This window comes from Xiphophorus hellerii, chromosome 7, assembly GCF_003331165.1.
Source record: "Xiphophorus hellerii strain 12219 chromosome 7, Xiphophorus_hellerii-4.1, whole genome shotgun sequence".
NCBI lineage: Eukaryota > Metazoa > Chordata > Actinopteri > Cyprinodontiformes > Poeciliidae > Xiphophorus > Xiphophorus hellerii.
The window spans coordinates 18,457,771-18,529,859 of record NC_045678.1 but is presented as its reverse complement, the minus strand read 5'-3'; the positions used below and the strand labels follow the sequence as shown (position 1 = coordinate 18,529,859).

The 72,089-nt window shown below is 36.8% G+C and overlaps 3 protein-coding genes across 6 annotated transcripts in view; all 3 read right to left on the bottom strand.

Annotated features, from left to right (window-relative positions):
* Positions 1 to 5,214, bottom strand: part of fap (fibroblast activation protein, alpha) — a 9,370-nt gene extending 4,156 nt beyond the window's left edge. The window contains exons 1-12 of one of the 2 annotated variants that reach the window (XM_032567491.1): positions 5,091 to 5,214; positions 4,858 to 4,981; positions 4,585 to 4,669; positions 2,684 to 2,773; positions 2,500 to 2,594; positions 2,334 to 2,408; positions 2,177 to 2,229; positions 1,413 to 1,485; positions 1,114 to 1,234; positions 578 to 732; positions 343 to 440; positions 87 to 216 (exon numbers count right to left, since the gene is read on the bottom strand). In XM_032567491.1, the coding sequence (XP_032423382.1) occupies positions 87 to 216; positions 343 to 440; positions 578 to 732; positions 1,114 to 1,234; positions 1,413 to 1,485; positions 2,177 to 2,229; positions 2,334 to 2,408; positions 2,500 to 2,594; positions 2,684 to 2,773; positions 4,585 to 4,669; positions 4,858 to 4,860 (978 nt within the window). In that variant the 5' untranslated portion in view covers positions 4,861 to 4,981; positions 5,091 to 5,214. Of the gene's footprint in view, positions 1 to 86; positions 217 to 342; positions 441 to 577; positions 733 to 1,113; positions 1,235 to 1,412; positions 1,486 to 2,176; positions 2,230 to 2,333; positions 2,409 to 2,499; positions 2,595 to 2,683; positions 2,774 to 4,584; positions 4,670 to 4,857 lie in introns of both variants that reach the window. The other variant, XM_032567490.1, reaches the window with a different exon arrangement.
* A 3,101-nt stretch (positions 5,215 to 8,315) lies between these two features.
* ifih1 (interferon induced with helicase C domain 1) lies at positions 8,316 to 25,672 on the bottom strand. Of its 2 annotated transcripts, XM_032567883.1 has the most exons (16): positions 25,096 to 25,672; positions 24,624 to 24,795; positions 24,211 to 24,309; positions 23,138 to 23,188; positions 20,248 to 20,486; positions 19,512 to 19,719; positions 15,556 to 15,773; positions 15,248 to 15,343; positions 14,953 to 15,076; positions 14,366 to 14,578; positions 13,688 to 13,944; positions 13,452 to 13,601; positions 12,244 to 12,405; positions 11,972 to 12,165; positions 11,799 to 11,892; positions 8,316 to 10,119 (listed from the first exon to the last, which is right to left on the bottom strand). In XM_032567883.1, the coding sequence occupies exons 1-16, from the start codon at positions 25,525 to 25,527 to the stop codon at positions 9,916 to 9,918; spliced, it is 2,913 nt and encodes a 970-aa protein (XP_032423774.1). In that variant the 5' UTR covers positions 25,528 to 25,672; the 3' UTR covers positions 8,316 to 9,915. The 2 variants fall into 2 exon arrangements, with proteins under 2 accessions (XP_032423774.1, XP_032423775.1); XM_032567884.1 differs by lacking the exon at positions 23,138 to 23,188.
* A 4,134-nt stretch (positions 25,673 to 29,806) lies between these two features.
* Positions 29,807 to 70,541, bottom strand: kcnh7 (potassium voltage-gated channel subfamily H member 7). 2 transcript variants are annotated; one of them, XM_032568643.1, is made up of 15 exons: positions 70,009 to 70,534; positions 69,540 to 69,770; positions 53,941 to 54,096; positions 49,323 to 49,763; positions 46,781 to 46,992; positions 44,612 to 45,037; positions 42,790 to 43,189; positions 42,427 to 42,627; positions 40,252 to 40,506; positions 36,879 to 37,084; positions 36,251 to 36,338; positions 35,957 to 36,118; positions 34,177 to 34,333; positions 31,330 to 31,510; positions 29,807 to 30,377 (listed from the first exon to the last, which is right to left on the bottom strand). In XM_032568643.1, exons 1-15 carry the CDS (start codon positions 70,082 to 70,084, stop codon positions 30,087 to 30,089), a joined length of 3,483 nt encoding a protein of 1,160 aa, XP_032424534.1. In that variant the 5' UTR covers positions 70,085 to 70,534; the 3' UTR covers positions 29,807 to 30,086. The 2 variants fall into 2 exon arrangements, with proteins under 2 accessions (XP_032424534.1, XP_032424535.1); XM_032568644.1 differs by lacking the exons at positions 29,807 to 30,377; positions 31,330 to 31,510; positions 34,177 to 34,333; ... (2 more) ...; positions 36,879 to 37,084; positions 40,252 to 40,506 and adding an exon at positions 40,514 to 42,249 and having other exon boundaries at positions 42,428 to 42,627; positions 70,009 to 70,541.
* Between the last annotated feature and the right edge of the window lie 1,548 nt (positions 70,542 to 72,089).

Sequence of the window (72,089 nt, the reverse complement as noted above, 5' to 3'; positions counted from 1 at the left end):
AGCATCAGTGTAAATCTTAGAATCATCTCATTGAAAACTAGTGAGGATTTTCTGACAGGACAGATAACTTGAGTCGTGACATCCACCTCTTTCTCTCTCCAGCTGCTCCCATCAAAGTCATAGATGGCTACAACCACATGATTCTGTTTCCTTGTGAGCCATTGCACAGCGACGCGTTCGTCTGTTGCCCAGGTCACTGAGCACAAAATGTGATCACTGAGTAAAGAGCAAGAGAAAATGACAAGGTTTTCAAATGGGGCAAATTGTGAATACATCGCATTAATCTCTGCTTTAAAATCAGTATTACGTGTTAACGTAAGACTATAAGTTGTATGAACAAACCTTCCAGCCATGGAAGCAGGAAGAGCGAGCTGTGAATGGAGGGTGGGATTTGCGGTGTCAACGACAAACAGCTTCACTTTGGTAAGGTTTGATCCAGTCTATGATAAAAAGAAATTGACCAGAACAAACGGGATTATCCATTAAAATCCTATAATCTTAAAAAAATAGCAGTAACGTTTGACATACATTGTGGTTGGAAATGACTATACTGGTTTTAAAAGTCATATAATCAAACCTTTGGATAAGGAATAGCCACTGTTTCAGGATATTGCTCTGATCCGTACCAAGAGAACTCCACTTTTTGAACTTCTGTATCGTTAAACTGTGCATAAGCCAAAAATCTTCCTGTTGAGGACCACCATATTGCCCCGTTTGAAGCAAAGACTTCCTCTGAAAGTCATAAAAAAACCTGTTAAAATATGTCAAAGTAAAAACTAACCTGTGTGTTAAATATTAGGAATGATGGTATCCATATTTGATCGTTAACTGTTGATTTACTTAGTTATATTTTTATAAAATAGAACTATTCCATTTGAACATAAATATAATTTACTACAAAGCCATTACTTACTTATGATATGAGTTCATGGTAGACTTAGCATTAGGAATTAGTCACTATTACACAAGTTTTGGGTTTAAAACCAAACCTGGACTAACTAAGTAAAATCATTGCACCATTTCAAATCAAAGACGGGCTTAGCAAAAAAAAAAAAAAAGGTAGTTTTTAACCCAACAATTTTTATAGTGCAGACCAACCTCAAGCTTACTTACCCTCATATACCCAGTCAGGAATGCCATTGAGGATTTCATTCTTTTTCCCATTGGTTGTCAGCTGCACTGACTCAGCAGTTACATTGGAGTTTAAAAAAATATTGAAGTTTGAGACATATGCCTGGAAGGGAGAGTGTAACAATTATTTTGTTAAAAGTTTCAGCAAAAGGTTCAGTCAAAACTATAAATGTAAATGATTTTACAAATAATAGAACAATGTTGCCATATTTGAAAAGCATCACATATTACTATTCCAGCAAACTAAGCAATACACCAGGGAACAAAGACTTTAGGCTCACATATTGGTGTCCTTCTGGTGCAAAGCTAAAGTACTGCACCATGCGTGGAAGGCTCGCTGGCGTTACAAATGTTCTGTAAAGACATAGCAAAAGCATTTAGAGAGCAAATTGTTTTTGAACTAACTGAAAATAACCCTGAAAGAACAGAGCTGCAAATCACACAATGTAAAAACAAAGCAAAATCTGAGAAAACGTAGCATCAAATCTGACAGGCAATTGAAGGTATATCTAGGATTTATCTCTGTCAACTTGATGAAAAAATGAGAGAGAAATTTAAAAATAAACCTAAATTCAAAGTTCTCTCAACAGAAGTTACAGTTAATTGCAAATTCAAGTAATTTATTGAAGGCTCTAAACCTCAACTATCTCTGAATGCATCATCAGATTCTGGTTCCAAATTACAGGAGGAGTATTTAGAATGTAAATGCATGCATAAAAAAACAAAAAAGAAAAAAAGATGACATAAAAATGCTAATGGTGTAAATCTGACTATTACTGAACGTCATATTAAATTTCTATATTTATATTACTTTTATTTATATTATTTTTATTACTATGCCTGCCTACCCTTAACCTTGGTAAAGAACTTTTTGTTATACTTGTCTGGTAAAAATGTACTCTAAAAATGATGATGATTGATTCATTTTGCAAGTCATCATGTTTCCTTTTTTTGTATTTTTTTCTTTATTATTATGGTTTTGTTGCATATCAAAATCAGCATACATATTTTGTGCACAACTACTGACATAGCAAAGTTTACTTACGATTTTGTCATGTCGTAGATGGAATATGAGGCAGAATAGGAATGTCTAAAGTTCTGTAGGATTTTAAACACAGATTATGTTTCATACTTACACATCAGATGACTTGGCAGGTTAAAGAGGAATGTTACAACAAAAACATCTGTTGGGTGCTTCTCACCTTAGTGTAATTGCTTTCGAAGGCAATATATTTATGATCACCTGACAACCAGTAATCAGTGGCATCCACTTTTTTCTGAAGTTAAAAGAAGTATACGATCTTTTAGTAATTATGTTCAGATTAAAAAGTTGTAAAATTAATATATTGAAATAACTAGCTGCTTTACAAATGTTGCATTGCTCAGATACAGATCCTTGTCCTTTGTTTCAGCATTGTGAAGGTACACATTTCCATCTCTTTCTTTATGCACATACTCTTTATCTGTAGCAACAAGAAAAGGAAAAATAAAAAGGTTTTATGGATTTAGATAACCAGCACAACAGGCTAGATGATTCAATAAACAGAATTACCCGACATCCAGTACAAATTGTAGGATTTCTTTCTGATGGTGTCATTAAAGTAATCCTGAAGAGTGAATGGCCTTTTGCTGGCTCCGGATCCTAGACAGATGCACAAAGACATGTTCATGTAAGCCAAAACCTGCTGCTTATGCTATTGGAGCCATTTCAATTGTTAACTGAAATGGCTCCAAGAGCAAAAATCTCTTTGTTGGGCCTCCTCAATCATTTGTAAGTCAAAGTTCATAAGGCTCAATCTTAGTTTAACTACTACCCATTCTTTTTAGAGTAAAACATAGTTGCAATTTTCCCCTCAAAGGTAAGAGCTGTGTGTGGAGAGGTGTGTGAGTATGTGGATTCGATTCAAGGTATTACACACACATACAGTCACTGTGGAGGCTCATTATTGATAACATGCACGCCTCTCCTACTGCTTTAAATGTAATTATATAAACCGATAAGTCACACTCTTATTATTAAAAATTGATTACACTTGGTTTTATCTGGACCATATTTCTTGATACTGTGCAGAGCCAGCTGTTGGCAGGGAATGAGTTTTACTGTGGGTTTGTGGGTACAACAGTGATAAGCAGAGGACTGAAGCTCCATCTTAATACATTTAGTCACTTTTGTCTTTCTACCCATCAACAAGACAAGTATAGCTAAAGTAAAAGCACAGGCGTCGCTTTTACTTTTCCAGAGTAACAGTCTTGTTGGTTGCTTAAACAAAATCAGGGCTGTGGTTGATATTAAGGACATAGTGTAGATGGCCCTAGTTTCTAACAAATTTCACACTTAGTTTTACATTCTTAGAATAAAGTTGAATTTCAACATGTTTCAACTAGACTTCTTGGTTTTTATTTAATTAATCTAGTTCTGAAAAGCTACATACAAATGTCAAGTGTGGAGGTGAGGACACCTGAGGGTATGAGCACTCTAAAGTCGCTTTTCCACTGGCAAGTGGTGCACTAACCAGTTAATGTGCTGTTCAGTTCTACTCCAGGTAGCGAGCTTTTCCATTATATGCTCTGTTCCTTACTATTGTGGGTGTGATGTGAGTGTGCAATAGCTGTGGGCAACTCTCTGCTCATGTTTCCAGCAACACTCAGCAATGGAGAAACTCAAGGTTGCTCCTCCGTACTAAACAACTCTCTGACAGCAGAAGGCATGTCTGTGGTCCACAGCTAAACTTAAAATTGTTTTTTTTTCAGTTTTAAGTGATGTAAATCGCAAGTCAATCAACAAATGCAGTCAGCTGTCAATCAAATTGCTTTTGTGCCGTACCAGGCTTGGTGAGGCTGGTACTACACATGAAGTAGCTTCCAAAAAATGACAAGAGCTAGGCAGAGCAGTGCTGGATCTGCTAATGGAAAATGAATCTGGCGGACCAGGACTGTCCCGGTTAAAGGCGGTGTAGTGGAAAAACGCCATAAGCCACTGCTGTGGGCCCCAAAACTATCTAGGATCCCACATTAAAGCTTGAATTTTTACAAAGATCATAAGAATAAATGACATTTGTTTAATAATAATAAGAATTCTATTACATTTGATTTGATGGTTCCAGCATTGATAAATTAAAATATTTTAATTTGTTTAAAAATTAAATTTAAGATTTATAGAAACTGGCAAGCTTACTATGTAAAAGTTAAAAGTATAATGTTGTTGCATAGGGCCCCACAATAAATTCTGCAAAAGCCCCCATACTACCTTGGGCCAGCCCTGGCAACTGTGTATCAGCTTCTGAGAGGAGTGCTCCATTTCTCTTTCTCAGGGGAATATCTTAACCTCTGAGCTAAGTGCCTATAGACTAAAGGGGGAAGTTATGCAACCCCGAGGAGTGGGATTCAGTCTTAATGCAGCACAGAGACAGACAGACCAAGAAAGGAAGACAATAGCTCATAATCATAACTTACTGCTGTAATAAACTGCTGGGATTGTTATTAACGTGATGACGACAGCCGCCCCTATCACTCCCAAAACCAGCCTGTTGCTGAAGCCCTGTGAAAGAAAGGGGAAAAAAAGGCAGCCAAATAATGTAGACACGCTGACGTTGCAGTATTCACTGAGCTTTTGAATGTTATTTTTATCTAATGCTTAGTAACTATCTTTCTTTAATAAACAGTTGTTTCAGCCCTAAAAAAAGATTATTTTGAATATTTGACGCGAGTTTTAAATCGCCTACTGACCATGATGGAGATGAAGTTGCCGCCCGAGCTTTCGCGTAATGTCCCTCAGAAGTCGCGTTTTGCAGTTTCTCCTCGGACGCGCAGCCTGGTCAGCATACTCTCACTCGCAGTGCAGCCGCCAACTCTGAATTGTAATTCAATAACATAAAGCTGGGTGCCGGAGCTTCCTATTCTTCCCTGTGTATTCCTGGAAGTAAACATACAGACATACACACGCACTCACGCACACACACCGAGGTAGACTTCTCTCTGGAGTCCGGAGCACAACTTTCCAGGAGCGCTTCCTAAACCCGGAGTATATGCAGCTCCGGGTTTAGGAAGCGCTTCATTCCTCACCGAGGGCAAGGCGTTCACGCATCAGGCGCGACAAAACCAGAAAAGCCGGCTCTCTTAAGTTTATTTATCTATCTAGACGAGGTTCAGTATCTTGGAAAAGTATTCATCAAATCACATTTTTTTCTCACACGTCGTCACCTTAGAGCATCAAAGTTAACTGTATTGTACTAGGTCCAGTCATCCGTTGGCGATAATTTGTGAAGACTTGTTTTGCTCGTTATTTGTGTCTAATAATTTTTGAAAGCCCAAGTTGAAACAAATGAAACATGCACAAATAAAAAAAAAAAAAACATGCACTTTTTTTCTTATTGTCTTCAGTTAAATCAGAAAAAAAATTAGCTTGTTTTAGGTCAGTGAAGATTACAGAAAATATGTATTTATATTTTGTTAAATGCCACAGTAATAATGAGACAAAGAACATACCAGAGATTTAAAAATCAGAAGATTACATACAGAATGATAAGAATCTTTTTGAACAATGAGGGAAAACCCCAATGATGATGTCACGGTTTAGAAACGTCTGATAGGTCAAGTGATGCAGTACAACTGAGTTAACTTGAGGCACATATGTGAATGTATTTTGAGGCCACACCTCCACACACATACACACACACCCACTTCTTTCTTGTTTGACAAAGCAGCCAAGATACCAGGAAGAAAACTGTGGAGCTGCACAAGTCTGGATCATTCTTGGTAACAATTTCCAGATGCTTGAAGATATGAAAATCATCTGTTCAAACAATTATACACAAGTATTAACATGATGGGAATGTTCTACTTTTATACCACTCAGGAAAGTGATGGGTCCTGTGTCCCAGAGATGAATGTATTTTGGTCAATAATGTGCAAAGTGACCCCAGAACTAAAGCCAAAGACCTTGTGACTGATGCTGACTGAAACTGATAAGACAGTGTCTTTATCCATAGTGAAACATGTCCTGCACCAGCTAAAAAACACTTAGCGAGGATCAAACTATTACTCTAAATGACACACTGAAAAAGAGCCAGAATGCAGTTTGCAAGTGCACGCAGGGACAATAACTTTCATTTTTGGAGACATGCCCAGTGGTCTGATGGAACTAAAGTGGAACTGTTTGTCCATAATGACCATCATTACATTTGGAGGAAAAAGGGGGACCCTTGTAAGTCTGGGAACATCATTCCAACTGTGAAGTATGACGATGGCAGCATCATGTTGTGGGCCTGTTTTGCTGCAGGGGGGACTGGTGCACTTGATAAAATAAAATATGTCTTCATGAGGAAAAAACATTATGAGGAAAGATTGAAGTAGCATCTACAGACAACAGTCAGGAAGTAACAGTTTATGGGCAAACTGGTCTTCCAAATAAACAATAACTCCTGGCATGTGACTAAAGTGGTTACCAAGCACAAAGTTAGAGTTTTGTCATAGTCATCACAAAGCCCTAATCTCAATCCTGTGGAGATGTTACAGTCTGTAAAGGCATGTGCGAGTGATAAACTTAATGCAGATACTCCAATTCTGTCAGGAGGAATGAACCACAATTGACGTCACCCACCTGTCAATCATTCTAGCGGGTTTGTCAGCAACTGACCAATCAGTGGCCGCAATTTGTCCGAAAGTACACGCCCCTTACCTGGAGGAACTGAACTTCCGTCAACATTACCGGGGTTTCTTATTGCTAACGCGCTGCGATCATGAACATTTCAACGAAAATATTAGGAAATTCTGGTTCAACGTTGCCAGTATGGAACATGCAATCCCGACGGCCGTCACCCAGAGCGTGTAGATTGAGGAATACAATGTATAACGTTTCCAAAACCCAAACGTAGTCTGGAAAAAACAAGAAATGGATCAAGGCCTGCAGCCGACCGCATGTCCTGTTGAATGGAACTGTGATCAATGGAAAGTACTTCATGTTCATCTGTTCAGAGGTAACTGCTTTTAAACATCCCTTTTGATGACACTGTATGATAGTCAAATCAAAGATAAATAAATGAAGGTAGTTATGCTTCATTTTATGTGTAAATTCAGGTAGCTTTGTGGCAGCATGAAAACATGTGCTGCAATAACTGGGGTATTTACATGTAAACATCTTTTTATGCTAATGTTTATCTTTAAGCATTTTCCTGAAGGCATATTTGTACAAGTTTGTATTATTTAAGTTATTACTCACCCGCTTTTGCATGTACAAAATGCATCCAACACAGTTTTCACACTGGCATTCAATGAGACTCAGTGCTCCAATTTTTTCCTCTGGTTCTGAAAGTCTCGGGCTTTAATTTTCATTTCTTTGTTGTTTCCCGGAAATAACCTTACATAGCTGATGTACATCTCAGCTATATCGTACATAGCTGAGAAACCTGTCGTCTTTGCCTTATTTTTGGCTCATAAGTCAAAAATGGCTCAAAAAATAAATCGGGTAAGCTTACCTGTTGCTGCCACCATTGTGCTTAATAATAGGGATTGAGTGTTCAGGGTGAACTAGCTGAGACTTTTTTTCAACAAACTTCCTGCTATTCTTGCATAAAGGCCAAATTTATGGAGTGCTTGACTAATACTTCTCCTGTCAACAGATGTCTGGATCTTTGTCTAATGCTCACCGTGTCTGACTAGTTAATTTAGGTGGATGGCTATGTCTCAGGAGGTTTGCAGTTGTGCCATACTCTATTATCAGATGGATTATGCAGTGCTCTGAGAGATTTTCAAGAACTATTATTGTTTTTAAATACTGTTTTTAAAACTTAAATACAGTTTGAACTTATCAAAACTTTATCCCTCATGTCTATGATGTGTTCCTTAGACTTTATCTGTGCCCTAGTGGTCTCTAAAAAAACCCTTAGATCCTTGTAGAATAGGTAAGTTTACACAGAAATGTAACACACAAACTGAATACAAATGTAGAGCTCATTTTAAGATTTGTGTAAGAGAAAATTTGAAAGAAATTTACATTTTTCCTTTCACTTTTATAAAATACTTTGTCAATGTAAAAACTCAACAAATCACATTAACAATGGTTGATTTTGTTAACCAACTTCAGCATGTTGTCCATTTTGACATATGACAAAATATGCAAAAGTTATATGGATCAATACTTTTACAAGGAACTGAATGGGATAGAACTTTAATAATGACAATGTGAAGAAAAAGTTTACACTGTTTTATTTGAAATGCATTTAAAACCACAGATGATTTAGTTTCCTAGTCAGCAAACACACTGCTTCTAAAGCAGTCATTTGAATAAACATTTAGCAGTCATACAGTCCAAACACCTGAAAACATTTTAATATCGATGCTTATTTTCTAAGGATTTGGGCACTTAAAACATTTAAACTTCAAAAATGCATTATTTTGCTTTAACAAGGTACATACACTTCTATTTATGTTGAGAGTTCACTAAATATGTGTATAAATTTATTTAGCTAAATTCATGCATCAAACTGCTCTTTAAAACTGCTCTTTGGAACAGTCAAAATGATGTGAAAATGAAACTAGATGATTTTCTGACAAGTGTGAGGGAACAAAGTAAACAGTTCCATTTGCAATTTTTAGGCATGATGACAATCTGAGCTACTCCACATGCTGTGCACATGAAGCAATAAACTTAGAGCAGCAGTTATCAGTGTTCAGACTGATAACAATCTAGAGCAGGGGTGTCAAACTCCAGTCCTCAAGGGCCGGTGTCCTGCAGTTTTTAGATGTGCCACAGGTACAAAACACTGGAATGAAATGGCTTAATTACCTCCTCCTTGTGTAGATCAGTTCTCCAGAGCCTTGCTAATGATCTCATTATTCTATTCAGGTGTGGTGCAGCAGAGGCACATCTGAAGTTGCAGGACACCGGCCCTTGAGGACTGGAGTTTGACACCTGTGATCTAGAGGTACAAAATGTTTTAGGATCTTTCTCAGAAATATAAAATCCTAATTGATTAAACATTGGATTTGTAAATGCATATTTATGCAATAAATGTAAAAAGAAAAAGAAAAAACCCCAGCACTTATACATTAATAAAAGCAACACGATGGCTTTTCATTCAAGTTTTTTGTCATTCTACCCTTAATTAAAAAATATTTTGCAATGTATTTTAAACCAATATATTATATAAACCTGAAAAGATTGAAAACCCAATCTTACAGGTTACATGTAACACTTAAAGTGTCCTTTGTTAAAAGAATTTTTAAAATATCAGAAGTGCACATACAAACTTTCAGTGCAATTTTAGACAGAGTAAATTTTCTTTCCTGTTGGAAAAATACTCATTTGATTAATCCTGAGGGATTTGTGCAACTTGCAGAATTGCCCAATCGATTAGGTCGTCTAAAAGGATGTGGACACAGAGGTTAACAAAGGTTGCCTCTGTAAATAGCTCTGTCTCAACAGTGGTGAATCACTCACTGATGGGTGACTTAAACAGAGTCAACAGCACCTGTTTGTGTGCATGTGAGTTGACAGGTGGGCTCTGAGGGACAATCAATGGCTCCTTGCCTTGCATCTCATGGGACAGCAATGATTTCTGAAGAAAATACTTTTGAGTCGTTTTGCAAATCGATTCAGATTGAATTTAAGTGATGCCTTATTCCAGCTAAGTGCAAAATCTGACAACAAAGTGCATTTGGTAAAAACATTTAAATCTAAATAAAGGAGAGATCCCTCATTCTGTGTGTATTGCAATGAATGCGTACACAAAATATGTCATCAGAAGAGAACCACCCGCCTCTGGAAGAAATAAGTGCTTTGATTTGTTAGGGCCACTCTGTGTCTTCGTCATCCGAGCCCTGTGCCATCAGACTGGCGTGTTCGATGTAGTCGAAGTCAGGAAACTTGACAGGAAGGTCGATCCACCTGGTGCAGTTGCTGTATTTTTTCGTATTTATATCCACCACAAAGTTTTTCACATGGAGACAGGGCAGCTCAATCCCACGATACCACATCATTGAACCCCATGTCTACAACAGAAGTGGAGTATAAAAGAAGACAAATCTTAGTGCATATTTTCTCCGTTTAATGCATTAGACGATTTTTAATGCAAAATCGATTAGTCGATTTCCATGGCAGCCAGACTGTCAGATAAAATAAGTAATTTATAAAAATACATTTATTGTTCTTCATTTGCCATGAAGCTCTTCAGTGTTTAGCAAAAATATTAACACCGTTTAAACATTTTTTTTTTTTACATTTTGTCACATTACAGTCACAAACTTTGATGTATTTCTTTGGGAATTCTGTCTCAGTAAAAAGCAAAATGGCTCAGAATCACTAAATGTAGCTAAAATGATACTAATAAAGCTATTATGTGAAGCTCTCAGGTTTTTAATAAGGAATATTAGTGGAAAAACAGGAACACGGAAACAAGTAACACAGCACATAGGTCAGGAGTAAAGTCCTGGACAAGTTTAAAACAGGGTTTGATTTTGAAACCATCCCAAACTTTAAACATCTCATGGTAAACAGCTTAATCTATCATCCGAAAGTAGGAGTAAAGAATAACTGCAAACCCAACAAGACATGACTGCCCACCAGAACCGACCAGCTGGGCAAGCAATTAATTAATCAGAGCCCTCTTTCACAAATATTTCTGCTATAAATCCGCAGACAAGCCACCTCATACAGAAATGACTTCTGAATCTTGCTTATATTTGTAAATCCTACTGCTGGCTCATTACTCAAATGACACATCATCACTTTTTCGACCAGTAAAGCCGGCTCTCCTCCATAAAGTTCAACCCAAGTGATGGCTATGATTGCATCATTTCGCAATTCAGGGGCATGACATAGGCAGGCTGACTTCTACCCCTCTCACTTTATCAATCCTAAATACACAAACGACATGAAGACGGCAAAAAGGAATACATGAACCTGACTTTAAGTGTTTAGTCAAAGAGGCTAGAGTAGCAGCAGAAATCTACCACTAATGCAGGAACATACTCTGACAGGAGAACTATAAGCTATACTCGCCACAAATACGACCTTTATGAAAGACTGGAAAGAAGGAAGTCAATATTGAAATAATATCTAATAAGTCCCTTTTGCATTTTCCCAAAAGCTATGCAGGTGATGCTGCAAACATGTGGAAGAAGGTGCTGTGGTCAGAAGATAACGGAATTTTGTGGTCTATATGTACCAAACTATGTGTGGTAAAGACTTAACACCAATCATAACCTTGAATACACTAATCACACAGTGAAACATAATGGTAGCCGCATCATGCTACTGGGAGGGCTTTCTTAGGCAAAGACAAGCAAACTGGATGGAAAGATGGATAAAACTGCATCTGAAAGCAGATATTTAAATACACTATAAAAGGACATCTTTTGCAGACTAAATGTTTCCTGCTTTAGGTCAGTTAGGACTAACAAAATTCTTCAAATTCATCAGTTTACATAGATGTCTTTCATATCTGATAGATCAGACCATAATCTAATTGTTGGGGAATGAGCAGACAACACATTTTTCAGTTGTGCACAAATTTGTGTTTGTCTATCAAAAATCCCAATAAATTAAATTAGTTTGCCATTGCAATGTGATAAAATAGGAGCAGGATTCAGGGATATGAGTATCTTGGCAAGACAAGTTATTTCAAGTTATTAGCAAGAATGCAAATCCAAAAACCAAACAATGTGTTTACCTGACCACAGCCACTGCAAGCTATGACGCCATTGGTCTCATAGTCCAAACGTCGCTCCTGAAGAGATACGTTTTCTCTCCGGATGAAAAGGTTCCTGCACAAAACAAAAGAGAGTATAATTAACCATGCAATGCAATGCGCAAGTGTTGAAAAGTTTATATCATAATTTGTACCTAAACTGTGGTGTAACATTGACTCTGTGCATGTTTTCAATGATTTTGATGTCTTCGCCGTTGCAGATGTATTTGGTACAGTTACGACAGCTAAACTTTACAGCAGATGGGTTCTCATCCTTAACAGCCTTCTTCTTCTGATTTGCCTGTCTCACTCTTTCCTCCATTATAGCCTGAATCTGAAACTCTGTGATCTAATGAAAGGGGGAAAAAAAGGTTAAAAGAATGTACTTAGGAGAAAATAGATAACTAATAATACTTGTTTAACATACTTGTTTGTTGTAAACTGATTGATCACATTTTTTGATTTTCTGAATGGCTTTGTTCATCATTTTCTCACGGTACTCGTTGACATACTCCTTTTCAGCCACCCCTGAGTTCTTTACATCCACGACAGTGTATGTGCTGTCCTCAGCTCTTCCTCTGCCTTGAGACTGCAAAGGGCAACAGAACAAATGGTCAGCGATCACCTACTGATATTCAGTCAGCCCACATTTTTTTTATTTCCTGTTGCCAGTATTTACAGCTGGATGACTAACAGGAGACTTGAAAATACTGACCCATGAAAAGGTTTGTGGAAAACAGGAACAAGCTGAGATTAATTTAACATTTGATTTGAGCAGAATGGAAAACCTACTAACACAGACATGAAATCAGGAATCCCTGTTTTCCTTAAAGACTCATTTTGGCTGCAATGCCTGGGAATTTAAACTGTTAGTTATCAGTACTGTCCTGAAACAGCCCTTGAAATGTCCCTGCTATGGGCAGCAAGTACTTTTTTGAGTCACTACAGATCAGTTTTCATTGTAGTGGATTTTAGGTGAATCAATGCATTATTCTCTGCGACTTTTTAAATGAACATAAAATTACTTTTAAGTCAGTCTGATTGTCAAAAATCAATAGAGATTTATTTCATCAACTAGTCATTCATCACAGATCATTTGTTGAATGTTTGTGTCAATATCTAAGTTTATGGAAATAAGTGTTTTTGAAATGAAGCTTTTTTGTCATTTGGTAATACAAAAAAATATTGTAAAATTATTGTATTTGGGAAATGGGTAAAAATATTGTAATATATATATTTTTTCAATACTGAACACCATTAAAGTGAACACATAATACCTAAGCACTACCACGTAGCGGTAATAACACTCTTAGTTTTGCACACTGTCCCTGAGGCAAGAAGACTCAATTATTTAAAAACTCATGCATGCACCAAGAAAACATACAAAACCAGAACCCAAACCCTTCTTGCTGCAAGGCAACACAAGAAACTGTGATACCATACAGCCCAAATACTCAGCATATTAAGTGTTCACTAAATATTTACTCAATGTTTATTTTTTCAGCTGATATGTGTATTATGGCATATGTCCTTCAGCTACTTTATTTATGTATGAAGTCAAAGTCATACTGAATAAAACCAAAAGGCATACCATCACATTTTTAATCAGGGATTACAATTGTTCATTTTACTGACCTGAATCATAGCAATTTCGTTGGTCACATGGCCATATCGGATAACAAAATTGCAGGCTTTTATGTCCAAACCTTCTTCTGCCACTGTGGTAGCAATAAGGAGGTTGAGTTCACCGGTTTTGAACCTTTTCAACACATCCTTCTGCTCTGCCTGAGGAATACAACTGCAGGTCACATACATGAAGACCTTGGGAACTGGCAACCTAAGAGAGTTTAATTTGTGAAGTATGCACTTACAGCTGTCATTGGTTTAGTATCGCTCTGGTCTCCTCCTCCAATGAAATAAGAAGGTTTTACTCCAATGTCAGCGAACTTTGGGTTTTCTTCAATCCACTGGCTAAGAGACATAGCGCTGTGACGTGTTTTGATGAAAATGATCCCTCTGGCTTCTTGTCTGCTGCTGAACTCTTGCAAAATTTTAGTTCTGAGTTTTGAGAGGCTGTCGTTTTCGTATGTTGGATCCTTTGCAAGCTTTTCCAGTTCTTCCTTTTTGTCTGTAAAGAGTAGATGTTAAAGAAGTAAGGCAGAATTTTTTTCAACAACATCGACAGGAAGTCTTAAAAGTGTACTAAACTTGACACTTTTACGACTGCAGTCTCTTGGTAAAACTACTAACACCCCTTTAAGTCTGGTTAGAGTAAATTATTCTGAGGTCTTAGTCTGAAATTTAGTCCCATTTGGGACACGAATAAGTCTGAATCTGAATTAAAGCCTTAAATTGATTTGCCAAGCAATATTTCTAAATGGTAAAATAGCTCTTTGTTTACTACAAAAGTACAGTTTAACAGCAAAAATATGAACATATGGGTAAGTAATACCATAAACGGTTTTGATTAATATATACATATATATATATATATATATATATATATTTTTTTTTTTCTTGAATGTCAACAAGAAAAAAACAGATCTTACCTTTAAACAAATTGAACAAAAATCTCTCTGTCTCTGTTATTTCTATGTTTTGTTCATCTTGTGATGTTTTCTTCTTGATCTGCTCCTCGTGGAACTTGTTCAGGAAACTGAGTGCATCACACATGCGTATGGTGTTGCTTAAAATCAGACCTTCATTATACCGTCGGAGGTACTCTGCGCAGACCCGCACTGTCTGGTCTCCATCTTTGGCAGCTAAAACACAATGAGGCAATTTCATGATAGCTCTATGTATGCTAAACCCAAACTGTCCAGTGTAAAAGAGAGTTAGTGTTAAAGGGTTACTACAGGTGCACTGCAGGTAAAAGTGAAGGAGAATTTTATGGAGCTTTAATACTTGACTAAATAAAAAATAACAAAGTAAGATCAATATCACAGACATAAAGATTCAGGCTATATAATGCTAATAAATATCATCGACTTGGGATAAATTGTGTATTTTTCATATCAAATTTTAAATGCCACCTCTATCAATTTGTATTAGGGATGCACAACATACTGGCGCCAACATCATCAGTCAATTTTTAACATATGTGTATAATACATGTCTGTGTAACATTTTCACTCACCTTCTCGCTCTTTTTGAACAGCCCATTGTTCGTAATTCTGAGAGCCCAGGTCACATGTTGGAAAAAGCCGGGCATGTTCGTGGATGGCAGTCATGATTGTCTTGACCACACAACCAAAGGGATCCTGATGATGATGTTTAGGTAAAAATACAGTTAATGCCCCTTTACTAAAGGGGCATTAACTGTATTTGTAGTATTGTAGTTAACATTTGAGGTTCTCCAAATGTGGAGAACCTCACCACATTTGTATTTTAATGTACGTATCTTGTCGTATTTAATATTAAACAACGTCTACCTCTTTTCTCGGTTCAATAGGCAGAATGGATTTTCGTAGTTCCTTTTTATCAATGCTTCCTGTCATAATTTTGGAAACATCCAAGTTTGCACAAATCTACAAAAGAGGGAAGGAAATCTGCATTAATATGTAACGCAAAATACTATATACAATGTCTGTATATTTTTTTAGCTTTCCTTGAAGTGGGAAACTAAGGCTTAGAATTAGAAAGCAGAGATAAATGTGAAAGAAATTTAGATGAAGAGAATAAGTTGTAAAAATGCATACAATATTACAGTTGCAGATACAATGCTAAACAGAGTATTTACTCGCAGAATGTGCTCTTCAGCTTTATTCAGGGTTTTGGCACCTCCGACTCCCGGTGATGCTGTCAGGCCCAGGATCTGAGGAAGCGGTACGGGCTGCTTCTGCTCCTTAATGAGCCTTTTGTTCTTGTGCTTTTGTTTCAAGTACCTCATCATGATGTGGTTGTAGACTTCTCCTTTCTGAGTGTGGTGACATTCATCTATTATGATCAGTGTCAGATCTGCAAAAGACAGTGAAATTATGCCAAAGGTTCACTTGAAACTGTAAATTATAAATGCCATGCAAAAATAAGAACAAAGAATTAACAGAAGGGATTTTTTGCAACTAATATAGTTTCTCCCTAACTGAAAGTACACAAATCTTATATAAAGACAACGATCTTCTTCAACCAAGCACTGTTAGTTAAAAGAGTCCCTTGAAAGATTGAGGTAGTTCTTTAGAAAAACAAATTGTCCCACACAAATCAGAGCTTTTAGGGACAATTTGAGACAGCAGTTTAAACCACACAATAACATCTGTTAAGAGAACTGCATGCTTCAAAAACAAAGCCAGACTTCAATGTAATCTAAATACGGTACATTACAATTACTCAAGTCTAAACTGTTATTCGAATTTGTCCCAGAAGAGAATGCAGAGTGGCAGCTTGATGGGCTGTGATAGATGTTCTCTTGTGAATTCGATCCAGCCACACACCGATGGCTTGAACAGACATGTGGCCTGAGAGCCAGGAGGAAGGGGGAAAAAATAAATAAATGCTTTCAAGTGTTTCAACAAACAGCATATGTTCCTCTGAGGTGGCTATTCCACCTTGGACTGGTGACTGCCAGGAGTGAACACTAAAGTCGGAAGAATTTGACAAGATCCTGTCGGGGGAAAATCCTGCTCCTTGTTCCCTTGGTGGTTATCTATTCCAGAACATTTCAGTGTCAGTAAAATCCAGGGTAGATTTTGCATAAATTTAGAGATGTTGCAACCATATTAAGTTTAATGGTGTGTTTTGATTTCTAGTAAGAAAAAAAGTTGCATTTTTCTAAGAAATGACCGTTTACTGTTTAGTCTGTACATCAGAGTAAACAAAAAATGTAGCCAAACCATCTGCGCATTAGCAAGAACGGTGTGGCAACATGTTATAGCCCTTAATTCAAACATTGAATGAGCAGCAGCAAAGAATACATTTCTGAAATTAAATAATATAAAATGACTTTTGCTGCAAATGTCTACTATGGAAAATTAGAAGGCAACAGTTTAAAACTCCCATTAGTCATTTCTTCAAAGGTTGCTTGGTTTTTCTTTCATAACTATGTGTATAGAGCAGTTTTCTATTTTGTTACTGCAAAGGATGCTCCCTTTTTTGTTTTTTTAATAGAGACCGTGGTAAAAGTTTGACTAGTTAAAGTGCATCATTCGCTACCAGGATTTGTAGGAAGAGAAGTTTCTAGAATTATAGTTTTGTTTTTAAGTTCAAAACATTTTGGTGTGTGCCTGTACGGACTTGCAGTTTAAATTTTAAATGCATGTTTTGAATTGTGCAATATGTGAAGTTTCCGTTTTATTCTGTCAGTGTGGCTTTTCCATCTCCCCGCCCACAAAGGGCTAGATATCAATTTCTCCACCTGCATTTTTAGCCCTCAGTTCTTCATTTGGACTTCATTAAGTCTTGTGTGACACCTTGTGGGATAGTTTTATTAACAAATTCGACAGACATGTCCAATTCTTTCTGTCTGCCTAACAATTCCAGCACGTGACACTGCATCCGGCTCTGCTCTGCTCTGCTCCGCACTTTGCAGGCAGGCTGCCGCCATTCTGGAGCGCCCCAAATTCCACTGCTGCATGTCTTCTCAGCTTTGCTCCACTGCAAACCGCAGAGAGGTTTTTGCAAGATGCGTGCATGGGAAACGAGCGATCATGTGACAAAGCCAGTAATAAAAAGGATGAATAGTGTCACATAAAATGCGGCAGTTCTCAACTTCAAAAATTTACATTTTCTCTGCATTGCTCTCCCTGCCTTGACTGGCGCTCCTGCTGTAATTTGAGCAAGACACTTTTCAGAATTAAATCCACATATTTTGTGTGTATCCATAGACATAGCTGATACATGTTGACATGTATCAGTTATGGCTAAAAAAAACTAGTATATTTATTTATAAATATACCCATATTTTTATTAATACAGGGAATATTTTGACCAAATATAGTTTGTCTTGATGAACTATTTTGAAAATACGGATGTTTCGCTTGTGCAGCTTCCTGTTGGAAAGGTGTGGGCTTTGAAGATTAACTACCATATTTTCAGCACTATAATTCGCACCTAAAAACCTTCAATTTTCTCAAAAGCCGAGAGTGCGCCTTATAATCCGGTGCGCCTTATATATGGACCAATATTGAGCCACAACAGGTCTCGCAACTACGGTATGCAGCCTCCGACTTCATTTTCCCCCGTAGAAGAAGAAGCGCGTGGTGCACGCTGGGTTTTGTGTAAAGACCCCAAAATGGCTCCTATTACGACGCAGAGTTTAAGCTCAAGGCGATCAGTCACGCAGTAGAACACGGGAATAGAGCAGCAGCGAGAGAATTTAACATGAACGAATCAATGGTGCGGAAGTGGATATATATTGTGATTGCACTAACGTTTGATTTACCGTAACAGTATCAGACTGTTTTTTACGTATTTATTGAATCGAGGAAAAGTTCCCCTCCACTATATGTTATACCTTGCTGTTGTTAAAAGATAAACCGTGTCACGAAAATACCACGTCACTTACTTTACCTCGGGGAAAATAATAAAACAGCTGTTTATTTATTTTGGGAATGAACAGAGTTTTCAGAACGCTGGTTTGTAATCTATTAATAAAGTTTGACTGACCTATCTGACTATTGTGTTGACATTCCCTTTAGCGCAGTTCCATCTAATGGATGCATAACCTAACCCCAGCCTCTACTGTAGCGTCTATTCTATGCGCCTTATAATGCGGTGCGCCTTATATATGAAAAACGTTTTAAAATAGGCCATTCATTGAAGGTGCGCCTTATAATGTGGTGTGCCTTATAGTGCAGAAAATACGGTGCACACTTGCTCCGGCGTCTGGTAAAAAGAGAATCTGTTCTAATTTTGGGTAATGGCTTTGCAGAAGTATGAACAGTTGTGCAGACGCAGTGTAAATGCTGTCATTGACGTTGATGGGTGCATATTTACTGCGGAGGCCGCAGTGTGGCAGAGCAAGGTGCAGCCAGATGGAGTGTATTTTAGGATTTTAGGGGTAAAAGCAATAACAATCATCAGTTCTTTGAAAATGCTATGATAATATGAATACTACGGTAGCTTAGTATTCTATTATCATAGAATATGACTTTGAAGGTAAGATGTAAACAGTTAACAGTCAATGTTAACTGTTTTCTACCCAGGGCTCCATGGAAGTCCATTTGGCGGCACAGTTGCTCTGCACAATGAAAGTCCCAGGTTCGAATCTAGGTCTGAGGTCTTTCTATACGGGGCTTGCGTGTTCTCTCTGTGCATACGTGGGTTGTTTCCGAGCACTGCAGTTTCCTGCCACTGTCCAAAAACTTGATTATTAGGTTCATTAGTGACTCTAAAAGTTGCCCATGGGAATGAATATGTGCATGTTTGTTTTTGTTGTTGTCTCTGTGTTGCCCTGTGATGGACTGGTGACCTGTCCAGGTCGTACCCTACAGCTCTCAGCCACTCTCTCAATATTCATGTGGAATATTTGCTAATTTGTCCTAGTAGGGCTAGGAAAACCCTACTAGTCAAACTCGGTCAAACCCGTAACCCAACATCATTCTGTTAAACCCACCCAGGAATGTATTTTTGTGGAGTTGACCCTGGATTGGGCTAGTAAAATAACACAAGTTAACACGAGTTCTTTGTAAGTGATTATCCTATAGTAGTTTTCCCACCAAACTTCATAGAATTTAGAAATTGAGTGCTGCAAAGTCCTACCGCTTAGTTTCACCCCTTCATCCTCTCCACTGGAAGCCCTCTCCAAGTAATTTTCAAGAATCTGGGCTGTGCAGATGATGATGTCGTTTCTTTCTACAATGTTAGCGAAGGAGATTTTGAGCTCAGAGTCTCCACTGACCCTCTCCACTTTGTACTTGAGCTTCAGGGAAGAGAACTCTGTGGAGAAATGCTGCTCCACAAGAGGAATCTACAAGACAAAATAAAATATTTCATGAACACAATTTTCTTTTTACAAAGGAAGAAATGACTTTCTGCCACTACAGCATCTGAAGGGCACAATGTTAACACCCACCACAACTAAGCTACTTGGAGCCTTATTCCTTTTGTTTAAGGCAGAGCTTCTAATTAGTGGAAACAGGGGCTTTTGTTGCACACTGTTTACAAAAGGAGTACACAGACTTTTCTGTGTGGGTACAACTAACCTACTTATTGCTCAGGAATGAAGATTAAAAACGAAAATGCTTTCAGTCACATAAGATTACTTCGTCTGCTACTAGATAGTTTTATGGGAGGAAAATATTTTTTGCCACATGGTATTTATTTTCCTTGTTCAGTTCGCATCTCATATGGGCCAAATAGTAACAAAGTGCACTGGGATACATAAAACTTATGGCATGGAATTTGTGGCGTGTAACTTGCGTGTTTTCTTTTGTTTGTCTGACTTATGGGCTTTGGCTGCAGTGCTTCATTCAGATCCAAAGTCAGATCCTAGTACCTTGTTCACCAGGACAACCACCTTCCCTGGTTTCCCCTCAGCTTTCCTGCTGTCCAGATGTTTTTGGGTAATGTACACTGCTACTCTGGTTTTACCGCTTCCTGTTGGGAGGCAAATAATAATGTTTTCCCCCTCCAAGGCAGGCCTGGCAACTTCCATCTGATAATCACGAAGAGAAATTTCTTCTGGGTCTCCTCCGGTGGCTCCTGCTGCTTCTGCTGCTGGACAGCCACTCATATCTGCAAGGCAGACGAGAGGCTCAGTCTGAAAAGGGCTTCTGTGTATGTCAGCAAGCCACAATTACACATTGTTATGGAATGTCCTCTTTAAGCTGTTTTTATACATGGAACAATTTTTTTATGTGAATTCAGAACACAAACCTAGTTTTAAAGCCTCAAGTTTGCCAAATTAAGAGAATGAGAAAATACATTCATATAATTTCAACAAACTACAACAGAAATACCTATTTGCTATAAAAATAGGTATACAAACCAGCAGCAAGCAAAGAAAACCTAATACTTGTTTGAAATGATTCAGACAAACTCCATCATGTCATGACATGTAACTTGAGTATCATTTTCACGATTGGTTTTATGTAGCACTATTCAGTCTTAGCTGTGCGTAAACACCAGACCTATGATCTGCCTTAGCTGGGTTTAAAGTTGCTGGAAGGGAGTGAGTCATTTGTTCTGTCTCAGCTGGGGGTGATGCATTGCTGAGGCATTATGTACAATTTTCATGAGTGAGCCTACCTTATGTTATGAGTTCCACATATGCCACAGCTATAAATACAGAACCTCAGAAAACACAGTGGGTTGCAAAAGTATTCACTGTTTTATGCTTTGTTACACTACAACCACAAAAAAACTTGATGTGTTTTTAATGAAGATTTTGCATGACAGACTAACACAAAGCAATGAATGATTACTGAGTGGGAGAAAAAATTCTAATTTGCTGATAAATAAAACAAATTAAAGTGTGGCAAGGCAGGCAATCCAAACTAGTCTACTTTTGATACCCCTGAATAAATTCCAGTTAAATTACCTTCAGAAGTCACCTACTAAGCAAGGAAAGCTTGTTTAGCCATCTTTAAATTCCTTCATAATATAACGCCTTTCAACAATAAGATTGTACAAAATGCTTCATAAAGAGATTATAAACATTAAACTCAGTGATTAGAGTCTACCTGTGACTTAAAGCAATGGACTCATTTTGCAAAGAACAAAGTTGATTCTGAATAAAAACTACAAGAAGTCCAATGTGAGGTTTGCCACCAGCCTTATAGAAGTCGCAGCAAATATATAGAAGATATGAAAGGATAAGACCATGTTTCTGACCAACATGCAACATGTTACGTCCTGTGAAAAGCTAAAACTGCACATCACCTTCATTCCATTATCCACACCTTGAAACAAAGTGATGGTAACATCAAGCTGTGTGGAAACTGGTCAGAGTATTAGGTGGCAACAAGGCAACCCAGGAAGACTCCAAAAGAATAGATCTACAATTAAATGTTTTGATCAAAGCACATTAATGTCTTAGAATGGTCTATTCAAAGTCCACAGCTCAATCTAACGGAATCTGTGGCTAGAAAATTGTGAAATCTGTGGTGAAAATTGATCCTCAGACACTCTCCTCTCAGTCTGACTTAGCATGAGCTATTTTGCAGCTGTGATTAGAGTGGGAGGTAATTGTTAAAAAAAACGGATTAAGCGTTGTTGGACAGAAATGCACACTTTTCAGATTTTTAGTTCTAAAAAAAAAGAAGAAAAAAATATGCATACTTTTTTTTAATTTCACTTTACAATTAGGTACTGCTTTATATTGGTCTATGCACATTAAAATAAACTGTTTGAGGCTGCAGCCTGATAAAATGTGAAGAAATTTAAGAACCATGAATACTTTTGCAAGGCACAGAACAGTTGTGTTTTATTGTCGGTGCAGGCAGTTTTTAATTAGCCTCCTACGGGTCAACACAAGTGTGTCCTGATGAAGAAATAGAGCCTGAACAACAACAACAGGAAATGTGTTCCAGACACTGTAATTATTTGGGATGTATTCTGTCAGCTCTTATAAATTTTACTCCAAAAAGGAGATGAAGTCAAATTATTTCAGAGGGCAGAAAATCTCTGAAAACTAACAGGATTAGAGTTTAATTTCTTGGAAGATTAGGTGTAAATTTTAACTCACGCAAATCAACAAATAAAAAAAGTATATTTTTCTGTTGGCTGCTTATTGTAAAATGTCATTTAGAGTTGATATGAAGATATGGTAATTGAAGTGAAGGAAAAGACTCAAGTTGTGGTGGCAGAGTACTTCCCCCATCCTCGATTTAAGCCTGGGATGAGGGTAACATATCTGTAACTTACTACACCCAGAGACAGGCATTTCAGAATGTAAATAGATCGTCAGAGTGATGTTTTGTACAGAGTATGCACCACCTCTTGGCTGATGACAGATATAGGACACTACAACTCAACTTAACTCCACCCTCCTGTAAGACTGAAGAAGACAAAGCATGCATAGAAAGTTAACTAAAGGCTACAGTCCACAGATTCCTTTTCAATCTGCTAATACTGAGTCAGCATGTGGTTTTCATTTAAAGCACCACTGCGCTCCGTCCTCTGCAACCTCTCTGTGGTTCTTCAGAGTTCACACATGGAACTTATTCATGCTACGCCAAAAGGCATTGAAATATTCCACAACAATCTTCCAGCTAATATCATTATGCCTGGTGAATACAAAATAGAGATCAAACACACATTTTTCTGACAAATACCTGTGCTAATTTAGGTCTGGTGGTCTAGGTTTCACTGAACACATTCTGGGATTAACAAGAGTTTCTAGAATTATAACAATAAGAATGTGGGTGAGGGTAAATGAGTCCCACCTAGATGTAAATTATTCATGGATTTGGACAGGTCAGCGCTTAAATACAGATCTGTAAGAAAAAAAAAGAAAAAAAAAAAGCATTTACTCAAAATACACTTATGAAAAGCAGCAGATTTCAGCTAATTTATGCACAGAATTAAACATAAAATAACTTACAACCTAATAGCTTGCACAACATCCAATGCATAATAAGTTGGTACAGCATAACTAACAGAAATGTTTTGATTGTAATTTCCTGAATAAATGAAAATGAGCCATGTGGGAAAAAAAGTGTTCTTTCAGGGTTGTTTGCTGCCATGAAAGCACACAGCCCTTTCATGGCAGCAAACATTACCTTCTCTCCTAAAAGGTAATGGAAGAACTAATGACTGAAAGAACATACTGTATTCCTGAAAAGTTTACATGCATTTTTAAATTGGGAAAATCAATTTCCCAACATAGAAAGTTGTGGCTTTCTATGCTTATGACCTCTGAATTATAGGAGGAACACGTGGATGTATTTTAGAGCAACATCTAAAACATGTTGCTTCTTTTCATGACATCAAGAAAGTCAACTAGAGTAACAAGAAGTATAAAGAATGTGCAAAATCTGTGAATTGAGCCTAGAGAAACAGCAAAAAACTTTGTGAAGATGCACAGAAAATCTGGTAAGAGTGCGAAACAAGTTCTTTACTGACATGGAGTAAAAAGACAGAAACAGACCATTATTCCAGAAGGAAAAGAAAATCTAGTTTAAAAGACCATTCTATCAACTACTGAGAGCATGTACGTAAACTGTCTAAGGAAATAGTTTTGGTAATCCTACTGAATTAAACCAGAAAGAGTTTTATCTCAATTTAAAGCAACAGAGGAAAAATTCTTATATCTCTTTATACACTGTACATAAAAGTCTGGGTTTAACTGCAATTGTGATGCAAGACAAGACAAGCTTCAATCTTTGAAGCTTAACAGTAAGTTGATTAATTTGGTGACTTCTACAGCTCCTGCAAAAACCTATAGAAACATATATGTAAATGTATATAAAATATAAATTAATTGCATTATACATTGAGGAGACATATTCTGTAAGACCTGTGGCATCATCCTGAGATCCCTCGGTGCCGCTGATTTCCATGGGCTCCTCACTCTGACAGCTTTCGGCAGGTTTCTCCTCTGCTGCTGCTACATTTTCTGAAAATCCCAAAAATAATTAAATGTAGTTTCCATCTTTACACTATATCAAAATGAAGTTCAGAAACAGAAACTCTGTATAGATGAAAACCAAATTACAGTTTTAGTAAAATTACTCAGTAGAATAAACATTTGCTAATGGGAAATTACTCAAGAAACTGAATTAGGGATATTGCAATCCATGTAATTACTCAGATGCATAACACTCCCAAATCTCCCTAAATCCCACTGAAATATCGGTGCCTAGACTTTGCCTCATCGCCTTTCCTTCAACAATTGTGCTCTCCAGGAGCAGAGGAAGGTTAGACACTTACTCGGTTTCTTACACTCAGGTGATCCTCCAATGAGCTCATAAAGGTGTTTGTGTTCAGTGACACGCAGAATTTCCCGAAATTCAGAGAACCAGCCAGGTCGGCATCTCACGATCCTGCTCAGAAGTTCCCTCGCCCCATGTATATTTCCTTGGTTTGTTTTTTCAGCCAAAATCTAGATTTTGAACAAAATAAACTGGGTTTATGTGACTTTTCTGCAACCTGAGGGTAGGAGGAGAAGTCGCATCAACCAGAGGTGGTGGACTTCCATTTGCATTCAATACTGCCGTCTTGTGGTCACATAAAAACTCCATTTGAAACATTTGATAAAAACATAATTTCATTTATAGATTGCTTTGAATTCTAGCATATAAAATAAAACAAAACAAAATACTTTTTTATTCTTTCTAACTTCAAACTAACAGCGAATTTGACATTTCCCATTCTCATTATTATTGTTATTATTTTCGCTTACCTTCTCTTGGTCCGCATTAGTTAGGAGACGTTGAGCTAAGCACCGAGTCGACACTTCTTCTGTTTTCATGTCCTCCAGCCTGGGACTAAATAACTGAATTAACCGGACATAGTAGTCATTCTCCGCCTCCACTTCAGGGTCTGGGAGGTTTAACTGCAAGTAGTCAGCAGCGTGAGCGTTGCCTCCATTACTCAAAGCATCAACGAAGGCCCTGAACCAGCCGACTGTATGTGGCCTCTCAACAACCACACCAATAAGCAGATTCGCAGCCGATTCATAACCTTCCGTTTTCAGCTTCTGTGTGATCTGCTCCTTTCGTCCAGATTCTAACTGTAAATGTGGTAGTACCTCGTCTGCCTTTATAATCTGCCGGAGTCTCGGTCTTAAGCATTCAATGCGACGTTCATATAGCTCATCATTATCAGAAGCCATCGTGACTGGAGCGTCCGATAGACCAAGTGACTACAACTCCGACTGAAATGAAAAGTCCCAGCCTTTCCAGTATGACGATTCACTTCTTCACGTAGTAGCTTAACCTGGAAAACAAAACTTAGTTTACTTTCGTTTTCCCAAAAAACAAATTAATATTGCAAGTGGCCACTAGACGTCACTGTTTGATAACAGTGACACAAACCACATTTATGAAGCACTTCAACATTACACATACTGTACAGGTGCGTCTAACTAAATTAGAAGGAATATGACTGGAGGTAATATTTTTCTGTAATTAACTGCAAAGAGATACTTGCATATAGATTAATGACAAAGAAAGTGGTGTGTTTAAAGCATTTACATTATATAATTAAGGCTATCCAATCTCAATTTACAGAACAGTGCAGTGTAAACTAAGATACGTCTTACATTGTGTTTGGCTTAGGAGTGACTTTACAGAAGAACTGTGACAGATATATTCCATGTCTTGAATATGTCTGTTTATAGCTGCATTTCAAGTCTAGCAAATCTCTTCCAAACCCTTGAATGGGTTTTGCTTCAAAATCTTCCCAAGACTTTGGTTATCCCTTTTACTGTTAGCAGCCTTTTCTACTCCACATTTTCCTTCCACTCAACTTCCCTTTGACGGGCAGCCTGTTTTAGAAATTACTGCTTGTGGATTACCTGTCCTGTGGCATGTGTTTGTTACTGTCTGGTGGAAAATTGTGAAATCAGCTGTTTTGCTTATCGTTGTGTAGGCAGTTGCATGACATTCCTGCACAAAAAACATCTTTCATTATATTCTAATTTTCTGAAAAAATAAATTTTGGACTTTTAAAGAAACAGTTGAAATATATCAATATTTGTGTAATTTAGCAAGATGCTAATGCCCTAATATATAAAACCTTTTGAATGAAAAAAAGAATTCTGTATTTTTTCCTTGACTGTATATTGTGGTTTGAAAACTCAATTTAGACTCCAGTAATTTACTTTGGAATGAACCCTTTTTCCTACACATATGTTTTATTTAGGCACTTTTGATCAAAAGTAGGCTGACTTATTAATCCAATCAAAGAAAAAAAAAACTTAAATACAAACCATTTAGGCATCAAATTTAATCTGAAATAACAATGATAACATTGTTTTTAAAATAGAATAAATCAACATGTTGCAGAACACAGAGGAATGGAGAAAATTAATCATTTAAAATAAATAGTGAAAGACACAACTTCAACACTTTTTCATTTATTGCTTCCATAGTTTCAAAACAAGCATAATCTATTGTTTTACAGAATCTCATAAATAAATGATAGAGTAAAAAATACTATTTACATCATACAATAATATATTATTTATTTTACAGCTGTTCAATAATATTTAGTAAGGTAGATATTATCCCAAATAACATGGGCATACAATGGGATTCATGAATGTGATTTTGTTACTTATAAAGATGGCTGACTCATCATTTGGACTGGTTGTATAGGCACAAGTCCCTGTTTGGAGCCTTCTTTAGAACAGATCCTACTGTACGATTAAGTGAAATCCCATCTTTAATTTTGTCTTTTTCTGCCACATCATATCTTAACATACATAAAAAAAAACACATGAATGCTGACATCATTTTATGTTGTGCTACTTTGGGCTTGAAATCAGTGCAAAACAGTATATAAATAGAATTTACAACACATGCACTGCATCGTACTTGCGTGTCCGAGGCAGGGATAACAGCAGATAATCCTCAAATCTGCATGTTATGATATTTGCTCAAACAAGCATGCACGTTGCATTCTGGTTAATATAGTACAGTAGGTGCACATCTTGCACAGATTGCAATAATAATAATGCACATCATTTAAATATATAGTGTACTGTGATGTATGTTGCAGTGCAATTATCCATAGCCCCTGAGTCACACTGCAAAGAATATAGGCATACAGCTAAGGATGAGAAAACTGTTCACAAACCTCAGTAGTAATGCTGAATTGCTCTAAAAGTTCTAGGAAATAGTTTGTGTAACCCACACAGTATTCAGACTACAGTATAGATGGGGTATAATGATCAGGTTCAGCAGTGACTGTTAAGGGTATCCATGTAGTCAGTATCGTGCGATATCCCCTGTCCCAGGAGAGGAAATTTGCAGAATTCATTTTTTTTTCTTTTCCCTGCTGGCTTGTCAGACCCTTAGTGTCAGGTACTATGCAAAGATTTCAGAAAATGGAAAAAGAACCGCTGCGTCATCATTTTCCCTGCTGTAACAAAGTCACCTCCTCACACTTCAGGTTCTAATGAGGACACAAAGCAGTGCCAGGCCTTGCATTGGCACACACCCTCAGTTTCAAAGTCTCAGGCTGCAGAGGGTCAACAGTTTGAACAAACATCTGTGCTCACCAGCTGCCTACCAGACTTGAAGAGACTGACGGCCTGTCAACAACCGGCATTAACAATGTTGGCCAAAAGCTTCATTTTTTTGTTCTTGCTTTTTGCTTGAAACATCAACAATGATTGATAAAGTGCTACATGATTTGGCAGCAGGTTATACAGTAGATGCGTCCTAGTGAGTTATTAGAAAAATCACATGCTGGCCATTTTATTAGGTACACCTTTTGTGGCAAAGATTCATCAAGGTGCCAAAACCATGATTTTGATTCACATTGACATGACAGCATCATGCAGTTACTGCAGATTTGTTAGCTGCACATTCATGGAGCAAATCTCATGTTCTACCACATCCCAAAGGTGCTTTCTTAGATTGAGGGTTGTTGACTGTGGAGGAAGGTGGAGTTGAATGAATTCATTGTGATGTTCAAAACAGTTGGAGATGATTTGGGCGTTGTTACTCTGAGCTTTATCCTCCTGGAAGAAGTCATCAGAAGAGGGGTATGTTATGCTCATAAAGAATATGGTCAGCAATAGTACTCTATGCCTATACTGGTTAGACAATGTTCATTTGGTACCCAGAAATTATCTCCAATACACCATCACCAACTTTAACTGTTGATGCGAGACAAGATGAATTCAAACTTTGATATTTACACCAAATTCTGACCCTACCATTTAAATATCCCTGCTGAAATTGTGACTCATTGGACCAGCCCACAGCTTTCCAACCTCATATTGTTTAATCTTGCTGAGCTTATGCTAACTATCCTCAGTATGCCAACTATCCTCATTTCAACATCCTGAGTATCCATGGATTACCAGTGCATTGGTAGCTTTCTGCTACCAGTGCACTCTTCTTTTCTACACAAGTGGCAGCCTGGCAGCAAACACCTGTCAGCTCGACTTACTTATGTCTTGCTTTTAATCCTATCTCTGCATTTAGGGAGTTTGTATGACTCCCAGTCACCATCACTGTCTCCATCTGCCAGATCAGAAAAAAATATATATATATATTTTTAACAGTCAGTGATATTTTTCCGAAAATCTCACAAAAAGATATTTATCAATCCCTCAAAAAACAAGATTTTAAATATAAAATGATTTGAGTCAAGTTTTGGAACAACTGACATGAGAGTAAATAAAAAACCTTGTATGTGGTGAAATAACGCAGAAGTTGCTGGTTTCTATGAGAGACCAGCAATTGTGTGAGGTAGGTCAGTCAGGTTTTCTTGTTTAGAAATGTTACAGAGTGACACATTGCTCTCTGATTGTCACATTGGTTTTCCCTGTATTGGTAAATAAATGTGTTAATGGTAAGACTGGTACACTAGTGACCCAACCAGTAGGTCACCAGCGGTGACCTACCCAGGATGGTAGGTCACCACTAGTGACCATCTAGATCAGGGGTGGGCAATCCTGGTCCTCGAGGGCCGGTGTCCTGCAACTCTTAGATGTCTCCCTGGTCCAACACACCTGAATCCAACAGCTGAATCACCTCCTACGTGCAGTCAAGTTCTCCAGAGTCCTGCTAACGACCTCATTATTTGACTCAGGTGTGTTGAAGTAGAGATGCATCTAAAAGTTGCAGGACACCGGCCCTCGAGGACCAGGAGTGCCCACCCCTGATCTAGATGGTAGATGGTTGCTACCATCTATTGATAGTAGCAACCATCTACCATCAGTAGATGATTGCTCTTCATTCTGGTTGACCCTGATCTGTTGTCCCACTCTTATGGAACTGACTGTGAAAGCTAAAGTGGAATATTAGGAACAATCTTACAAAATTCTTAATATGCGAACTGTCTTTGCTCTAATAAAACCAACTGTTAATGACAATAAAAAAGTGTTGTCTAATAACAGCAGTTTCCTCTTAGCTAAATAGACTTCTGGCTTCATGTGGATTTTTAGGATAAAATGAGTTCACGTTTAAATATCTTTTTTAAAAAGTGCCAAAATATGCAACTCTTGTTAGTTTCCTTCTTCCAAAAGGACAGAAAGAGAGGGAAAGAAACATTTTCACCACATGCACAATGAAATATGTTCTCCTTTCTTTAGCATAGCCACTTTAAGAGGCAGATGTCTGTGCCAGCATGCTGATAAAACAAACAAACAAAAGAGTGCTACTTATTAATTACAGCATAATAATTCCAATATTATCATATGGTGCTGCCTAGAATTTATGTCCTGGGAACCTCAGAGTCTGAGACATGTCTGTGGTGCCTTTCTGAGGTGTGGTCAGGGCCAGAGGGAAGCGCAGAAGAGCAGGAGGCAGATGAGGTTTGAGTTGGAAGAGGGATCAGCGCTGGCTGTTGATGTGCTGGGATCTGTTGTTCTTGCTGATGCATGTCTGCATGTCTTTGTTGAAAAAATGCTGTAAGGCTGTCCTCTATGGGTGCATTCACAATGGCCATGCTGGACACTGAGTCTTTGGATTCCTGAATGGTGCTCTCCAGTTTTTGGCTGAGGCCCTGAGAATAAAAATGAAGACATTGAAAATAGGTTTAGCATCTCAAACATACTGTGTGCTCTATATTTGCAATTCATACAGTCTCTTGCAACAAAATAATTTTTTTTTCACATTTTGTCATGGTACAACCAGAAACCTGTGACAGAACGAAACAAAGTTCGTATTTGTGAGGTGAAAGAAAAATTATTCAGTTTTTAAATGCTTTACAGATAAAAATTGGTGAAGTTTTTGCAGCCTCTAACACATTTTCTTTGGGGATGGCCCTACATTTAGCTGCACCCATCTTCTCATCAACTTTTAGCATCCTTAGAGTATTTTTTTTACAATGTGGGTAGTGAGTGCAGGTAAAATGAAGTTTTCTGTAACTTTGTGTTTTGTACTCAGGCTACAAGAAAATCTATTTTGCTATTATCAACTAGAGCACCCTCTTCCACTTGTTTTTATTCTCAACTACAAAGCTTTGTGACTAACTTTAAGACAAACTTCTAATGCCTTTCTTTCAACAATTGTTTTTTTTTTCTTGCCACCTTTTCATACAGGCTGAATTTGTTATTGCATAGTTGTCCTGTTGACAGATTCCTCCACCTGAGTTGCTAAGACTAATATTGACAAACAAAACTCTGGGGCCTATAGGTAAGCAAGATTTATCTTGAAATTACTTTGTACACAGGGATGTTACTTACTAATTAAGTGACTTGTAAAGCTTGAGTTAGTTGTCTACACAAGTGTACTACTAATTGATTTCATAGAGAGGTATCAGAGTAAAAAATTGATATAAAATCCATGTCACATTTTTTGGATTTCACCTATTGCTGCTTGTTGAAATATATTAGAAAAAATCCCAACGCAAATGTAGAAGATTATGGTTGCAGCTTGACTTAATGTGATAACATTCAAACAACATAAATACTTAAGCAAAATTTCAGACTTTTGAATGAAGAAAGCCTTCATACTTGAGTGTCTGTATGGCTGAATAAATGGCTTGCAGACAGAGCAACTGGCTGAACCTTCACAGCGGATCTTTGATATTCTGGACTGGCTGTCACAGTGCTGTAGGCGGGGGGTCCTAGAGTCGGCTGTCTCTGCAGCATCTGCAGGATGGTTTGAATATCTGATATCAAGTGCGACTCCAGCCTGAAACAGACCCAAAACAATGAATTAGCATTACCAAAACAAGAAAAGCTGAATGTATAATTCTGGGTGAGTCTAATAAAGGCTAAAAACACCCGGTGCATGTCACTGAGCGGTAGATGGAGCTTATGTGCTCTTTTCTGGAGGACTGATGAAGAGAATGTAAAGGTGTGGAAACACATGCTGGAAGACTAATACTGCTCCAGCAAGCAGTGATAATGAGCTTTGTGTGGGAGGTGTGTTCACCATTTATTGTGCAAATTTGTTTATTATATTTGTTAAGTCAATCTAATTAGGACCAGATATCACTCAATTATTTTATCTGAGGTACAATGAATTTCATAAGCATATTCCCTTTTATGTAACAAACTGATTTTGAGGGGCAGAGAGGGGGGAGTGAGTGGGGGGTATTTTCAAGAAGCTTTCACAGAAAATATTACATCACCCCTTTTCCTTCCTCTGCCATATGCTTTCAGACATGTTAAGCCAGAAAAAAACTCAACATGACAGAAAAGTGCTGCTGATCCTGCAGCCAGTGTGCGTTAGGGAGAAAATAAGGTCAGGTATAGTGCAGTGGATGAGATGTTTTATTTGTGCACTGTAAAATGAGTTATCCTAGTTTTCAGGAACCATGATACCTTCTCACATTCGCTGCTACAATCCCAGCTAAAAATAACTCATGCAGTTCAGGTGGCTGCAAGCTTGCTACAGTATATATGGACGATGTTACTCATTCACAAAACGGTGAGAATAAAATGTCTGTTTATAGAAAACAGCCTGGAAAAACATTGATTATATTTAAAACTTTTCTTTCAGACTTTGTCCTTAGTCATCACTTTCTTTCTTCTCTGTTCTATTTAACACCTCTTAAAAATAGCACAGACTTTGCTCCAACTCATTCTCAAGTTTAATATGCTGTGGTTCTGTGGAGATGCAGTATATCCTGCTTCCAGTAGATCCAGCCTCCCACTCTGATTCCTACAACAGATTCTGCCAGCTCGTTGTCTTCCTCCACCTACTCATGAACATGCAATGCTCGGTTTCTGTCCTTTTAACAGTGTGGGAGGTGACAATGTAAAAATATTATGAACTATGTCATCCTTAAAGGAAAGTAGTGAAAAAACAACTTTGAAGTGGTAGTTGCATAAATATGGCTTCTGCTTCTTCTTCCCCCAGTGTCAGCTGAATATTTTTCTTAAATAGCTTTATGTTCAAGGTGACCACACAACATAGAAGTCAGTAATTGTCATTTAGCATAGTATGTGCATTTATGCCTATTTTCATCACTTTAAACATTAAGAATGTTTATTTTGCTAATTAGTCCACTTTGTAGGTGTGCACTTTCAATGCATTTGGTTAGTTTGTCTTTCATATACTGGTGTTCAGCGATCTACAAGGTCCCTGGGAGCCTTGGCCAAACCAAAAATGGTGGCCAGGTTTCAAAGCACCTAAATAAAAAAGGGGCTTATTGGATTGCACCGCTAGCTCACGCTAAAGAGGCATAAATGTGTATTCTTTAGTTTAAGTAGCTTTTTGTATGTTGTTAGCAGTTTGTATTTAGGGTCCATGTCCAAGTTTTGTTAGAGATATGAATCATCTTGTGTTTCGTTACCCCTTGTCAGATTTATTTGCGCCATCAGATTGTGGTCAGGTTGGTAAGTTCAGTTTTGTCTGAGTTCAGGTTTGTTCATTTGGCATCTTTCAGAGGCTATGGAGTGATTTGTTTGTGTAAATATAACATCAGAGTTACATAAAAGAAGCTATGTTTTTTTTCTTCTATTTTTTCTCTGCTATCTCAAATCTAATTTAAGATCACCTGTGTGAATTGCGTTTGCAATTTCAGTCTTTTTACCTTATGATGCAAACATGTAGGAAAAATATATTTTGGAAATTTTTTTAGTAGCACAAATTTGTTATGTCAGTCTGAAATTTAGGACATTTTTGGAACTATCCTCTGGCTTATGCATTGTCATACACAGGGTTTTAAAAAAGTTAATGGGCACTTATTATGATGCTTCCTTCAATTTTGCATTGCCCATAAGTCTATTCTAGTCTAATGGCCTCACCACATCTTATAACCTATAATCTTCTTAGAAATTCATCACCATATATCCTATATGTGAAGTTTATGTGTAATCTGTAAAACTAAATGAGCAATAATAAGTTTTTCTAACCCTGACCTAAACCATTAATCAATGGAAAATCTCTAGACATTAGCATCAGCACCAGCTGACCTGTTTTCTAGAGGGTAAATTCACATCGCCTCATAACTTGTTCAGTTTTTATTTACATATAGCTTTAGCATCTAACTTTGTAAATTTTGCATGCACTTCAACAACTTTTAGCTATGTTAGGTTTGTTCTTATTTTTTCTGATTTAGATTAATTCTCACTCTTTGCTATTGTGCCTCACCACATATAAATATAGGTGCCCTGAGATTTCTGTCCTATATCTGTCCAAACAAAGATAGCAGCTGCAACCTCCACTTCATTAAAAGAATGAATAGAAAAAAATCCACACAGATTTCTATCTATATCTTTGTTAAAAAAACAAAACAAAAAACATATCATGTTTGTATGAACAAATAAAGCTTCCACTCCAATTAATTCATAGAGTACGGCAGAAAAATTAGGATGGATCTTCATTTTGCTGACTCTAAAAATTTGTACCTGTTTAAGTGCTCCTGAAGCTGACCTAAGCGTTGTTCCACCTCGCCGTATGTGATTTCGCTGGCAGAATTATCGTCCTCTCTCTGGTCCTGGATCTGTGCTGACTCATCCAGGTAGTCCTCAGGCTTCTTACAGGCCCATTTATCACAGCGCAGATCTGGACAACCACACCAACACATGTGCTTTACATTTTTCATATGTGGCTCAGAACAACGTTCTCACCACACAAAAAGAAAACCAAAATAGAACGTAATTAATCTTTGCTCCAGAGCTGTGTGTAGGTTTGTCCTTGTAATCTATCAAGCTTTTGTTGCAGGTGGACTCTGCAACAAATGTTTGCCCTGTTGTTATCTCTGCTGGGCACACTGCAGTTTCCTGCCGGCTGTCCTGTGATATGTGCTGTGCCCCCTTTTGTGGGTTTAAACAACGACCAGGCTAGTTCAACAATTTTATCTGAAAGAGTCTTCTTTGCAGGTGGGTTTGTCAAAGCATGAGCTGCACAGATTAAATGCAGACCAGTCTTCAGATTTTTTTCACTCAGATCTCCAACTGCCTTCAAAGGAGAGAATAACTTTTTCTGAAAAGGAACCTCAAGATGACTGGAATAGGTTGTCTTTAGGGTCCATATTTTAGATTATAATAAATAATACTTTTTTGCAGGGGTGTAATGATAAACAAATTTCTAGCTAATATTTTCAGTTCAACCCTTTCAAATTAGCTCATTTGTCTACTCAACAAAAACCTCCTTGTTTTAAACCTGAACATAAGCAGAATGTTTGTTTAATGCATCCATCACTCTACTTTGAAAAATGTCACCAAATAGTACCAAAGCATAACAAAACAGAAACATTGCCCACCTATAGTTAAATTCTGCTATTTGAGACAATTAAGCAACTAAGCAATTAATAACTTATTGTAACCTTTCATGGTCTTCTTAGTCGATAGTATTCCAATCTTCCTGAAGGTCATTTAAATGTTTTGTTCTTCAGCTCATTCATCAATAATTTTCAAATTTGTACCAGTCGATTGTTAGAGAATTATTCTTGTGTGTGTGTTAATCCATCTAATTCTGACCGATGAATCATTCATTCGTAAAAAAGCTCCTTTTAATCCAAACAGATGAACCAGCATTGTGTCCACATATAACAGACAGCTATGCAAAGGACCAATTTAATTTGAATTCAATTTTTTGATATCTGATGGGCTGATTGTCAAAACTGTTAGTTAAATTTATGAACACTACTCAACAGTTTGACGATTTTATAAGCATAATAAATGATTTCCAAATAGGTATTAGCATCATGTGAAGGAGGATTCATCTCTCAAGTCCTGTTTCAGATCTCTGTTAGACTTTTTCCCCTCCGCTTATTAAGACTTTTCACTGCTGATAGTTTTTTCAAGCCTGATACTTTTTCCTTTGTGTCCTCCATTTGCCTGGTTTCTTCAGTTTTTAAGCACTCACTACACAATCAGCTGTCATGTTGTGATGCAAAAACCAGACAATCAATTAGTACTCCAAAGAAAAGCTTTGGGAACCTTCAGAAAACCTAGAGAACAAATGATCAATACAATTGTAAAAGATCACAAGAAAGTCTGACTTCCTGGAAATAAAAATCAATGCCAAGACATTTGTCAAAAAAATTGGGAGGTCAAAGTAATTTTTTAAAATCACACACCCGTTCATCTTTAAGGTCATATCCACTTCATACCCAGTAAATTCTCAGAAATAGCTTGCAGATAAAATTACTTCTCTACTACAGTTATAAATAGGTTATCTTACCTTCTATAGAGGGTCTTCTGTCTAAGCCGTCTCTCACAATAAGGTCCGAGTCCAGGACTGGAACACTGAGTGAGGAAGAACCCAGGGCCACTGGGCACTTTTTCAGGCAGGAGTTAGAGCCTTTCTCTTTTTGAATATCCTTATCTGCTTCCTTGTTTTCCTCTGAGGGAAATTAATCAAGAAGTCAGTGGGAAAAAACAACAGGGTATATTTCACATAGATCACAGATTCTTAAAAACAACAATAAAGAGCACATTTCTAATAGTTGTGAATGCCTTGCAAGTCTTTTCTAACCTGTAGGTATATCTGGGGTGAACGAGATTCTTCTTTTCATGCTTCTATTATCATCAGCATCTGGATCACCCTCTTGGACACCAACAGACTAAAAAGAGTAGATTGAATTAACTAAATAAAATTGTCAATATTTGTAATAATTCAGAAGTTGTGCAAAAAGGTTAGAATCTGACAAATGTTCAATCGTTGAAAACACAAAACACCGTTCTGTTCAGAAGTTTAAGTATGCTCATAACTGGCAAAAAAGTCATACATATTTTAATTACTTTTAAGCATTTGTTTTAGTGGGTCAGACTGAAGATAAAACATACAACTTTGTTGATTTACAAAAAAAACAAAAACAAAAAAAAAACAACTGAGTTGGGTGCACAAGTTGGAATTTATTGTAGGGGAACTGTGTGGTTTAATTTTAGCAAGCTGAAGAAAAAAACTCAAGCATCTATTTCTTGATTTTAGAACTCACTTCAGTAATTTGTTGCAATTTGTTGTGTAATTCCACAGCAAAAGAAGAAGGGCTCAAATGTAAAATTAATGGCCCAAAAAATAATGACACAGATAAACTTAAGGAGCATACACAAACTTATGAGTGAATCTGTGTGTTTTCTTAAACGGATATAAGCATTTCAACCTTTGTTGGATCATCTCTGAGGTTGAAGGTAAGCTCCAGGTTGTTGAAGAAATAGTCAGAGAATTCTGGGTACATATCCAGCACCTCCAGCAGGTCTTCTCTCTGAATGGTACTCAGGTCGCAGTAACACAGAGCACGCACATCTGCATTGGACTTCCCAGGTGTGGTGTAAAGATGGATCATTTCTCCAAATATATCATTTTTTCCTGTTAAGGGTACACAAGAGATAAAATTAGCAAAAGGGAGAAATACTTCCTCTTTACCTATGTGCTTACACAGAAGAATTTGTGTTAGATTTCCAGTGGGACATCTAACTGTTTGTTGTTTATCTCCAAAGGGCAGAGGAGGTGCTTCTTTTTTGTGGTTAATGAAAATCAAACTGGGTCTCCTCTCTCTGAAGATGGTCTCCCAAGGCCTGGGCATCAGCTGCCTTTCTATCTTTGATCCATTATTCATCCTGAGGAATACGCACCAACACAAATCAACTTTGATGTGCGGTAAAAGAGAGGGCGGCTGGTGATTGACACACATTACTTGTTGTGCACTTCAAAGGAAATATTTGAGTAGGAGACAGTGCCTAATAAAGCCAGTTCTTCAGCAAACTCTCATAATATCACGGAATCTGCTGTACAATAGGCTTAGTTTTCAATAGGTGATACAAAAAAATCCCTTTTACAAAAATAGAGACCCATTTCTGCAAAGGACAAGAGGTCTAGTCTAAAGGCCATCATGAAAAATCCCTTTGTTGCAGTGTGGGGTTCACTAAATGCCAACTGTGTAAGCAGGGGTTCAGGAAAAAGAGATATGATACGCTGGCTGCCAGTGCTCCGTTCACAGCACGCACCAGACACTTTTCTACTGCAGAGGCAAACCGCACACAGAGTGATACATTTCTCCCCAACAAGCAGCTCTCAACACAAGGATTTAGATAATTGTTAGCGCAGCAGACTAATTTCACACCAATGCAACCAGCTTTACAACATTAGTAGGAGAGAAAAAAGTATCTGGGCATTATGAGCATATCCGGTATAAGGTATAGAGACTTAATGAGGATATAAAAAAACCCCCATATCATTCCATGTCTCCAAATTAGAGGAAAAAAATCACTATTGACCACAGTATATAGTGCCTTACAATAACTTTTTTCACATTTTCATGTAATAACCCCCTATATCAGAGCATTGTTCACACAAGTCATCTGAAAATGGAAAGCTTTTGTCAAAACTGCAGACCAAGACAGGGAAAGCATTATTCAAAAAAACAGCTAAGAGGCCCATGGTAACTTTGGAGTATCTGCATAGAACCACAGGTCAGTTGGGGAAATATGTTGAGCAGGCAACTATTAGTCATCCCCTCCAGAAATGTTGCCATTATAGAAAATTGGCAAGTTTGTTCAATTGCTGTGAAGAAGCCAAATCCCACCCCACATGCAGGTTGCCACATGCTACACAGAGACCTAAATCTAATTAAGGATGTTTGGCACAAGCTGAAAATTGATGTTTAGCGATCTTAAAAACTGACCTAAATTTTGATGTTTTGCAAAGGAAAAATGGCAAACCATGTGCAAAGGTTGTCAAAACATATCCTTGAAGACTTATAGCTGGAATTGCATCCAATTCTGACTCTACCAAATATTCTCTCAAGGGGCTGAATACAATTAATATCACACTTTTCAAACAATCATTTGTAAATATTTTTTCTTTAGAAAACCTGATATCTTCTTTTTTCCACTAAACAATTCGGTACCTTCTTTTGATCTGTTCCATTAAATCACCATATAATACATTAAACTTTGTGGTTGTAACATAAACAAATAAAAAATCTGTTTATATTTGCATTTGGTTAAAAATGTCATCTTATTGTATTAATGCTGTTTGCAGTAGAAAAATATTTATTAGAGTCTTTACAGTAATCAAGACATTTGTTTTCATGCCGACTTTTAGTTGTCAAATAACTGTTTTAAGTACAAAGACATTCAGGGATACAGTGGAAACTTTAACTGAACACATCTGAATATTTTTTTTTTTTTTACAAATCAGAATTCTGCATAGATATCCAGATTTTCTCTTCCCACCAAACAGTTGGGAAGAGAACGGCTCAGGAGGTAAATGTGTTAACCTCCTGAGCCGACAAGCTGCACTCCTCTAGCAAACCTGGCTCGGTGTTATCAGTAGGCTTCATGTGTTGCTGCTGAATGTGAGCTGTCTACCCTGTTGTGGCTTTCTTGCTTTTGCTGCAGCTGTCACAATACCAGCAAAGAAGCCGATGACGATATGGTGGCTCTCCCTTACAGAGCCATCAAAGAGATGAGAAGTGTAATGCTACTTTTTGCAGCCTAAATGAGACAAAGCTGTTGTACCATGCAACATAAATATGCACAATGTTAGTGTGATGCACATTATTATAAATTGTTTCTAGCCAGGGAACGATTTATTATTAGATTCAAGCCCAGTGACAGTGATGTGAGTGCTAGCACAGACTGTAAAGTCACTAACCTGATCTTAATGCAGCCTTGCCTAAATGTGTGGGAGTTGTGTCGAAAAGTGAGTCCACAGAAATCTGTATTCCCTAAAATGGAGAATCTCCTAATAACTTTCCTGATATCCTAATGGAAGCAGTTACTCCTTCAAATAAATAATATTTTCCACCTCTACCATTTCTCCATTGTCTGTATCATGTATGCTACAACAAGTGGTTTTAGTGTCTTTATAGTTACTCTTTTGTGTTATTTATTTGATGAAATACTTCTAGCTTTTTGTTATTACAAAAATTACTGTTTTTCTGATTGTGTTTCCCATTTCTGATAGGTGTGATTGGGGAGTTTCAGCATATTGGAATAGAATCGAATAGAATAGAATAGAATATACTTTATTTATCCTTAAGGAGATCAATAGTTTAATTTCTTTCAGTTTTCATGGGAAAACAGCTTTTACATATAAAATTTAAAATTACAAATTCCATGTTTGAACAAATAAAATTTCTTTTCAGAGGTTTCACTGTGTTTCCTGTTACAGGAGGTAATATTGACATTTTGCAGATGATCAAAATGTCATCTTATTGCAAAAGAGTTGAGGATTTAATGTTTAACAGAGACTGTCACCACATGCATAAATCATTCAACTCTCTAGCAAAAGGTCAGACAAATACAATCTTTATGCAACTCAGTTTACACTGCCCACAGCATTGCAGTCCATCCATCCATCCATCCATCCATCCATCCATCCATCCATCCATCCATCCATCCATCCATCCATCCATCCATCCATCCATCCATCCATCCATCCATCCATCCATCCATCCATCCATTCATCAAAGAGCTATAATGGATTTTGCAAAACTGCAGTAAAAATAGAAAATTAAAATGTATATTTACCTAGAATGGCTACCACAATGTCATCCTTTAGTATCTCAATTGAGCCCCGTGAGAGAAAGTAGAGAGCTGTTAGAACATCGCCGCTGTGGACCAGAGTGTCTCCAGGAGGAGCATGAGTGGTTCTGAAGCGCATGGCCAAGGCCCTCAAGCACCCTTTAGTTGCCCCTTGAAAAGCTTTACAGTTCTGTAGAAGATTTTTGTTAAGGTGGAGGCAGATATCTGCCTGCAGGCATTCAGGAAAACCTTTCAACACCTGTGACACACAAACAACTCTGTCAGCAAAATGCTCAAAAATAGGTTATATATCATACAGGAATGCTTTAATAATCTATGTCCTACAAAGTGGAAGCTGTCCTCAGTTACAAGACAAATAACTGCACTTTCGCTAAGGAAAAAAAGGATATTGAGATTTGAAGATAGTACAATACACCAGAAAACCCCCCAAAAAAAAGCAACTGAGAAAGAATCCAACAGAAAACGCAAATCATAACATATTTTGTAAAATCAAGAAAATCCTATCATTTTGCAAACTATACTAAAATAGTAAATAGCTCCTCAGAAACCATAACTGTTGTAGTTTTTAAAATCTTTATGTGTTGATTCTTTACATTTTTTTGGCCTGTGCAGATTATGTACTTTGTAGACATTCCAGCAGCCAAAAGCACTAATGTTTCCATATTTGATCATTTCATTATGTCATTTTGCTAACTAATACCATTATCTAAACCAAAATGATGATCATTTTTATTTTACCAATCCAGTTCAAACATTTTTAATAGTAGGTTTTCAACTGAAAATATAAAACACTATATCACAATGTAAATGTACAAATAGAAATCGGCTAGTTTGAAAAAAAAAAACAAACATTTTATGGGACACTTTGATGAATTTAAGGTATCTAGCTAATTATTTAGTCTAAATCTCTGTCTATCTGACATGACTGACTTTTAGTCAAAGATGATTGCTATTGTTTGATCAATATGGAATTGAGTTTATCTATAAATTTTATTCATGTATAATAATATATATCTAATTTTGTGTAGTACTTTGGTCAACCAATGTTTATGTGCTGCAATAACAAACTAAATAGATTTTAATCTTTTATGGATTTAAGTAAAATTTTCTTGCAGTGAAATGATTTATTGCAAGGATGTTTCAGAGAAAGTCAAATGAAACAGTTCCTTTATATTTTCTTTTTTATTATTTGTTGATCAAGAAGCTGACCAAAATGCATAACCTTTTATCTCATATGTCAAACATTTTATATTTTGAGCAGGCATCTTCCTTCAGGGGTAATCTAGCTTACTTTGCTAAAAAGACTGAAGCATGGGCATGAAAACAGCTTAAGACTAAAGTGAACCATCTTAAAACAACTCCAATGTTAAAGAGGTCTTCATCTTGTTTTAATAACAGAACAATGAATATATTTTCAGTCAGAGAAAACAGTTAAATAGGGTAAAACTAAATTATTACTTTTCAATTAAGCCTTTGTAATAGTCTTTTTACATTGCTTTACATTTACAAAAGTCAGTTGGTTGCACATGTTCATATATTGCACATGTACAGCAAACTGAGCCGTCCAGCACCCACTACTAGATTTATGGTAAATCAAGTTATCTACAGCAATTAAGACATTAACCACTTATGACAACATAACAATCTGTAATTATATGGATTATTTCCAATCAGGTTTTAGCAAAATGTTAAAAAAAAGTACCGTAATAGTACTATGGTGGGAAAATATAGTAAACATAATTTATATTATTTATCTGAATTACTAAGTATTTTTACCCATCCAAGTAGCATTCTAAATATAGCTCTAATAAAAAGAAAGTAAAACCATTTTAGCTCTGAATAAAATATTTAAATTTACCACGAATATATAACATGAACTCCAATAACATGAATTAAATGGCTTTGAAATACGATTATGTCTTTTCTTTAAGGAATATTCAAATAGATTATACACAAAACAAATGGCGCAAATGGATGTACCTCCTGCTCTTACCAATGAGGAGATGACAGTCCAGATGTGGCGCAAAGGAAAGAAAGAAAGCTCTTTTTAGCATCCTAAACAGTCATTAATGCAAGGACGGATAAATGCAAGTATTTCTTTTTATTTATTTATTTTTTGGTTGGTTGGTTGGTTATTCTTTTTTTAAATTTTTTTATTTACCGTGTTCATGTCAATGCCATTGGTGTAGGTCCATGAGTGCTGGAAGTACTCTTCTAACCGTTGCCTGAGAGGGTTTGGGATCTGGTGAAAGCGGATAAACTCCTTGACCCGTAACATTTGAGCATGGTAGCGGGCTGTCCCAGAGTACAGTCTCTGGATGATGGCAGAGACGTTTCCAAAAATACTGGCATACATCAGGGCTGAAATAAAGACACTGATCAAAAAAGGTGCTGAAACTTAGAACATAATTTAAACAATATTTATAAGAACAGAGATACATTAATCAAGGCTTATGCCTAATAAAATTAAGAGGGTTAAATGTAAATGAGAAAAAACAAAGATGGATAAGCAGCAATACTTACAACCAATTAACATGACACATATGGAAAAGATCTTCTCTGAGTTGGTATTGGGGGAAACATTCCCAAAGCCCACACTTGTGAGACTGCTGAAAGTGAAGTAAAGGGCGGTGACATACTTGTCCTTGATGGAGGGACCAGAGTTAGGATCGCTGTAGTTGTATCTCTTCCCTATGGACAATGCCAAATTGTCGAGCCAGCCAATCTTGTGCTCTAGGTAGGGCTTCTCCACATTGCCGATAGCATACCATATACAGGCCAGCCAGTGGGCAATTAGGGCAAAGATACACATGAGCAACATCAGAACAGCAGCTCCGTACTCAGAGTAACGGTCCAGCTTTCTTGCGACACGCACCAATCGTAGGAGCCTCGCTGTCTTTAGCAGGCCAATGAGAGTGGTTGTCTGCAGAAAATCCACATGAAGAAAGATTGTCAGCACTTATGTGGCAGTAGTCTGTATGTTAGCATTGTCAATTCAAATTACAGTCAGTCTGCACTTTTCTGGAAATTGCGTCATCTTATACGTAGACAAAGAATGAAATGCATAATGACACAGTATTAAGTATCATGGTTGAGTGATGCTTGATTTGACTAAAGTTAGGGTCAGTACACCCTCAGATGTGGTGACATGGATAAGGAGCCGTAATACTGAAAGATCCAGCATCGTAAGAACCCAGGAACAAAATAAACATGTCAGCGGTACCTCTGAACACTACATGGATAGTGTGATACTTTATTGAACTGAGCTGCTGATCAAAGTTAATTAAACGATCAATGGAGCTAAATACAGGCCAATTCTGGCAGAAAGCTGCAAACGCTATATAATACTCCTTAGCAAAACTTGGAAATTAGTCTTCAGTCAATTGGAATGTATATATACTGTATATATATATGTGTATAATATGTTTCTATGATACATCTACATTTCTTACTACAGTATATCAGTCTACGACACTAGAATCACATTTTACACATCTTATTCTAAAATTAATGTTTGCCATAAGTATTTATAGGTTATAGCTGTCTTATTAAGCTTCTAAATTAAATGAGCCTCATAAAAACCATCTGCTTTGCTTATGTTCCCTTCGTGAGTGAGAATGAAGCCGAGTTGAATTTCTCATGATCAGTCTAAAATTTATAAACACTAAAGCTGAGAAGCTATAAATAGAAGTTGTGAACTGAGATGTCATCATAATGTTTCAATTACAGTGACAATTTGCTGAAGCCAGACATTTTTTTTCTTTTTGTGAAAGGAAAAAATAAAATTAGAAACCCATTTCCTTTTTGATTTGTTGTGATCCAGTGAAATGACTCAGCACTAGCAGCAGCAGTGATAGAAAAGATGATTATTGTCTATAATCAGGAGCTTTTCTGGTGTAATGGAGTGGCCACAAAGCACGATAAAGCCCTGAAGTGGATCCAGAGCCTTAGGGGAAATCTCCTGCCAGACAAACAAGCCGACAGAGCTGGCAGCCAGCCTGCCAATGACCATCTAACATGGCCAGCTGTGTACATAACGCTTCTGGTCGGGTCCTCACATAAATGCACCATTGATTGCGATTCGGTAAGCCATTAATCCATGTAAATGGATACCAGAATGAGGACCATTCAGAAAAAAAGGAGATATAAAGAAATACACTAAGGGAGAAAAACATCAAATTTGAAGTAATCCTTTCATATCCCAGAGGAAAATTCCGGCTTTAAGGAGCTCCCCTTGGGAACTAGTCCAGTTAATAGAGCAAACATCCCATGGATGATGTGAGAAAAGCTCAAAGGCATTATAAATGGGTACAAAAATACAGACTACACATTAAAAACAACAGACCTCATCAGATCCCGAGCCAAAGATCAGAAGATCAAAGGGGATTGCTGCAACCATATCGATGAGGAACCAGCCTTTGAAGTAATGGATCGCTATCTTAGCTGGATGGCTAACCACTTCCTCGTTGTGGTTAACATAGGTTGTCCTGAAGTTTATGAGGATGTCAATAATGAACATGATGTCCACCATCAAATCCACTACATTGAGAGGGCTGCAGGAGTAGCCACATTCACGTCTCCTCTGCTCCTCCTGGTCATTGAGTAGGAAAGCAGCAGAGTAAGGAGTGAGGATTGCTGTGTAGATGACCAGCAACAGGATCAGCCAGTCCCATACTGCTTTAAAGGGGCTGTAGTGGAGGATGGTGAACTTATCAATGCGAGGCGCCTGCAGTTTGTACTCTGGAAGTACATCGGCTCCAAGGGAAAGGACCTGGAGAAGTGGAAAGAGAGGCAGTTTAACACAACTCCTCTCACTACTATTGAAATATAGAATTATAGAATTTAATTTCTAGTAAAATTCTGACAGGTTTATTGTTTCTGACAGCTTAGTCAAGATTTCTTAGTGAATTAAATCAAATTTACAAAGTAATTTTAACAGTTCAGGGACCTAAAGGATAACAATAAATCAACTAGTTCACTGGTCACATGATTAACTGAGGAAAAGAAGAAATATTGTCATGCAGTCTCTTTAATGAGCAAAACATGATTGATTTCTTTTTAAGATGGATGAACTCTGGCTTGACTGTAGTTTGTCATAGGTGTTCAGGGGGATGAGTTGTTCTCTCATTTCCTTTTAGTTTATTTTCAAATGTTAGACAAAGATGGGATTCTCTCAAAGCAGAAACTAGCATATCAGCAATAATGGGGGCCCTGGATCTCTTTCTTTGGTCTGTTCTTCTCAGCACATACACATGGATTATAAATTTGGCCATGCCACCCATCATTAAGCAGTGCCTCAAAACCTCACATCAAAGTGTAAGAAAGTATTTAATCAAGATGGTGGCATGTATGTTGAAAGAAGTTTAAACATAGGATTTCTAAGCATGTCACTAACAAAATTGTGCAATGTCAAATCTGCCAATATTGCATAATACATTAATGCAGTGGTCCCCAACCTTTTTAGTACCGCGGACCGGTCGAGACTTTGGAAATTTGCGGGACCGGGGTGGGAGAATCGAGACGACCGACACCGATGCTGTTGCTGCTGTTCCTAACTCATTCTGCTGCTTGTGGGCTCAATGTTGGCGCACAAGACGTAAACGACAGAGTCCGGTTAAAGGATTTTTAAAATAAAAGATCCTCCAGACTCAACACATAAAACGGAAGTATTTAATTATTTCTTGCGTGGCCCGGTACCAATTGGTCCACGGACCGGTACCAATCCGTGGCCCGGGGGTTGGGGACCACTGTATTAATGCATGCATGCCAATATTTGGCCAGCTGGGTGGAATTTCACCACCTTCAGTACCCACAATGGTTAAAATGTTAAAGCTTAAGAAGAGTGATGCGATCATTGTGGGGGGGAATAAAGAAAGAAGAGAGCAAAGAAAATGTGTGTAATCAGTATTATCATAATAAGGAATAAGATCTTTTTAGTGTTGCAATTACTTGTTTGTAGTAACAAACTGCACTTTTTTCACTATGCTATCTAAAATGTCTGTTTAAAGTCTAGCTTATGAATCAGTCACTAGATTAAATAATCCCCCACTTGTGTCATGTTAGCATTGCCCATCATAATTTACCCATGTTCTTGCTTCAGCTGACAGAACCACACACACTGTGTGTGTGGTTAAAGATCCTTCTGGCTATGTGAGCAGGTTTGAGATATAAAAAATCTGTGAATGTTTGACATGTCAAACAATTTCATATTTTATGTCTTTCTTATCTTATTGTTTCAGAGTTCAAAAGACCTACGTGCAGATTTCACAGGAAGTCTTCATAGGTCTTTCCCATAACAACATATTTAATATTTCTCAGACACAATACAAAAATAAAGTTCTACCCAGAATACGGATTGAGAATAAGGGATAAGATCTCCCAAATCAGGACTCCAAAAACAGAATGGGGTCATTTTGTTCTTGAAGCTCTATCTATTCTTGTGGAGCACTTATCGGCTTTTAGAATAATGGGCTGGAGTTCAGTCTGTACTTGAAGATAAAATCTTTAATCTCACCTGTGTAACTTTTTCTGTGACGTTGTGAGTTCTGTCTTTGACTTTTGGTGCTATGATGGCTTTCTCAGAGGTTGGGGGAGAATGAGCTTTCTTATCAGTGCCCTCCGTGAAGTTGAGAGCAATCAGGGGGATCTTGTTGATGGTGCTGTACTTGTTGATGTTTGAATCAGAGGTAGAGCCGAGCAGACTGGACTTCACATGGTTGAAAGGGCCTGATGATTCAGGGAAGAGAACATTTGTGTTAGCGGCAAATTCATCATCTTTAGGAAAAATCTAATTAATTTTATCTCATAAAATTATTTAAAAACCTAATGAATCTTTGTAATCCAACAATTAAAAACTAATAGTTTTCCAAGTGAATCTTTTTAACAGAGCAAAAAGAAATCTTTGTGTACATTAAAATCATAGTACTAAAATTATCTCCTGTTGTTTTTATAATGCGGACTAACTTAGAATTGAAGAAACTTTAAATCACAAACATTTTCCTCCATGTTTTTTGTACTAAGATGACATAACAGAGACTGAAGTATGTTTATACTAAATGATTTTATTTCAGATATACATATTTTTTAAATATCCCCTTAAATATGCCACTTTCAGAACAAAAGTTCATCAGGTGGAGCACACCCTCTTACTTTATATCCCACTTAGTTTCATAAAAAAACAAGTAGAAGAAAAAGAATACACCTCCCACTCAACATTTAGCAAATGTTCTCCAGCAGCTCTTTGGGAGTTTCCACATTTTTGCAAATTTTAACACTTTCTGTGTTAGCGTTAACACTTTTAGTAGCTACAACAGAATAATGGAAATAATGTATGTGTTTTCACAAAAAAATTACTTGCAGCTGATTACAGACGTTAATGTTAGCATCTTAAAAGCAAAATCTCAAGGATTGAGGAAAAGTGTTGACACAAACACAGTCCAGCAGGAGTTTCAGAAGTCCTCAACAAAAACATTCAAGTATTCTGATCAGTCCAGACCTTCATTTTTAGTGCTTTCAAAAATATTTCTATAATAATGATTAGCTTATGTTCACAACTAAGTTATTGGAAATGGAGTGTTTCTGATTCTTAAAATATGCATTGGTGTAAAGACAAAAAAAATCAGCTCCTGTTTGCCTTTTTTTTCAAACTCCTTTCTTCAGTTTCCACATTATGTTTGCTTCAAGACATCAAGATATCACATGTGCCTTTGGTGCACACTGGTAAATGTATCTGCAGGAAATGCAGTTTTAATTTAAATTCAATCAGTGTAATCTTTTTACAGAGCTGTTGATGTACTTTCCCCTTTTAAGAGAAGCTTTTGTAGAGCAAAAACATAAGTTTGGTGAAAAGCCAATATAAAAAAATCAAAAGTAAAATCATACATAAAGTAGCAAGAGGAGGAAAAAATGCATAAATCTGCTGACAAACTCAAACACTAAAAGAAAACAAAGAACAAGAAAAAGTACATTGGAAAAGGGGAGAGAAAAACAACAAAAAACATAAATCCATTACATAAAATGTGACTACTTTGATTCTATTTCATATTTATGTTCCAACATTCATTTTTGTTTTGTTGATGGGACAATGTTTTTTTTATTTTTCTATTCCACAATCACCCACATGAATCAAAGCCAAACTACTAAGCTTTGCTTCATAAATTTGAACAAGAAATTGGGCTGACTGAATCTAACAAATTATTGTAATGTTTAATCTAACCCAACAACCTAACTGCTAATACATATAGTTGAATGAATATCTTTCAGGTTTATATATTTTACATTAACTTGACTTCCATTAGCCAGCTGCCACTTCCATTATCCTTATTATTTGACTGCTTTTAACAAGCTTCTATCCAAAACGTTTGGTTATCTGAATAGTCCATAATGTTTGAATGATGACTTCTACAAAGTTTAGATGTGACAGAAAACTGACATTTTTGCAAAATGACTACATTTTTTTAAGATCACGTTATCTCGAAAAGATTTTTATCAAGGGACTCACTGTCTGGAGTAATATATATCAGTTTACTCAATAGGTTGAACAATGTTCAATCAACTTTTGGCTTATTATTTTTCATATTATATACAGTAAATACAGTAAATTATGTGATATAGCCATTTTAACATCTAAGACAGATCCATGGACCACGACTTAAATCTTGGTACTTGAAAACAAGATCACTAGATGGAATGTAATGCATGTATTTACATAAACTATGACCTAATATCCTTGTCCTAGTTTATATCTAAATTTCTTAAACCGTACAATTATTATTAACAATAATTCTCAAAGACTTGAGACTTATCTTTGCATCTAGATTTCTCTCCCAATTCTCCATTGCATCCCAGTTACATTGCTTTTGGACACTATTACGTATTTTTTAAGCATTATTAAGAATTGACTTCCCAAATGTAATGAGTCGGTAACTTCTTTGCAAAAACTCTCCAAGCCAGTTCATTTATTTGATTTAGTGTGAATTTCTAAACAGGCTATACAATCTTTCCATTTCGGATACCTCACAGCCTGACTTACTAATGTCTCTAATTAGAAATTGTACCTTCACTTGTATGTCGGTCCCTAAATACACTTTTTGAATTGGAGCTATAGCCCTCAATTTCATGGATGGATGAGGCTCTCCTCATGCTGCCGGTGCTGCCTCTGGGGAAGGTGTTTGACAGGGAGGTGGAGGACTGGTGAGGCTCTGTCTGGTACAACTTGTCCCAGGGGACTTTCAGGGATGAGTGATCAAGTGGTTCAGGGCCGATGCTAGCCTGGGAAGAGTGGTGGCTAGAACTTATGAGGGCACGCGTGTCATTGGCCTCAGTAGGACTGCAAATGCTCTTTGTGGGTGAAGGAAAGCTCTCCATGGCCACCGAGTCCTCATCTTCTTTGGGAGAATCCACCATCACGGCGTCTGGGTCCTCTTGTGGAAGAGATTGCTTGTTGGTGTTCATCAGGCTCAAGGCGACCTGACGGAAGCGAAAGAATCTGCTCCTTCCTATCAAATGAGGAAAAAAAAGTCGATATACTGATTATTTTTCTGCACTGAACTGACATTTAAAGTTCAATAGTACATCCACCAAACATTGAAGTGTGTATGACATTAACTTGAAATGCATTCAACACAAGAAAGACATCGATTTAAAGCTGCTGTCAACCCTAAAACAAAATGAATGTATATGTCACCAGAGTGAGGTAAGCTCAGACCAATTTCCTCAATGTTCAAAGAGCTTTAAGTTGTAAGTTAATAAATATATAAATGGCATAAAATTGTTTACCTACTAATATTTGATGTCCCCTATGACAAACCATTTTTGTTGTTACATTTTCAGCAATTTATAATATGTATTCAATCACATATTGGACAGTTTACTACATTATTACATTTTTGATAAAACTGGACTGGACTTGCATTGCCCTTTTCTAGTCACACTGAATCTTTAAAGTGCTTTTACACTAGAGCCACATTCAACCAGCCAAACTCACAAACATGCAGACATTCATACACCATTTTGCAAATCAGTAGGGAACTTGAGATTAAGTGCCTTGCCCAGGGGGACATGTGGCAGAAGGGAGTTCAAATCAAATACATAATTTCTTAATTGAAAGATGGCCTCTGCTCCCATTGAACCACAGTATTTTAGCATAGCCCAGTTCACAGAAGTGTTAGGCCTACTAGCAAATAAATGTGGCATGTACAGCCTCCTATAAGAATTGTTAGAGTCTGAGATAATTATAATTAGAGCCATATTCACTCATCAGCCACTTCATTAGAAATACCTCTTCGATCGCTTGCTAACCCAAATACTAAATCAGCAAAACTGAATGTTAAAACTGAATGGAGAAGAAAGAGAAGGCTGGTTGGAGTATTTCTAAAACTTCTGATTCATTAGGATTTTTTTTTTACAAACAACCATCTTCTTCATTTAGAGAGAATGGAGAGAAAGTCTAGTGGCAGCTATGTGAAGGAAAATGTCTTTTCAATGTATGAGGTCAAAGGGGAATGGGCAAACTAGCTTAAAATAATAGAAAGGCAAAAATAGATAAAATAACCAGTCTTTACAAGTAATTTAGAAAACAATCTCTGCCCAACACATTGAACCCTGGGACAGGCATGGATTCATCCTGCCTTGTATCTACACTTCATAGCTTGGTAGTGGTGGTGTCATGGTGTGAAGATATTTTCCTAGCATAAGTTCAACCTTTAAATACAAACTTGGCATTGTATCCTTTTCAAGGCCACTAATGCTATCAGTAGCCTTTATTTATTAGTAGTTTTACAGTAAGTAGAGTGGAGAAAAAAGGGAGGACATGCAGTAGTTGGCCAGGGGGAAGGAATTGAAGACGGTACAGCAGAATTGAGGTCTGTAGCCTGTGTTTATGGTGCAACTGCTCTGCTACTGAGCCATTTAGTGTCCCGACTTAGGATTTTTTGGATATCACATACCTTACATGGTTGCTGATTATTATGTGTTAATCTCTTTATGACCCTTCTTCATCACAGCTGATTCCAGCAGGATATTGCACTATGCCAGAAAACTAAAAGGAGCACGTTGAATGTAACCCATCTAGCAAGGTGCGTCTAATAAAGTGACTGAGGAGTATAACACCTACATCTTCACTTTCTGAAAACTGATTATCAATAACTATGTTTTGAGCTTCAGGGGATTACTAAATCAAACACCAAATTGCTTTTTTAAAAATATATTACATAGGAAACAAGAAAAAATGTTAAATGCAGAATGCTTGTTTGTGTCTAAGTCCTATAGGTAATATTTGCAATGAAACATTAACAGGAGCAATTAGGCAGGAACAACAATTTTGTGGTTGTTTTGCTCCTTCAGAAATATGAGCCCAAGACAATGTTAGAAACGCATCTAACAGCAATTACAGTTTAATCTCCATCTCATAAAAGAGCGGTTCCAATATTGCTCTGCTGTAATGGGACTGCACATTAAAATGCGAGGTGTGAAGACCTCCAGTTTTCCAACTCCATTTACAGTGTTTGTCATAAAGTGGTTGGTGATAGCTAGAAGAAGCAAATTAGTTTACCATGAGTAATTTTAGATACTGAAGCTTGCATAGGCTGATTCTCTGATTTCAAACTTTCAAAAGTCTTTCAACTTATACAATAGTGTCAGAAAAAAATATTTTCAGAAAGCAAATGATGCATTAAATATTTTGTATTAGTGTGTAAATATAAATGGTACTGCAATACATATCTCTTTTGAACATATGAAACCATTAACAAGTAAATATAAACTTGAAGTATAAAAAATGTAAATAGTATTTTAAGGTTTTTTGCAACTAAAATAATATATTAGAACAATTGTATTCATGTTCGATTTTATAATAATCTACAGAAAGAAACTCAAAATCTGCAAAAAATAGTTCACATACAATTTCAATGGGAAAGTCTCGAGCGCAGCCTGAAATCAACTTTAATTCCTTCCTGTTGTTTAAGAGAAATTCAAAGTCAAAGACAGTGTTAAGGTCATACAGTAAGTGTGTGTGTGCGCGGGCGTGCCCGTGCGTGTGTGCGGGGGTGTGCGAGGGTGGGCGTGTGTGTGTGTGGTGAAGACTCTTTCTCTGTGACTCTACTAATCTAAAGTCACATCGTATGTTCATCTGTCTCATGTACCCACAGGTTCTCTTCTTGAAACCTCATCACAAGCCATCAACTCTGATTAACAATGCTAGCATAAAACACAGGGGCATGGCTGCATGCAGAGGCATAAAATTCACATATGAACATGGTACAACACAAGCTAAATAAAAGAGCCCTAGAGATAGAGAGAAGAATATTGCTGAACTGCATGTTTCATTGTTTTTGCACCATCTGATACACACCCAAAGAGAAAATACAAAGACACAAGCAGAGCAGAGCAGAGCATTCTATCCCTCTGTTCACATGGGGCTTGTTACTGCAACTTTGTAAGCTACACTGTGTTAGCTGGATAATAAAATAAGCCAATGGTTCTCAAACTTTTCATAACAAATTCAAACACAGTAAATACACACTATACTGGCAGACTTTTTAAAACAGCAATTCAGCACCTAGTCAGTTTGTTGTATTATGCCATTAGAACAACAAAAGAAGAACACATCATTCTTATCAGTTAGCCCTGTTGGTACAAGGATGCAATTAGTTATGTTTTCCAAATTTTAGTTTGAAAAATTAACAGAAAGACCCTTTGACTCTTCTAAATTGGAATTTAAAGTGGGAGAGTTGCAGGTTTCTTACCAACCTTGATCAACAAATCTAACATGGCTGTCTGGAATTTAAAATGTAATGACAGGTGCAGTTTAAACAGGTTCTTTGCATTTTTGAAAATGTATCATTATATATATTGTAAAGCCTGCAGATGACTGCAATATTGTAAGATTATAACAGGGGTCTCCAAACTTTAGAATCCAAAGACCCTTTTTAGTTCAAGACCAGCCCAAAAAGAAAGTGTTCATGACCTTTTGACAAATTAAAAACAGAAAACTTTTGCAAGCAAACATTGGCTACAATGACTACCTTTGCTTCTATAATATATTGATATATTTTTTCAAATGATGAAATGATGATGTAACACTTTTAGTAATTTCTGACCTAATGAAGAGAAAATGTAATCTAAAATATTACAGGTACTCTTAGTGTTATTAGTTTTTGGAATTTCAATACAACTCTCCCATGAAAAAAGACCTGAAGAACTGCATTTGTTATTATGTCTATATATATATATATATATATATATATAACAGTTCGTTCCTTGTCAATTTAAGAAAAAAATCATTAAGTGCCATAATGAAAGGTCCAAAGAATCCCTTGTGGCTCTGAAGATGCAGATGCAGACCACATGTATATTTTGTTTACCACAAGATAACCTTACTTGAAGTGGGGGTGTATTTCTTTTGGAAAAGATATGATCTCATGGAATATTCTAAGATTTATTTCTGAAAAAAACCCCCAAACAAACAAAACAAAACAAACAAAAAAACAAAAAGAAAAGTGTAATTCAGGTTTTTTTTTACCCTGGCTGAAAATCTTGTTATGGAGCAACTAATTGGAACTAAGTGATAACAATGTTAAGCACACTCAGGCCTAGTACAAGGCGATCAAAGCATGGAAAGATGTGATACTATTTATAGAAGTTTAGTAATAAACTCCTGGTATATCTGATACTTACTTTGATCTGACTTTGTAGGGGATGCAGGGCTTATGTTCTCGGTGGAGTGGTCACTTCCTTCATCCACAACATATTCAAAATTTAAGATAAACATCATCACCACTCCTTCTTCATTCTTCACTGGGATTATGTGAGTAGTACACTGAAAGTCAGACCCTGAAAGAGAACAAAAATATCTGTGTCAAACAACTGAAATCACTAAGTTTAAAGGTCAGCCTAAGAACTGTTAACTTTTCAACATGCACTATCTAATAACCATTACCTAAAACAATGTCCTCGATATTTGGATGGGAAATCATATGTAAGGATTGTGAAAAGGTTTGTCATTTACAACAGGAGTGACTGAGTTTAATGTTTTGTTTTCAAAATCCACCGAAAGTACATATTAAAAACTTGCTGCACTTAACACTACTTTACAATATATTTTTTTAGCAAGATAGGTAGATAGAGAGCTAAATGTATAGATGGATGGATAGGTAGATAGATAGATGGAACTGATGTAGGTGAATTAAAACTTATCAGGCCAGAATAGAGAGGGAGTAAGATTTAGAGGGATGTTTTAAATGGATTGGCCCTATTAAAATCAATTTAAGGACAGAAACCGAAGAATCAATTTGTGCTGGATATTTGCAGTTGAACCTCTTGGCCACGATAGTAAAACTTTCTACCCGCTGAGCTCTAAACAGCATCACAATAGCCACTGTGCAGCACGGCTAAGCTGACATAACGGATCAGTGACCAGCAGGATAAAGCAATTCTGACAGTGTTTTAACTCATAAACCATTAAGTCCTTGACCACATAATGGACATTCCCACCATGAATTCAAATGAAAATAAGATTAGTGTTTTTAGAAGCTACTGTATATGGAAACAGCAGTATGTATCCTGTTGGTATGGGCAGAAAAGACACAGTCCAAATGGAAAAGTCTGCAGATCTGTCTGTCTAGGTTGCTGTCTTCCTCATTTATAGAGAGGACACACATTATCAGTGTTCCCTGTAATCTCCTCGGGGCTCACAGACACCCTGCCAGCAGCATTCATTAGCAGCCGACTTGGTGTCTGACTAAATATAACGAGCTTGCTCTGCCTCAACATGCCAGAAATGCGTTGGAAGGGTTTCTGCATCTAAACGAATGAAAGTAGTGATGCATTGTCAATTTTGAAAAACCCTAATATGATTTTAATGGAGTAGGAAACAAAAAAACAAAAAACTTGAATTAATTGTTATTGAAGAACTGATTATTTTTAATGTTTCAAGTGTATAGTGTGAGGTGAACCCAGGGGAATAAATAGTGCAACATACAGCCGCATATATAGTGTGAGGATAATAGGACCAGCAGGTGTGGACTACATCTAGCCTCGTGTTATGGTCGCCTCACAGTATTTCATGATGAAGAGGAACATGGCTATCAGGGCAGGGCAGCTGTTTATCCCTTACTAGAAAATCCTCTTGTATAAAAAAAATGCTTTTCTCTGGGAAAAAATACAGGTAATATTCCTGCTCTAATAAATCTAATAAAACTACAGGATAAAAAATGTTTTGATTATATCTTGGTTTTTCAAACATTTATTTAATTCTAGCTAGTGGAGAAAATACTAGAAATCTATACAACACAGTTATTTGCTGAGAACAAGACCCTTAACGTTGCAATCGAAGAACTCAGTGTGTTGACTCTTTGACTTCCAGGAGATCTATTTTTATATGAGCCTCTTCACTGTCAGGCACGTTTATTCTAAAGATCTGGACAGTATTCTAACTACTCCTCACACAGAACAGGCTTAAATGGCAGCTAAAAATCAAAGTTTAGATTGATACATTTATAGAAATAGACTAGAATCTGACTAGAATAGAATAGAATAGAAATAACCTTTATTGTCTCTCAGTGGGGAAATTCTGTATACCAGCAGCAAAGTGACAGAAAAGTCAAATCATTTACACACACAATATAAAAACATAAAAACCGAAAGAATAATAGGATGCACAGAATATAACAGATGTATTAATACAGGCTTTACTCAGACCCTGTTTCCACTCAGTATCACATGCAGTGTTTTGCAGTGTTTCCCCAAAACTTTATCACGTTTTGTCATTCATGGCCACAAACTTCTGAGTATTTTTGGGAAGGGGTCCCTTGTGATATAAAAACACAAATTAGTGTATAATTGTCCATGTGAAGGAAAATGACACATGGTTTTTATTTTTTTCTTTTTACAAAAAAAAAAAGTATACCATGTATGTATATTTAGTCTGCTTTTTTAATTACTTTGTTTAGCCATCTGCTTTTGGAAAGCAAAAGCAGATGCTTTTCCATTTTGCTGCTTTTGCTTTTGGAGAGCAAAAGCAGATGGCTCCATTTTTGGATCTTTCTGAACAAGATCCATTTCTGGATCTTGCTAAAAGATATAAATCAGACTAAAGTCTAAATCATTCTAAAACCATTCCACTGTGACAATGGATTTATGTTTGAGGTTGTCCTGTGGGAAGATGAGCCTCCACCTCAGCATCTACCTCAACTCTGACTAGCTCACCTCCCCATGTTGAATTAAGCATACCTATAATATGGTGCTAATATTGATTAATCTACCTATGTAGGCACTGGACTTTATTTAGGAGCTAAATATAAATGCACATCACACATTTTCAAATTTTACTTTGTGATTTTCTTTTGGTCTGTCACTTAAAATACTAATAAAATACATTGGAGTTGTTGGTTGTGGGGTGATAAAATGCACAAAAAGTTTAAAGGGCAATGTAACATGTAACAAGTGACAGGACATAATGATAAGGCTTAAAAATGTTTCCCTTGTTAAAGATATGAGCTGTAAACACTGCAAATGTTTTATAATGGTTACAGCTCAGGTCTAGAGTTAGAGAATTGGTGAAAAATTAGGGTTATTAATAGAGAAAAAATATAAAAGTTTTATATTTTTGCAGAAAAAACAGACACTGTCAGTTTTTTTTCTTTGTGAGTAGAAAAAAAAACTGTATTGAAGTTTTATAAGAATTGTAATGAAAGAACATAGAAATGTAGCTTTGGAGGGCAATTTTTGCCCCCTAAGTATTCACACTGAGCATTCAAATAAAAAATATATATACTACTAATAACACTTTGCAAGTGCTTTCTTCATCATTACAGAATATTTTCTAAAGTAAAATCATCATGTGTTTTATAACTGGCTTAAAACAATTATGCATCATCGAACATTGAGATACTGTTGGAGCTGAAATCCAAAATGACGAATTCAGCAGGATGGGTTTTGGGCTGAGCCTTACCTTAACAGATGGGGAGACAATAGTCATGCTTAAAGGCTAAGCAGCAGGGGTCCTTTTTCTCATATGGTCTCCTGCTGAATGTCACCTCTACTAAAATGGATCTAAAGAAAAGCTTCTAACAATGTCTTTGCAAGAACAGCAAGTATGATTTTTGATTTTCTGCAATAAATTTGTATAATTTAGTACATAAATAGGTAAGAAATAAATGGTCGATTTAATGACCTACTAACAACAATTACATAATTATAACTTTTGCCGAATACCATTAAGCCTCTAAACATTTTTTTTTAAAGATGTTTAGGCCTAAAACCTACATTTCCAATGAGCAGTGCATTCCTTTTGGTTCTGTGGAGTCACATAAAGGCTTGGAGGCATAGCTGTCTAGCCTTTAAAATTTATTTTTTCATGGGCACACTTGGAAATAAAGAGGTTGGAGCTATACTGGCAAAGATGACAAAACAAATAAATGTTTTGTCACTTCACATTTTTTATTGGCATTAATAATTACCACTATTATACAATGGAATGTTTTACCTTAAATATAGCTGATAATTTGTCTTTTTCGTAGCGCATTTGAAATATTATAGTCACAGCAACCATTACAAAATGAAGTTTGCATACTGTTGTGTTTTGGTAGGAATTTTCAAGTTTTTCGTCAAAAAAGTAAAAAGAAGAAAATACCATGGTGTTTCTGGTTTTAAAAAAAGTTTGTGTACATGTAATTTATAATTTGATGTCATACAAATAAATTAACCAAATATGTAAAAAAAAAATCATATTTAACTTAAAGTTGACTTAGTTCACTTAAAGTCTGCTATTTTAAAGACTATAAGCCGTACAGTATTTATTTTGCTTACATTCATTTTATAAAAAGTTAAAATTATGCATACAGTCACATTAGGTGTAAACATGTCTGTTTACTTTGAAGAGATCAGCAAGATGATACATTACTTGGACAAGTATGAAATTTCTCAGTAGATTATTCAAACTATTATCTGAAATAATTGCTAAGAGATAAGGGGATGAACAATCCTTACAAATATTAATTAATGCCTTTAACAGGAAATACACATAAGAAATACACTTTCAGTCCTTTATAATTGTTATATTTAAAAATAGTTGTTCTACATTAAACCTAGTGGGTTTTTCCCTCACCACATGATGCCTCTCCAGATTTTCTACAGTTTCTGTTGGCAAACAATAACAAGGACACCCCTTCACCTGAGCTTTGATGGATGACAAACTATTTTCTACCACACATCTCCTTACAGTGACATAATGCCATATATAGCTTTAGTTGATGCTGGCTTCATACCCTTTCTCTGTTTAACCTTCATGGACCATGCCAGCAATAAACTTGCTTTAGTTAACATTTCACACTGTTTCACACTCTCTTTAGTTTTGTTCTCAACGGAAAGTTAAGAACAAAACGAGCATTAACCCTGGGATAAAATCCATGCCATAACCACTTCAATAGTAAAGCCATGTGAACTGTGCTTGAGTAAAATATTGCTTGTAGAGGTCAGGAGAATGATTTCTGAGGCATCTATATGTAGCAATCCCATTTAAAGGCTCTATCCCTAAATCTTTCTGGATTTAGGGATTTTTTTTTTGTTGATCCAAGAAGGTTAGCCACAAAGCCTAACTACCCTCATTTGGAAACTGCATGACGTCTAGATGATTGAACAAACAAACATATTAAATATTAATATAAGAAAGCTGTTTGTAGGCCAGCCAGACAGCAAAATAACAGTGTCCTAAATGCATGGATGGCTTAAATAATGTTGGTGTTTGTTTCTTAGAGGGACAATGGATGCACAGATTGCTCAGCAGGTTACTGGAATTGACCGATTTTCAGCTTGACCAGCTTAACCAGTGACCAGCTGATCATGCTGCTCAAAAGTGTTGTTTTTTATTTATTTATTCTTAAACCCCATAAACTCTCCATAGCACATTACTAACCAACAGCAGCATAGTAAGTCCAATATAGATATTATATTATATTATATTATATTATATTATATTATATTTTTGTTTAAAGATTTAAATATTTTAATGTTATCAGACTATTAGAATCTCCTGCGAATCAGCACCTCTTACCCAAAATATTACTTTTTTGAGAATCATCTGAAACCACTTGAAAAAACTGAAATTGACAAGTAGAAATTTATACTTGCTAATTCAATTATCAAAAGGGAATTGGAATGTGTGACACAATATAACACCACAGAAGAGATCTCAAAGTTTTAGGTAACCTTGCAAAGTACATTGAGGATTTTTCTAATGTGAGAATAAAATAGAAATATCTTTTAATATTCCACAATGGGGGAATTCAAGTGTATCAGCAGCAAGAGGCAAATGGAAGCATACATAATATTATTCAAACTAAGGTGAAAGTATAAAAATTGAACGAAAGAATAAATAACTGTACATTGAGGGCAACTCTACAACTTAGGAAATAATGTCCTGTACAGTTATTCAAAATAGCATAGTCAGATTAAAAGAAATTTGTAACTGGGCAGGGAAATAAAAAAAAAGTGCAAGATATGTATATGTGTACATAGAAAACAGCATCAGACTATTTACAAAAAAATTTACAAAGACTGAGCAAATGTCAACTTGGATGCACACATAACGACAGTCTGAGGTTATTGGGAGCAGTGGTGGTTCTAAGGATAGCAGCTGCTTGGCAGAAGGATATGAGATAATGCTTCTTTGTGCACGTAGGATGCAGCACTCTGTCACTAAAGGAGTTTCTGGTTCAGCAACAACTAAATGTCATTTTTAACAGGAATTTTTGTGTTTATGATAAGAGGTGGACTCTACCACGGTTATCCTATGTCACCAATTCTACTTATAAACTTTATTCTAGGCAGTCAAGGTTTTGAGGTGATCCATTTTGGTGGCCTAAGGATTGGTCTCTGCTTTTTGCAGAAGATGTGGTCCTGTTAACTTCATCAGACTCTGATCTCCAGCTTTTGCATGAGGAGTTCACACCCGAGTCTGAAGAGGTCAGAATGAAGAAATCTGAGACCATGGTCTTGAGGTAGAAAATGATAGAATGCTTCCTCTGGGTGGAGGCAAGTTCCTACCCCAAGTAGAGGAGGTTATTTATCTCAGGGTCTTGTTCAAAAGTGAGGGAAAGATTGATTCTCCAGCAATGTGAATACTGTATCTGGACTCGTAGTGAATACAATTTACTAGCCGATGCTCCTACACTTATCTTTGGTCATGAGGTTCGAAAGAATGAGATTGTGGATACAAGTGGATACATCTCGGCTCTCCCGTAGAGACAGGGTGAGAAGCTTGGTCATCCGAGAGGGAGTCTGAGTAGAGAAACTGCTTGTTATGTGCAATATAAAAAATAAATGTACAAATATAAAATCTTGGATGGTCTTATAAAGTATGGATTGAACATTATGCAGCTTCAGTTTGACACCAAGTAACTCATTAAAGATATATATTGAATTTTGTCATCTGATGCTTGTTATCACTCACTACAGGAATAGCTTTAAAGCAAGAGATGTCATGCTTTTTCTCAGCTTTATTTTGGCTGTCAATGTTTTTTCAGTTCTTGTTTTTCAGGCCTGTAACACATCCAAAAGAGTAAGAAAAGTGAAATTTTACCACTTTGCAAATATATCATTTCCTTTCACAATGCTTGAAAAAAATCTGACACTCGAAGCGCCAGGTGATGAAGCATTTCAGACAGTAGTTTATCAAGTTGTTATGTTTACATCTGTATGATTGTTAATGAATTTTGTTAATACTTTATTCTCTTCACATTTTCTACTGTCATCATAGGCCTACACAGGTATTGGGGCTGTGTATTTTCTTGTGGAGGTGATTGGAAGAATGAATGGAGATTCCTACAGAAAGAACCCTGTGATAGGCCAAAAACAGGTTGAGGTTCATCCACCAGTACCCTAAACATAGTTATTGTCGGAGCTGCATGAAAGTCCGGTACTTTGGGAAAAATTTACAAACTTTTAGAGAAAAAAAAAAAACTGGATGACTCAATCTAGTAAAAAACAGTCATAGTTTGGCAATGTGTTATACTGCAATATACTATTGTAAATTATGCTATTTCCAAGCATTTATCTGAGAGCCTGAGCTCACAACTCCACTTGTTGTTTTTATTAGCATGTGTTGATTTTTTTACTCTGCAGAAAGTATTTTAAACTGCAAAATGAGTCACGCTCCTCTACACTCTATTTGCTAAATGTGGAAACGTGTTGCAAAAATAGTAAAGATGTGGAGACTTACGGGGTCTACATCCTCTCTGTAACCTTTAATTTAGATTCCTCTCTGTAACCTTTAATTTTGATTTCCCTTGATTAACTTCTGCACTATGGAATTTATTCATTAGAGTTATAGAGCTGGGTTTGTTTACTACTGAAGATAACTAATTATTTAGGTCTCAGGTTGCTCAATAATTCTGATCTTTGCCAAGACTCTTCACAGGAAACAATACCTGTGGACGTGGTCACAGCTGCAAGATGTGGTTAACATCCTTGACGACGCATTTTGCATCGATGAACGGATGAATGGCTATTCAGTCCTTGACATTTATACAATGTTTTCTTGTGAGCCAAGAAATGTCATTTACACCTGCTTGGATGAAGGGATGGCATATTAAGCCTAGTCCCCTTTTCATGATGGAAATTTCATTACTCCAGATTACATTTCCATCATCAATTATTAAAACATTGCTGTTTAATTAAACGATCATCTGAACATTTTTATGAAGAGAATTCAAAGGTCACAAGCACTTGTGTCGAAAAAGGAGGACATCTTCAAGACAGAAAGACTTCTGCTTATTTTCAAGTAAAATGAGTTTACTAAATATTATCAAATCTCATTTTAAAATGTGAATCACCCTTTTTCTTTTTTGCTTAATTGCTTTGTTATTGCTGAACACTGACTTTTAGTATTTATGCATCGTCCTCTCCAAGCACTGTTGCAGTAGCCCTACAACTACTGCTCAGCTGCAAGCTGTATCTAATGAAATCTGACATGTTTCTGTTTAAAGGCTATTCTGCTTTGGCCAATACACAACATTAGGGGCATAGTCAGTCAAGAGTAGGGCATGTAGGGAGAGGCCATGCAAACTCACCCTTTGTTTAAAGTCCTTGGGGCTTGTGGCAATATCTCTCCTCAGTGAGACCGCTGTTAGCCACACAGTCTGGCCTAATTTCATCCTCAATCACCATCTTCAGAGCCATCAGGGATAACTTGAAGCACCAGCTATAACAGTGATTCACTTATATTTACTTTTGCCAGTTCCTGATACTCCATTTCCTCATCTGTAACTTGATTTAATTCTGTATAAATTTTGCAGAATGAACATGCCAAAACATCTGTGCAGTAACTGATTAGAAAAATGGAAATGTCACAGAAAGGCTGCACAATATTCTGAGAGTTTATTGTAGGGTTACCATTCACAATTGCATGAACTTCATCTCACAAAACGAGACAATGCCTGAAACTATGTTAGTGAGACAAGACTTAAAAATATTTTTAAGAAAGCAATTTTTTGAGTGTTTTAAAGTCCTTATATATAAATATGTCAAAGACTACAAAATAAAAGCTGTATTTTAACTTATTGGAAATTGGTGTAGAATGATTCAGACTCTTGTTCCTAAGTTTCAATCTAAGTTGCTTGTAATTCCACAAATAAAGTTGAACAAGACATTTTTTTTCCAAATCAAAAACTGCTATATATTATTTCTACAATTAAACCTGAAATTATTTGTACCTCTGACATGTTTAAATTTAAAATTATGTTTACTTATTTAAGATGGGTGTTTTTATATACGACATGAAAGCATTGGACTCTCAGCCCAATGTCATCAGGATATTAATAAATATAGAAAAAAGATAAAGCAAACCAGTGACATTCTATCCTATCCAGAAAAAAATAAAAATAATAATTTACATACTTTATCACAATACAGACAGAGAATACAAAACAAAGGTACATCATCTTTGACATGCATAAATTCTATCCATGAGTTTACTTGTTATTTCAAGGGGTGTGCTTCATTTCTTCAAGTTTTGCCTCACACAAAATGTATTTTTCGATACATGGGAGGATAACAAACATCTTAAATTCTGCCAAATGCTGAAGCATGAAATTAAAGTCATAGCAGCTTCTCATCACTTATTCACAGACTTCATTGTGCTGTCCTCACATCCCAATTAATAATTATCTCTTGAACCAATACTGCAAATAATGAAGCTGACATTACGTAGTAGTGTGTCAAAAAAGTACTTCAATTACGATACACATCCAAATTTCTCAGCACCTTATTCAACATATAATCTGATACTTCTGCTTGGAGAGTTTATATATGATGAATACTGAAGAGCAAGACAGCAGTGAAGGGTGAGCATAATGAAAAATGGATGCACTCTTTCAGAGTGCAGCCACCCAAGTGTCCTACAACACACCTTGTGTACTGGAGCCACTCTCTGTCCCGTGTCCCCTCTCTCCCCTGCCACTGGCAGGGTGCACGTGGCCCTTCAGTCCCCTTGGTGGGGAGTCACCTATGAAACCCTGCACCCACGCACGCCACATGTCCCAGATCATTCAGCGTGCTTAGCTAAGCTGCTGTTGTTATGTAGCCATTATCCATTTAACTTCTCTCTGCTCCACGGTGTCAGCTTCCTTTTGTTAAGACTCATTCAGGTACAAAGTATTATTACACCCTCTGGAATAGGATAGCTTTACAAAGCCCTCAAGGGAAAGCGTTTATCTCATTGAATATGTATCCACGCTAGAGAAAGCCTGGATGTAGAATATCTCTCACAACCTGTCTTGGCTTTTCCCAGAAAGAGGAACACTCAAATTAAAAGAAAAGGCCCCCATGTTGGAAGTCTTTACAGAGCTTCTGCACTTTCTGTTGTTCCATTACTATTCATTTCTAAGCAGCATGCATATAAGCAGCTTAACTTGTTGTCTGTTCAGGGAAAAAAAGACCAAAGCTTTGTTGCTCTTGATGGCACTCAGATTCATCAATCCAAACTTTATTTTTTAAGACTTCCCATTTTATTAAATACACAGGAAAACAACCAAGAATAAAAACTAAGGTTTAAGGTTGCAACTTAAGTCATATTGAATGCTAAAAGTCAGTAAATCTCACACATTAACCAAGGGACCCAATGAGACTGCCAAACTGTCTAAACTGGTGCTGTTTAATTTCAAAACTTGACGCATACAGTGAAGAACATGAAAGGTTTAAATGCAAAGGATTATAGCTTATTTGCATTAGAACAGATAGATTGAAATACTGTGAGGAGCAGAGGCATCAAACGCACTTTTTATCCATCGACTTCGATTTACAGACGCTTTTAAATCAATGGGTCTATTGCTCTCCAGGATGGCATGAATCTTTAATTTCCCTATAGCAGTGGAAGTCTACGAACTGGGTCTTCTATACCAATTTAATGCATTTACTCTGTAAGCTGCTCATTCCCAGTCACAGCACTGTCAGCCCTGACATCTTTATTCATGAGCTCACTGCAAATTCCTCTGAGGAGTATTAGAAGTTGTGTCTTGAAGCTGTGATGCACACCAGGGAGAATTGTCAAGAGACGGAAGGCAATGATAGTGTCAAAAGGGTTCGAAGCTCTCATCCTATGCTCTTTAAAGATTCTAGGTACAAGATGATTTTCAACTGCTACAGAGAAGTAGCATGAGGATGGAAACAAAGCAAAGTTGCTTTTAGATATTTCCCCATATAATAAACATGCTTCATGTGCACTTTTGAAAAGATCGTGTTAGACTGTGGCATGTGTAAATAGCCTGCAGCGATGTAACTACCTCCCAGTTTGTTCAAGATGAGCAAAAAAAGGGAGAGAAGTTGAGGCTGATAGCTGCGGATGGTAGATTAAACATGTATCCGCAGCCCAGAATGTAGTCAAGCTCCCAATTAATTATTAACACCCTCGCTCCTTATGATTAAATAAAATATTACTTCTTTACTTCCATTTGAACTCCTTAAAAACGACACTGCTGTTTGTGCATGCATCTGTAGTCATCTCAGAAAGTCAGCCAAAACTTACAGCATTGCTAAAAGAAATATCCTGCCTTAGCTCAAAATTAAAATTAAACATGCACACTTACAGTATGTGCTGCTCTAAATGAGGAGTGACCTCAGATTGTCTGTGTTCAGCCAAGTCATGCTGGCCATAAAAAGCTCTGCAGAGAGCACAGTAGGAGGTGGTCAATCTGGGGATTTATGCCACTGAGTGGTGACATTGTATTAATTCTCTGCGATTTAGGATTGTTTTCTCTCCACATCATTCATATCAGGGCTATAATTTTGCAGCTATAAACATCAAATGCTGGTTTATCATAATATATTTCAAGTCTAGAGTGTAGTTGAGCCCACTCAGATTTTGGTTATTTGGCAATTTTTCTGATTATCAGGCACATTTGGATAGTAAATAGAGGTGACAAGATCAAGGGAAAACTTGTTTTGGTTCACTGGCCTGGGAAGGTTCACCTTTTTTTCTGATGTTCCTGATGTGTTCTTGAATTTCTATATATTTGGGAAGTCATGTGTTGTTTTTTGAGATATTTGTAGTTTACCTTATGCTGTCAGACAGGGTAATTTAAGAAAACTCTTGATTCCCCAGGTGTGTGTAATCCGACCTGGGTGTGGCTACCAAAATTTTGCTGAACTTCTGAAAACTTGGTGAGTCAAAGTTAATTCCTAATTTAGCAAGTCGGGCAATATTATATAGAAGTCTAATCTGAGTAGTTATTTTCTTAAAAAATGAAATCATCATTTAAAAATTTCGTTTTGTATATACTTAAGTTATTTTGCCTCTGATATAAAATACTTTGCTTCCAAAAAGTGTTTTTTGGAAGAAAGGTTTGTCCAAAAGCTCTACATCTATATTTGCGTGTGCAGTTTAGCATCAATAAATTAGCAAGCTCTAACATGTGATAAATAGAAGTTATCCAGGGCCAAATGGAGGTAGTGGTTGCACAGCCTGGTTGAGCAGGCATGGCTAAGGGCTAGCAGCTGGGTCTCGGCCCAATTAAGCAATACAGACGGGGCTATTGTGGCATACCCATAGTGTCCCACTTCTAGAATGAGGAAAAAGCACAGAGTGAAGTTCTTAAAAGGCAGTAGTAGTGCTTGTTTTTTTTATTACTATAACAGATTTTAGAGTAATAGTTTGAGGCAGCTCTGTTTAGTGCAGTGTTGCTTTGATAATTTACTAAGAGTATGCCAAATTTTGCCATATTATTTTGGCTTAACATTTAATAATAAACTGCACCAAAATTCATCAAGCGTTATTTTGCAGTTGGTTACAAAGCCTCCACCATGCGGATTAAAACTTAATTTAGACAGAAATAAAACAGTAAGCTAGAGATGGTTCAGTGATGATGCATTTCTTAATTAGCTCTCTATGTCAGTCAACAGTCAAATGTAACATTTGTTTTTGCAGACCAGAACTGCTGCTGCCAAATGGCTGCACATAAAGAAGGAAAAATGATGCCACTGTGGCTCCGCTCATCTGTTTTGTATAATCTGTCACTTTCATTGTTGTTTCCCACAGTCCATCAAACCTTAAATCCTGTTCAGCATATATGACCGCACAAAACCTCTGTTCTAATCTTCTCTCTTGTGATGTGATTTTAAAAGAAAGTGGGCACTGTTTGATAGGCACATAGAGGGAAATCAGATGGTGACCAGATCAGCAGATTTTCAACTTGACTGGACCTGAAAGGTGACCGGACAGTCAGAGTCACAAAATATTTATGTTTTTCCAATCAGTGAATGAACCATGAATGAGCACAATCATGTAGGCTTAACTGGAACTCTTGCTATTTCTGAAGAGGACTCCACATTTTAGTTAAACAGATACCTAAATATAATGCAGCAAAATTGCACCGTTAACACCTTTTGAGCCCCCTCACTTCTGTCTCTAATGAAACATGATAGATTTTGAAACACTGACAGACTTTTAGGAATCTGTTAATAAGATTTGCAATCTGTGTGGAATAGACATGGAGACTGGCACTTATAGGTTTGATAAAAGTTTCTGAAAACAGTTTAAAAATTATTTTGAAAATTATTTTAGATTTTGCTTGAAATAGTAGAACATTTTCTTACAGTGACTGCTCACTCACACAAAATCAAAATTTAGAAGAAAAAAGAACAAAGATCAGAAATCAGCCAGTAAGCTCTGGTCTATAATATTTAATATTTAATAGTTACCGGTACTTGCTTCTTAGATGCCTTGTACTAAGTTCAACATATGCTATAGATTTGCATCTCTATTTGCACAACCATAGTGAAAGGACTATTTTTATTAATCAGTGTCAATGTAGTCAATCAATCCAAACCAGTCAATAAAAATAATATGTATTCAAATAGTAATTTTCTAAAAGTAAATAATGTTACATCTAAGTAGATTTTGAAAGCCCTTTGTGTGTTTTAGCAACATCAAAGTCAGACTTTTACTTTCACACTGTATATTACCTTCAGAGTAAACTTACAAGCTGGAGCCACAGCCCTCATTGTGTTCTCCCATCTGGGATAATGTGGACTTTACTCCATGTAACTGACTCGGGTATGTTTGTGGTCAACTGACATAAAGGATCATGATAGGGAAGCAAAGAGGAGCTGCAGCATGGCTGAACCATGTCAAAAAAGATGCTTCTTGACTTGCATGCATACCGGCCACACTCAGTAACAGTTTTTGACATGGGTGATGTGGTCCCCTGCCTAGAGCGACAAAGGCTACGGGGCATCACAAGCACCTCGTGGGGGGCACATCAGTCAGTTGTGCCCCAAACAAGATTTATAATGTTTATTTACATCTACAGTCATAAAAGGTTTGCATATTAAAGGCTATGTTTTCAGAGAATTAAACTGATGTGAAGTGAAGCACTAGTCACCATGTACCTTTATCCTTGCTGAACTAGAAACTTTTGAGGATCTGCAGAGTCACTCATGGTCCAGGCATGATATTGCATCTTTAATGTATAACTTTGATTAAAAGTTGGTTTAGTTTCACAAAATCACATTTAAAAACAGATATATTTTAGATTATGTAATTGTGTTTATTTTAAAAGAGAAACTAGTGTTAAAATAACACTAAGTACAGTTAAAATGATGTTTCAATGCCACATCTTTGTTGTTTTGGATTTTAATACAAAGATCTCAACAAAAAAAGATGAAAATATGCTCCCCATGTGTAGCAGTAGTTTTCAAATTCTTGTTGAGGGAAACGTTATACATTTTTACCATAATATTATTTAAGGAGTAAAAAAAAATATAGCAACCAATTAGCTGGTTAATCAGTCAGGTTATCTGCTCTGATATCCAGCCTGCAGTCCAACCAGCATTTATATATATATATATATATATATATATATATATATATATATATATATATATATATATATATATATATATATATATATATATATATATATATATAATATTTCTGTTTAATACTTTTGTAAGTTATTATTTATTGTGTGACTCTACTGAAGATCCAATAAAGATAATCCTTTTAATAACATTTTATTTTATGTGAGCAATTTTAAAAAAGCAACTGGACTCCATGACAATTCTTCTTCAAATGTGCTTGACAGAATCTTGGACTAAGGATGACACTTTAAGCTTATGATATGAGGCTCAATACTGCTGTCTTTTATTTTCTTTCTTAGAAAATAGTAACTTTGTCAAAAACACAGATGTTTTAGAGATAAGAAGATCACACTTTTTATAGATACACTTGGTGTTATAGTTTCAATAAGAATGACGCCTGGGCTACTACAGTTTCTGCCACATGACTAAGTTTTTCGTGAATAGAAATATCAAACAGCTAATTTTCTTTCTTGTGAGAGTGAGATGTAGCCATTTTCCAGCCAGTTTACTGCCAGTGTGTAGCACCAGATAGGGAAGGGGCAGTGCTGCTATGCTCTGTTTCAAACAGCACAAAGAAATTCCAGTCTACCTGGGACTTTTGTCTGGCATCGCCTTTTAGCAGTGTTGAATACTCCATGCCTAGTCACAAATAACATTAGATTCTGTGAAGATTTGTATAACGAAAACAATAAGAAAGGGGAAAAAACACAGAAAAATACAGAATGCAACAACAAAGCCGATTCTTTGTGAATCCAGTCATAGTAAAACACAAGTTAAGTGCAACTTTGTGTAAGATAATCTATGCCAAAGAAGCTCTATACCCAAGCAAAAGGTAGGAAAAGGAGCCTAAGGAAGGTCTGGCCCAGAGCGTTATTCATGCCAAAACCGCCACTGACCACATTGCTTTGCCATGCCGAGTTACTCACCATCCTTCCGGTGGTAGGTGATCTCCACCTTGCGCTCTTCGGAGCCAAGCACAGCCTGCGCCACCTGGTTGATCGCCTCCTTGTCGGTGAGATCCCCATGGAGAAAGTCACAGGTACAGGGCTTCTGCATGATGTCTGGTCTTGAGAAGCCCGTCATCTCACAGAAAGCATCGTTACAGTATATAATCGCACAGTTCTCCACCCTCGCATTGGCTATGACAAATTTGCGATCTGTGAAGAGGTGAGACAATAAGCTCCGTTTAACAATAATAAAGAAAACTTTCCTTTTTTAACATTATTACAATAACGTTGTAATAAATAACTATACTGGCTGTCTTTGTTATCTAAGTGCTTTTATGAAAAGGAAAAAAAAGTGAGGCATCTATTCACTTTTCTCCTTTTATTTCACTGTTCATTGAAAGACATCCACAGAATCGCCAGGTAGCAGAATTTACGCAAAGATACTCACTCTGACCCTCGAATTTCCGGATGATTAATCCAAGGAACGTGTTTTGCGGCGCAACGTGACCCCTTCTCACAGGCATGTTTACTTATAATTCCGCGACCTCCAATAAAAAAAACAAACAAAAAAACGTCTTTACACGTAAATCCTGAAGTTGCAGATGTTGCGTCTTTGTGCTGACTCCTCTTGCATCCTCTACGCGCGGACCGGGGGCGGGGAGTGATACCTATTTTCACTTTTTTTTTTTCTTTAATTTTTTTGGGCTTATTCTGAATTTAACCTCCGTACTTCATCGAGGAGTTCTTTATCCCGCTTGTATGCCTGTGCGTGTGAATGCCCCCTCGCCGAAACGCCGGACGGAATCCGGGAGAATAGCGTGAGTGAGATCCGGTACGCGGAGCATTTCGCTCAGAGGATGGGACGCGAGCCTGACGTCCTCCGTCGCGGTGTGTTTGGCGCTTACAGTGGACGCTGGTTAATATGCCAAGAGGAGTGACGCTGTTCCCACTGGGCTTAGGCTGCTATGCCTGGGGTACTGTTTCACAACCTGCCGCAGCTGCATATTATTGAAGGAAAGACTTTGCGCTTATTATAACCTTCACCACCACTTTCTTCCTGCTCAGACTTGTAATGGAGAGTGAATGTGACAGACCTCTTTCCGAGTTTGTACTTATGAAACAGAACATATTTCAGACATTAACATTTAATATTAACAAGTACTGCTGAATCATTAATGGGAACATACACCAATGAATGTGTTCCAATCAGCAGGAGCTCAGTAGTTTCCGTGTGTACTAAGCAAATCATCATGCAAAGCATCACGTTTATATTTATATATATTTATAAATATAAACGTTATAACTCGCTCTACAAGACATCTCTCTCTCTCTCTCTCTTTCTCTCTCTCTCTCTCACACACACACACATATATATATATATATATATATATATATATATATATATATATATATATATATATATATATATATATATGTATATATAATCAGTGAGCAAAATGTAAACAATCCATGAGAAGATTTGGTGAAGTGAAGGGAGTAAATAGCTATATATGCCTTGGATACGCAGAAACTGTCCCAATGCATGGAGAAGACCATTTATAATGGTCAGCATTAACATTAAGTTATAAAGGGGAAACATGAAGTTAATGTTTAATTAATAATTATGATATTATTAATAATAATAACTTTTGAGTTGATAATAATATGCTAAGGGATATTATTTAATAATATTTATATTTATAATATTTATTGACAACTCCTTGCATAAGTATTCACACCCCAGTTCTGCCTTGTCTGGATGGAAAAAAAGAATATATGATCAATATGACTATCTATCAGATAGGCAGTTTAAAGAAAAGATTGATCAGCAAAGCAACCAAGAGGTGTATGTTAAAGGTGGGAGCAAGGGGGCAGAAAGGGATATTATGTAAAACCAGCTTTTTACATCATATTATAATGTTACTCCCTCATTAAAAGCACACTTGGAGTGCCTCATTGATTCTTTCCTGCATTCTTAAGAAATCCTATCATTGCCTGTAGCAGCCATTTGGGAGTGTCTAAATGCTTGCTCTCACCAAGTGCTGCCTTTTCCATATAACTCCTCCTTGGAGTTGCAGTCTTCAAACTGAGCTTCTGGACTTCCCCACTCAGCTCCTTCAGACTAGCAGCAACAGCAATTAGCAAACACTTAGTGAAACTGTGCTTCTGCTGAGTTCATCATGCAAACTACTTCTCAGTGCAACACTGCTAAAAATGTTTTTAACAGCTTAATTGTGACAGTGTCAGCAAGAGCATTAGCTTAAAAGAAATTAAAATTTCCAAGCACAGTTTAGAGGATATGCTGATAAAACATCTATTAGTTGTTCCCTCCAGAAATATAATCATATAGCCTTTTATAGTTTTGACCAAGCTTTACAGTTTGGAGGGTCCTCAGGAAACATGCTGAAGAAAGTTATTTTCAGATGGGACCAAAATAAACTGTTTGGCACAAACAATGTATGTGGCAGAAACCTTGTGTTCTGCATGATGCTAAACACAATAGCATCATGCAGTGGGAAATGTTTTCTT

Bases quoted from the DNA above. Each gene is read 5' to 3' on its own strand.
- kcnh7 (XM_032568643.1), bottom strand. From the start codon at position 70,084: ATGCCTGTGAGAAGGGGTCACGTTGCGCCGCAAAACACGTTCCTTGGA. The intron at 46,993-49,322 runs GTACAATTTCTA...CTGAATCATCAG, and splicing joins GGACCGACATACAAGTGAAG to GCCCTTTCAACCATGTGAAG. The intron at 43,190-44,611 runs GTCTGTTGTTTT...GATTTTCTGCAG, and splicing joins TTGGCTCGGGATCTGATGAG to ACAACCACTCTCATTGGCCT.
- ifih1 (XM_032567883.1), bottom strand. From the start codon at position 25,527: ATGGCTTCTGATAATGATGAGCTATATGAACGTCGCATTGAATGCTTA. The intron at 19,720-20,247 runs GTACTAGGATCT...TTTGTCTTGTAG, and splicing joins TGGTTGTCCTGGTGAACAAG to ATTCCTCTTGTGGAGCAGCA. The intron at 13,945-14,365 runs GTAAGATCTGTT...TACTCTTTACAG, and splicing joins TTTGTTCAATTTGTTTAAAG to ACAAAAAGGAAGAACTGGAA.